Source organism: Salvelinus fontinalis, unplaced genomic scaffold, assembly GCF_029448725.1.
Source record: "Salvelinus fontinalis isolate EN_2023a unplaced genomic scaffold, ASM2944872v1 scaffold_0584, whole genome shotgun sequence".
Taxonomy (NCBI): Eukaryota; Metazoa; Chordata; class Actinopteri; order Salmoniformes; family Salmonidae; genus Salvelinus; species Salvelinus fontinalis.
Window position 1 is genome coordinate 2,868 of NW_026600793.1, and position 71,878 is coordinate 74,745.

Sequence of the window (71,878 nt, forward strand, 5' to 3'; positions counted from 1 at the left end):
TTACACCTACACCTTAGTGCTGCTTTGATACCATAGATCACCACATTCTTTTGGAGAGATTGGAAACCCAAATTGATCTACACGGACAAGTTCTGTCCTGGTTTATATCTTATCTGTCGGAAAGATATCGGTTCGTCTCTGTGGATGGTTTGTCCTCTGACAAATCAACTGTATATTTCGGTGTTCCTCAAGTTTCCGTTTTAGGACCTCTATTGTTTTCCCTTTATATATATATAATATATTACCTCTTGGTGATGTCATTCGGAAACATAATGTTAACTTTCACTGCTTGGCGGACGATACACATTTGTACATTTAGATGAAACATGGTGAAGCCCCAAAATTGCCCTCCCTGGAAACCTATGTTTCAGACATAAGGAACTGGATGGCAGCAAATATTTTACTTTCAAACTCAGACAAAACAGAGATGCTAGTTCTAGGTCCCTAGAAACAAAGAGATCTTCTGTTGGATCTGACAATTAATCATAATGGTTGTAGTGTGGTCTCAAATAAAACTGGAAAGGACCTCGGCGTTACTCTGGACCATGATCTTTCTATTGATGAACATATCAAAAGTGTTTCAAGGACAGCTTTTTCCATCTCCGTAATTTGCAAAAATCAGAAACTTTCTGTCCAAAACTGATGCAGAAAAATGTATCCATGCTTTTGTCACTTCTAGATTAGAGTACTGCAATGCTCTACTTTCCGGCTACCAGGATAAAGCACTAAATAAACTTCAGTTCGTGCCAGGGGCGAAAATCTGATATCAACCTTGGAGGGGACAATTACATGAAATTTTCTCAGGAGCAATTCCTGAGGGGGACACCAAAAGTAGTGCTGTAACACAGCCTACGCTGTAATATTTTAAATGTATATTGAGGGACCATAATCACTACTACTGGATAATTGTTTGGTACAGTAGTTAACTGAAGGGTTGTCCCAACTTGTTTAAATCATTATAATACTACTACTAATAATAGTTATAGCAGTGTTCCTTATCAGTCCAGTATGTATGCAGGTATTCGTACTTACAACCAGCAATATCAAGAAAGGCCAGTAGGCGGCAATGGTACTGTACACTGTATGGGAGTAGTTTTCATAAATACAATGAACATGGTGTGATCTCATCGTAAAGAATCTCCATTGAGAACCATCACAAAGTTGGTCTCCGTATTGAATTGACCTTTTAATTTGACTTTGTGATACATTTATATAGTCATTAAATATGTGCACCTGGCCTGAGTCTACTACAATATCTTTACAAGAACAAAAAGCTTAAAATAAGTACAGTTCTAAAAGCAAAATAACTACTTAAATGAAAAACCCAAATAAATCAAACAAAATATCCTTCAGTCAGTGTCTCAACTCTTCAAACAGCAGCTATGGACAAGTATGTCACACAAAGTATGCAATTTTAAATAAAATAACATGAAATAAATAATTTGTAAGTGTACTGTCATGTACTAAAAACTGAAAACTACTAAACAACAGAACAAATATCAATTACACCAGGGGTTCTCAAACAGGGGTCCATGGACTAATTGCAAGGTGTCCGTGAAATAAAAAAGTGTAATGAATGTAGTCAGTACCACAAGGTTTCCAGTAAGTTTACATATAATATAGAGGGGGTGGTGGTCCCTGAGGACCGCTGAAAACCTTGCCTGCCTTGCCTCAAAATATGCAGGGGTTCCAGTACCCAAAAAAGGTTGAGAACCACTGCTATACACACTACTGAACAAAAGAACCAAACATATGTTTGCGGGTTTCAATGGATCCAACAAATTGCTGGCAGATATTTTCCCTCGAGACTGTCCAGCCTGTATTTATGTACATTACAGACAACTACGCCGTTCAGTCTCTCTTGGCCCATGCTAGCCCGTAGCCAAGTCTTTAACCTGCGGAGTGCACTGAAACTCCTCTCAGCCTCACATGAAGACACTGGTACCACAAACAAAATTCTGATCAGCACCTCAACTTGGTCAAACAACCCCCGCACCTCCACTGGAAGCCTCCTGAGGACCTCTGCTGCCTCTCCACTGCTGCTACAGGGGTATTTGTTGTGAAAGAGAGGGATCTGCACTGAAAGAGAATCTATGTTCAGCTCAGGGTACTGATCTAGAGACTCATCCAACTCCCCCGTGAGAAGCGCTCTTTCCAACTTTTGCAGGACATTTAGACTGTCCTGGTCAAAACGGTCGCCAAACTGAACCTCCACACCATCCAACACTTAAAAAAATTCTGCCCTATAGTGATCCACTGCTTTGCCAGCAAATCGTCTTGAGTGCGTCTCAATGGATTCAATAGAGTCAATCAAAGTTGTTGCTTTCTCATACAGTGCAAGGTAGCTTTCGTCATTTCTCTTGCCCCTAAGAGATGACCGCACACACTCGACTGCAGCCTGCATACCAGAGACAGTCTGAGTTTTCTTCTGCAGTGAAATGTTTAGACATTCAAGCTCTCCAAGAACAGCAGAGGCAAGTGTGAGGCCCAACAGAGTCTTGCCTTTGCTGAAGTGCTCGAATAAGCCACTGGCAGTTGAAGCTGTCTTGGATGCAGTTTTTGCCATCTCCTCTAGGCTGCTGAGTACCCGCTCATACTGCCCTAGCACAGCTCTAATAGCAGTATTCCGCACAGTCCACCTTGTTGGACATAGGGGTTTCAGGGTGGTCAGATTCGTATCTTTGGACGTGGCAATTGATTCAAACATGCTCTTAAACTTTCCTGACTGGCCATAAAGGACACCTAACTGATGGACCCAAGAAAGGGAATCCCGGATCAGTGGGGAGGCTGAGCAGCCAGCCTGTGTAATCAGATTTACACAGTGTGCTCCACAATGGACATAGAGGGCTAATGGCTGCTGCCTCCTCACAATTTCCTGTGTACCTGTGTATTTTCCTGCCATGTTTGAGGCACCATCGTAACTCTGCCCACGTAAGCCAGACATGGGCAAATTGAGCCTCAACAACACATCAGTTGCCACTTTCGCAATGCCCTCGCCTGTTGTCTCCGACACCCTGTATAGCCCAATAAACTCCTCGTGAGGGACAAGGTCATGGTCAACATAACGCAGACAGACACTCTCCTGTTCAGCACCAGAGACATCTTGAGTACCATCAACAGTTAATGAAAATTGTACAATCGGAAGAGACCTAATCTCAGCTGCAATGCCTCGAATGACTGTATTGGCCATGATGTTCAGAATTTCATTCTGTGCTTTGGGGCCTGTGTACATTGTGGTACGCTCTGTTAACCACTTCAGTAAAATGGGATCATCCTCTTCTGCCCTGAGTTTCAAAAGCTGGTATAAATTCCCACTGTCATCCGTGTGGCCTCTAAAGGCTTGTCCCTGTCTTACTACATGCCCCACCGAACTAACAATTTTCATCAAGCAATGCCTTGCGTCCTCCTGCTGTTTACCCCACGCGCTGGATAACTGGACACTGATTGGATTTAGCTGGTGTGCTGTTACAGTTACAAAGTGGCGGTGGGTTTGGCAGTTTTGATGTGCTGTGAATTTTTCAATGGCTTTTCTCCAGTTCCTAAATCCTGCACTAATGAAGGCAGCATCTGCTCTTTGGCCAAAAGATGGCTGGCTTGAAAACCCTTGGCTACAGTGAAAACACAACACTCCTTTTATTGATGGATTATAATGTAGCCAGGGGAAATCGCGAAACCATTTCTCTTGAAACGTCAACACTCTGTTTGCGGTTCTATAAATTGTGGGTGTGGCTGATATGGTTTTGTGCCATCACTGAGGTAACTGGACGATGCTGTGCCACTGTCCCCTATACTGGTGCTGCTGGCAACAAGGGTGACACCTGGTCCTGCCGTGGCTGTGACACTGTCCTCTGAAGTCTCTCTCCTTGGCTCTTTCCCTTTCACCACCCTCACTGACTCACAGTCTGTCTCCTAGAAAAGAAATAAGGTGTTTGCTGTACTCCTAACTACCGGTACCCAAAACTACACAATTAATCACAACAGCAATACCATTGCATTAAACAAATCTTAGTTTAGTCACCAGTTTAAGTTGAGTGGGGGTATCCATGGCATTTTCCAATTATGTCCCTATTTTACAAATCAAAAAAATTGAGAACCTTTCATAATGTTGCCAAACAAAGACTCAACAAACTTACCTGAGACTCCCTGTCTCTGCCAATCTGACCCTGCATATCTGTCCCCAGCTCTGCTGTCTGTGTGCCATCTGTTGCCTGCTCTGCCTAATGACATCATTGTGAAACATTTCCATTAGCATTTCACTTCTTTCTTATGAACATTTTATCAACTCGTCTTTGAGATATTAGGCTACTAGAGTTCTTACTTTGTGTTTTGGTGTACTGAAAAATACTCTGATGTCCGTCTTTTTACTTTTTTCTGACATGTTTCTACCTGGCTGGCTGGCTGGCCGGTCTAGCTGCACACACACACATTTACACAACACATGCTGCAACGTTTTGAAATTTTAACATAGTTTCTTTCATATTGGCAGGCTTCCAACAATAGCTGAATTTGCAAAGCTAGCGAGCACCAATTCCGTTTCTGTGGTGTTTGCTATAATCTTTGCTACCTGGTTAAATAAAGGTGAAAAAAAAAATCACTAGCGACAATTTAGCTTTTGCAACGAGACCATTAAATATATTTAAGACAATGGTATAAGAGAGTGTAGTTCTGTTCAGTTTGGACTTCAGTTTATCGCTAACCTTATCACAGGGACTTTGAAGCACTACAGCTGCATGCTAATCTTGGAATAAACTGACGTTAGCAAATATTCCATATTTGACGACGCCACATAAATGGAATAGGTACTAGCTAGCTTGATAGTTAATGTTTGCTTTAGTTTGCGCGCTAGCTCTGCAAATTCAGCTAGTGTGTGAACCCTGCAACATTTAAAAAATATATACATTGCTATGGCGCGATTGACTGGATTACCTCACGTCAGTTACGTACATTGAGTGCCTTTCGGACAGTAGATACGAACCCTCTATTACCTTGCAAGCTAAAGAACTGGCAGTGGATCAAATCATTGTGAGGCAAAGGGCGGGGGGGTCGCAATCTTGTGAAACTTAAAAACGCGCTATTAAGTGTCTATAATCAGCACAAGTGCTTTCATTGCGTATTATTAATATTATTGAAATTACATAGTTATGTTTACAGTGATATATTGGGGGGGACAAATCATATTTTTCCCAGGATGGGGGGGTCGTGTCCCCCCCGTCCCCCCTGGGATTTCCGCCTATGGTTCGTGCTAAACACGGCTGCTAGAATCTTGACTAGAACCACAAAAAGGCATCATATTACTCCAGTGCTAGCCTCTCTACACTGGCTTCCTGTTAAGGCTAGGGCTGATTTCAATGTTTAACTGCTAACCTACAAAGCATTACATGGGCTTGTTCCTCTCTCTTTCCGATTTGATCCTGCCGTACATACCTACACGTACAATACGGTCACAAGACGCAGGCCTCCTTATTGTCCCTAGATTTACTAAGCAAACAACTGGAGGCAGGGCATTCTACAATAGAGCTCAATTTTTATGGAATGGTGTGCCTATCCATGTGACAGGCGCAGACTCGGTCTTGACCTTTAAGTCTTTATTGAAGACTCATCTTTTCACTAGGTCCAATGATTGGGTGTAGTCTGGCCGAGGGGTGTGAAGCTGACAGAAAGGCACTGGAGCGATGAACCACCCTTGCTGGTTCCCCTCTCTCCACTGGGATTCTCTGCCTCTAACCCTATTATGGGGGCTGAGTCACTGGCTTACTGTTGAACTTCCATGCCGTCCCAAGGAGGGGTGAATCACTTGAGTGGATTTAGTCTCTGTCGTAATCTTCCTGTCTGGGTTGGCGCCCCCCTCGGGTTCGTGCCGTGGTGGAGATATTCGTGGGCTATACTCAGCATTGTCTCAGGGTAGTAAGTTGGTGGTTGAAGATATCCCTCTAGTGGTTTGGGGGCTGTGCTTTGGCAAATTGGGTGGGGTTATATCCTGCCTGGTTGGCCCTGTCCGGGGGTATAGTCTGTACAACATGTATTTTTTAGTAAAGTTTATGAGTTCTTTGATTAGATTAGGTGACTGTCCAAAATATCTCTGGAGAATTTTGTGCATTTTGGCTACGTATTCACAATGTAAAACCAAGATTTGTACCTCTAAATATGCACATTTCCGAACAAAACATATATGTATTGTGTAACATGTTATAAGACTGTCATCTGATGAAGTTGGTCAAGTTTAGTGATTCATTTTATATCTTTCGCTGGTTTTTGCGAATGCTATCTTTGCGGTGAATGAATGCGGTTGTGTGTTTGGCTATTGTGGTAAGCTAATATAATGCTATATTGTGTTTTCGGAAATATTGGCTGGATTCACAAGATGTTTATCTTTCATTTGCTGTACACCATGTATTTTTGATTTATACCTCAAATATGCACATTTTCAAACAAAACATAGATTTATTGTATAACATGTTATAAGACTGTCATCTGATGAAGTTGTTTCTTGGTTAGTGACTAATTATATCTCTATTTGGTCGGTTTTGTGATAGTTACCTATGCGGTAGAAAAATGGTGAAAATATGCGGTTGAGTCTTTTGCTATTGTGGTTAGCTAATAGAAATACATATTGTGTTTTCGCTGTAAAACATTTTAAAAATCGGAAATGAAGGCTGGATTCACAAGATGTTTATCTTTCATTTGCTGTATTGGACTTGTGATTTCATGAAATTATATTATATGATATCCCTGTGGCGTTAGGCTAGGCTATGCTAGTCAGCTTTTTTTGATGGGGGGGGATCACAGATCCAGGAGAGAGAAGCGGTAGAGGTTAACTAACTGCTTGACTAGTTGGGCCCAAGCTTGCAGTACAACATTAAAACCTATGCAGTCTGTCTACAAACAGGCTCTCAAAGTGCTTGATAGGAAGCCCAATAGCCATCATCACCGTTACATCCTCAGAAAGCATGAGCTCCTGAGTTGGGAAAATCTTGTGCAATACACCGAAGCATGTCTTGTATTCAAGATCCTAAATGGCCTGGCTCCCCCTCCACTCAGTATTTTTGTTAAACAGAAAACCCAAACATATGGCAGCAGATCCACAAGGTCTGCCACGAGATGTGACTATAGCTCCTTTAATTATGGAAAAGCACCTTTAGTAAATCCGCTTTCTCTGTGAGAGCTTCCCATGTCTGGAATACACTGCCACCAGATATCACACTTTCACAAAATGCATGAAGACATGGCTAAAGGTCAATCAGATTCGTGAAGCAGGACCCCTAGCTGTGTATTGTCGCGTTCCATGTTGTCTGTAGCTTGTGAGGTGTGGAAACAATTTTTTGCTTTTATGAATTTTGTCTTGCTGCTTTTTTGTTCTGTTGCTGCTGTCTGAATGCTACATCTTGCTTATCCTATGTTGCTCTGTCTGTATGCTATGTCTTGCCCTATGTTGCTCTGCGTGTGCTCACTGCTCAATGATTTTCTATATTGTAATTGTTTTTAATAACCTGCCCAGGGACTGCGGTTGAAAATTAGCCAGCTGGCTAAAACCGTCACTTTTACTGAAACGTTGATTAATGTGCACTGTCCCTGTAAAAATATGATAAACGTACACCAACGAGAGCATCCTGTCGGGCTGTATCACAGCCTGGTACGGCAACTGCACCGCCCTCAACCGCAAGGCTATCCACAGGGTGATGCGGTCTGCACAACGCATCACCGGGGGCAAACTACCTATCCTCCATGACACCTACAGCACCCGATGTCACAGGAAGGCCAAAAAAATCAAGGACATCAACCACCCGAGCCACTGCCTGTTCACACAGCTACCATCCAGAAGGCAAGGTCAGTATAGGTGCATCAAAGCTTGGACCGAGAGACTGAAAAACAGCTTCTATTGCAAGGACATCAGACTGCTCAACAGCAATCACTAACTCAGAGGCTGCTGCCTACATTGAGACCCAAACACTGACCACTTTAAACAATGCCTCTGTTTACATTACTTTTATCACATGTATTTTACACCTTGTCTATGTTCTCGGCCATATACTTATGTACATATTCACACCTTTAGATATTTGTATTAGGTAGTTGGGGAATTGATAGATAATACTACACTGTCGGAACTAGTATTGCTACACACTAAAATTAGCATGTGTCAAAAAAATGTTGAGTTAATTGAAATGCATTCCAGGTGACCACCTCACGAATCTGGCTGAGAGAATGCTAGGAGTGTACAAAGCTGTAAAGGCAAAGGGTGGCTACTTTGAAGAATCTCAATATAGTTTGATTTGTTTAAGATATGATTCCATAATTGACTATTCCACAATGTAGAACATATTATAACTGAAAACCCTGGAACAAGTAGGTGTGTTAAAACTTGCCTGGTACTGTTGATATAGTATTTTTAGCCTGTAGAAGCTGATGGGATCCTCCTCTTTTTAATAGAAGCCATTAGGCTGTTCTCACCCAATTGCATAGCTTATAGAAATGTTGGCCAACATGAACCCATGAAGTGATTTAGATTTTCAAATTACATTTGCAATGATGTCAGAGTGACTAGAGGGACAATAGAGTGCTGAGTACCAGGCAGCTAACAAGTGTGGTAGACTACTAATGACCTTTACCAGCATCAGAGCTTGGAGAAGCCCAATTACTCCATGGTCACGTGGTATTTCATTGCCTTATTGTCCTGTAACCGCCAATGTAGTGGTAATACAGTCACCATAACAGTCCTACTTCCTCTATTTCCCAGAAATGGATTGGTTCAGATATCCTGAACAATTTATCACACCAACAATAAAGTAAGTAATTCAACCATTTAATCTGTTTATATGGGATGTGAATCAGTTCCTGTAGTACAGTAAAGACAACTGTCAATCATTTCAACGTCTTCTTTCCAACATCTTCATTCCAACGCCTTTCACCTACAATTACAGACATAACATCAACATCCAGAATCAGCTGCAAAGTAGTAACATTTAGTGAATGAGTATGCATATACACCTTGGTGGAACAGTTGATTGGAGCAGTGCCTGGTGGAGTCTCAGTACCCTGGATCTTCTGTCCGGTACTGGTCACACACCAACAGTAACCTACCAGAAATAGACATGTTCCATAAACAATAGACATATTACACTAACACATTGAAGTGTCACATTCAACTGAATTTAGTGTGTATGTGCGTCCGTGTTCACCTGCAGAGCCCCAACATTGCTTAGGGGTGTATTGTCCTGCGGCGTCACACGTTGGGATGTAGGCTCCAATTGGGCCATGTGTCGCGGCATCTCTAGCACGCTCACATGGGGTCTTGGGTCGTATCGTAGCATCTGGACACAGGTAACAAACATTGTAATGTGGACAAAATGTATGGACATAACACATTGCTGGACATACATTCCGGAATCTTGGGCTGCGTCCCATTTGGGACCCTACTCCCCCTGGTCAGAAGTAGTTTATACGGATTAGGGTTCCACTTCAGAAGTAACCTACGTACTAACTAGCTAAATACTGAAATTGTGCTACTTTTTTAAAAGCCCTATGCAGGCAAAATTCCATTTCTGTCTTTTGTATAACAGCTGATGAAACAAAGACTGAAAGTGGGGGTAAATTGTATCAGTGTTATTTCCTGATAGTTGCTAGACAATCCAATCATACATCCAGTTGAATGATCAAACAGTTCATATCAGAATACCTCAGGCCAGCATCTAGACACCAATATACATCTCTGGAACTCGAGGAGTGGCAGGTAGACTAGCAGTTAGAGAGTTGGGCCAGTAACTGAAAGGTTGCTAGTTTTTATCCCTGAGATGACAAGTTGAAATATGTCTGTGCCCTTGAGCAAAACCAAACCTTAAATTCTCCAGTGTCACAGTTGATAATGGCTGCCCTCAGAGGGTGTCCAAGGGACAACGGGTTATGAAAAGAAACATTAATACCTACGTGTGTGAATAGGACAGAGCAACACCCACTAATGTTTTATTAAAATGTTGGTGAGTAAGTGTGAGGTATGTCACTCTTACCTCCCAGAGCAAAAGCTGTGCTGACAAGCAGAATGATGGTCAATATCGCCATTGTGATAGTCTCCTGAGAGAGAAAGAGAGCATTTTAAATCTGGAATGGCTGTTGGTACTAGAGGAGAGGTTATGGAAACCCTGTGTTAAGTACAAAACTTAAACAACGGCTGAGGCAGCATTTCCTACACCCAGTCCAGAGGACCCCAAGAACCGAGTACGGGCAACACGGCACTACTAAGCTATTGCCAAAACTCCGGTATCATCTCTTCAACCACATACGATAGATAAACCTGGCACACAGGAATATGGATCCTTTCCAAATGGCTCCTCATTCCGTTTGTAGTGAACCACCTTTGACGAAGGCCCACAGTGCACTACATAGGGAATCATCCTAGATCTAGTCAGAGACTACCAATTTACTGCAAAGGTAACTGTTAGTCTATGCTCTTAATTTCAGGGGGGGGGGGGGGTCACTCCACAAAATGGGGACCTATATAGTGCACTACATTTGACCGGGGACACATAAGATTAAGGTGCCATTTAAAGGGGCAGCTAGTCTATTAAATAATGTCACAATCTCACCTTCTGCACTCTTCCAAGGGATTCACTGGTTGTCTCTCTGTTGTCTGTGAGTTACGGTCTACTTCTTCCACCTCTCCTTTTAAAGGACCTGTCACAGGTGTGACTAGTTGCCTCATTAACCCAATGAGAGTTTCGATGTCGGCCATTATCCAGTGGTGTAAAGAACTAAAGTAAAACTATGTGCAGGTTCTACTCAAGTCATCTTTGGGGGTATCTTTACTTTACTATTAATATGTTCGACATCTTTCACTGAATGATTAGCAGGACAGAAAAATTGTCTGATTCACACACTTATCAAGAGAACATCCCTGGTCATCCCTACTGCCTTTGATCTGGCACACTCACTAAACACAAATGTTTCGTTTGTAAATTATGTCTGAGTGTTGGAGTGTGACACTGGCTATCCGTAATCAAATAAAAAAACACGAAAATGGTACCATCTGGTTTGCTTAATATAATGAATTTGAAATCATTTATAATTTTGCTACTTAAGTATATTTTATCAATTACATTTAATTTTGATACTTCAGTATATTTAAAACCGAATACATTTAGACTACTCAAGTAATATTTTACTAGGTGACTTTCACCTTTACTTGAGTCATTTTCTCTGAAGGAATCTTCATAGGCAGTGAAGAGAGTAGTAGAGGAAGATGGGTCCAGTTTCGAGGGATCCTGAGAGGCTCCCTGTGAGTATGCCGAGGCCAATAGAGAGTGATAGGAATAACACGTGTTTCAGTAAGGTTGGTTTCTTAGCATTCATAGCCATGGTTATCAACTGTACCGCAGAAATGGAACATAAATCACAGAAAATAGATGTTGTGGTGGTAGCTGCAGAGAACTCCTTGGGTTATGAGATTTTACTGCAAAAGAGTGACAAGGTGTGATGAACGATAGTGTCCTGTTTTCCCAGGCTGCCGGCCTGCTGTAGGACAAAGCCCACGCAGTAGAACTCAGCTCACGTGCTAGGACACAGCCCACGCAGTACTAGTCAGCCTACGCAGTAGTTCTCAGCTAACGCACTAGGACAGTCCACCCAATAGGACTCAGCCAACCCCATAGTATGATTATGCATTTAATGCTTTTGTTATAAAATTATATTTTTGGGGTGAAAATGATCTTCCCCAAACGTGAAACTCATGCGCTGCATGTGCATGCCAGTTAGGCTCTACACTCATTGTAAAGAGGTTATTTGGCCACTTTAGTTGTAATACAAATGTAGCCAGGTGGTTAAATGGCATAGTTGTATTCATTTATATCCACTAGATGGCACTGTCCCTTTAAGAGATTCATAAATAAGGTGTGCAAGCAGTTATGGGATTGTACATGCGCAGCGTGTAAGAGTAAGCAAATACACTAGAGGGCTACTGAAATCCATCGTGGGTCCAACGTTACTTTGGATTGACATGGGGATGTTAGCTTCTTGCTAGCTGAATACCAGTGCTCCCAGAGACACGTTGTGGAGTTAATCATTACATTATTTAAAGCTGCTGTATGGGTGAGAATCTACTGTTCCATGTGGGGTTAAGGTATCACGTGGACAGTGTGTTTAAAGCAGAGCCACTTCTCAGATTGTTTTTATGCACTTTACCAACAGATGGATTTCACTTGATTGTGATTTAGACTGAATATGACATCATGGTGACTTCCTCTTGTGGTGATTTCCCTTCTACATGATCCTATTTTATATATAACCTTCGACAGTACAAACAACCCCAAATAATGTTTTGCCCTGTGCTGGGTTGACTTTCGCCAGGCTACACAAACCTTATCAAAACATATAGGCCTATTGGCTAGGCTACATGAGGTGTGGCACTATGATTTGAAAAAGTTGCAAAAAAAAGTTATGCATTGCTTCTTGCCTTACACTGGGCATCATTCACAAGTGATGGGCTAATATTGTCACCCATCAGACTATTCTTGATTTAATCTTGTCTTTACATGTACAAAAAAATAGTTGTGACATTTGTTTTGATTTAGAAAGGACAATTATCTTGCACCTGACTCGAATCGGGCAGGGGAAAAATACATTTAATCTATGCACTTAAATAGCGAATGGAGGATTATTTTCCCTTGTTTCATTTTCATGCCAGCCAGGTAGGCTATACTCCTGTAGGAAATATAAGCAATGTTCTTAATATTAGGAAAGTTGATAAATACAGCACGAGTCAAAAGTTTGGACACACCTACTCATTCAAGGGTTTTTCTTCATTTTTACTATTTTCTACATTGTAGAATAACAGTGAAGACATCAAAAATATGAAATATCACATATGGAATCAAGTAGTAAACAAAAGTGTTTAACAAATCAAAATATATGTTATATTTCAAAATATGTTATATTTGAGATACTTCAAAGTTGCCTTGATGACAGCTTTGCACGCTCTTGGCATTCTCTCAACCAGCTTCACCTGGAATGCTTTTCCAACAGTCTTGAAGGAGTTCCCACATATGCTGAGCACTTGTTGGTTGCTTTTCTTAACTCTGTGGTCCAACTCACTGAGACTGCACTCGTGGAGGTGGTAAATGACCTTTTAATGGTGTCAGACCATGGTTCTTCCTCTGTCCTCGTGTTCCTATGTAACAGTTTAACTTTAGTCCGTCCCCTCGCCCCGGGCGCGAACCAGGAACCCTCTGCACACATCAACAACAGTCAACCACGAAGCATCGTTACCCATCGCTCCACAAAAGCCGCGGCCCTTGCAGAGCAAGGGGAACCACTACTTCAAGGTCTCAAAGCGAGTGACGTCACCGATTGAAACGCTATTAGCGCACACCACCGCTAACTAGCTAGCCATTTCACATCGGTTACACCTACACCTTAGTGCTGCTTTGATACCATAGATCACCACATTCTTTTGGAGAGATTGGAAACCCAAATTGATCTACACGGACAAGTTCTGTCCTGGTTTAGATCTAATCTGTCGGAAAGATATCGGTTCGTCTCTGTGGATGGTTTGTCCTCTGACAAATCAACTGTATATTTCGGTGTTCCTCAAGTTTCCGTTTTAGTACCTCTATTGTTTTCCCTTTATATATATATATATATATATATATATATATATATATATATATATATATATAATATATATTACCTCTTGGTGATGTCATTCGGAAACATAATGTTAACTTTCACTGCTTGGCGGACGATAAACATTTGTACATTTAGATGAAACATGGTGAAGCCCCAAAATTGCCCTCCCTGGAAACCTATGTTTCAGACATAAGGAACTGGATGGCAGCAAATGTTATACTTTGAAACTCAGACAAAACATAGATGCTAGTTCTAGGTCCCTAGAAACAAAGATCTTCTGTTGGATCTGACAATTAATCATGATGGTTGTAGTGTCATCTCAAAAAAAACTGTACCGTTTTACTGCTAACCTACAAAGCATTACATGGGCTTATTCCTCTCTCTTTCCGATTTGGTCCTGCCGTACATACCTACACGTACAATACGGTCACAAGACGCAGGCCTCCTTATTGTCCCTAGATTTACTAAGCAAACAGCTGGAGGCAGGGCATTCTCCTATATAGCTCAATTTTTATGGAATGGTGTGCCTATTCATGTGACAGGCGCAGACTCGGTCTTGACCTTTAAGTCTTTATTGACGACTCATCTTTTCACTAGGTCCAATGATTGGGTGTAGTCTGGCCGAGGGGTGTGAAGCTGACAGTAAGGCACTGGAGCGATGAACCACCCTTGCAGTCTCTGCTTGGCTGGTTCCCCTCTCTCCACTGGGAATCTCTGCCTCTAACCCTATTATGGGGGTTGAGTCACTTGCTAACTGGTGCTCTTCCATGCCGTCCCTAGGAGGGGTGAATCACTTGAGTGGATTTAGTCTCTGAAGTAATCTTCCTGTCTAGGTTGGCGCCCCCCTCGGGTTCGGCCCGTGGTGGAGATATGCGTGGGCTATACTCGGCATTGTCTCAGGGTAGTAAGTTGGTGGTTGAAGATATCCCTCTAGTGGTTTGGAGGCTGTGCTTTGGCAAATTGGGTGGGGTTATATACTGCCTGGTTGGCCCTGTCCGGGGGTATAGTCGGACTGTGTCTCCCGACCCCTCCTGTCTCAGCCTCCAGTAATTATGCTGCAGTAGTTTGTGTCCGAGGGCTAGGGTCAGTCTGTTATATCTGGAGTATTTCTCCTGTCTTATCAGGTGTCCTGTGTGAATTTAAGTATGCTCCCTCTAATTCTCTCTTTCTTTCTCTTTCCCTTCTCTCGAGGACGTGAGACTGAGGACCATGCCTCAGCACTACCTGGCCTGACGACTCCTACTCCTTGCTGTCCCCAGTCCATATGGTCGTGCTGCTGCTCCAGTTTCAACTGTTCAGAAGAGGACCTGCCACCCCTCAGAGCATGGTTCCTCTCTAGGTCTCTCCTAGGTTCCTGCCATTCTATGGAGTTTTTCCTAGCCCCCTTGCTTCTACATCTAAATTGCTTGCTGTTTGGGGTTTTAGTCTTGGTTTCTGTATAGCACTTTGTGACATTTGCTGATGTAAAAAGGGCTTTATAAATACATTTGATTGATTGATCGAATGTAACTCTCGGTCTTCCTTTCCTGTTGCAATGCTCATGAGAGCATGGTTCATCATTGCGCTTCATTTTTGAAACTGCACTTGAAGAAACTGTCAAAGTTCTAGGAATTTTCCACATTGACTGACCTTCGTGTCTTAAATTAATGATTGGCTGTCATTTCACTTTGCTAATTTGTGCTGTTCTTGCCACAATATAAACTTGGGTCTTTTAATAAATAGGGCTATCTTCTGTATACCACCCCTACTATGTCACAACACAACAGATTGGCTCAAACGCAATAAGGAGTACAGTAATTCCACAAATGGACAAGGCGCACCTGTGAAGATGGCGCCGATGGAGATGGTCGCCTCGCTTCGAGTTCTTAGGAAACTATGCAGTATTGTTTTGTAATGTATTATTTCTTCTATTGTTACACCAGGAAATCTATAGTCTCATTACATTCAGCCGGGAAGAACTATTGGATATAAGAGCAACGTCAACGTATCAAAACTACGACCAAGAATTCGACTTTGCCGAAGCGGAATGTCTGTTCGGACCACCACCCAGGACAATGGATCTAATTCCAGTAGCCGACCCAAAAACAGCAAAGAGGCCACCTGGTCAGGCTCAGTAGACGTGGACGTCGCCCACCGCTCCCGAGTATACTACTAGCCAATGTCCAGTCTCTTGACATCAATGTCAACAAAATTCGAGCAAGGGTTCCCTTCCAGAGAGACATCAGAGATTGTAACATTCTCTGTTTCACGGAAACATGGCTCTATCGGGATATGTCGTCGGAATCAGTTCAGCCACCGGGCTTCTCCTGTAACGGTTGTCGTCTTCCTCCTCGTCTGAGGAGGAGAAGTTTGAAGGATCAGAGGACCAATGCGCAGCGTGGTAATTGTTCATCCTATTTAATGAAGTGAACAACTCAAAATACAAAAACAACAAAGTGAAAACCGAAACAGTTCTATCTGGTGCAGACAAACAACGACTGAAGACAACCACCCACAAAACCCAACAGAAAACAGGCTACCTAAATATGGTTCCCAATCAGAGACAATGACTAACACCTGCCTCTGATTGAGAACCATATCAGGCCAAACAAGAAACCCCACATAGAAACAGAAAAACTAGACTATACCCACCCAACTCACGCCCTGACCACACTAAATCAAAGAAAATACAAAAGAACTATGGTCAGAACGTGACATCTCCAAGCATCGGGCCGACAGAGATAAACACCTCTCTGGGAAGAGGAAGGGCGGGGGTGTATGCTTCATGATTAACGACTCATGGTGTAATCAGAACAACATACAGGAACTCAAGTCCTTCTGCTCACTCGACCTAGGATTCCATACAATCAAATGGCTGCCATTTTACCTACCAAGAGAATTCTCGTCAGTTATAGTCACAGCTATGTACATTCCCTCTCAAGCAAACACCAAGACGGCCATCAAGGAACTTCACTGGACTCTATACTAAATGGAAACCGTTCATCCTGAGGCTGCATTTATTGTAGCTGTGTATTTTAAAACTTCTTGCCACTATAGGGGGTGCTGTTTCGCATTAGCATAATTTGGTCTACAGATTAAACTGCCTAGTACTCAATTCTTGCTCGTACAATATGCATATTATTGTTATTATTGGATTGAAAACACTCTCTAGTTTCTATAGCCGTTTGAATTATGTCTCTGAGTGGAACAGAACTCATTCTACAGCACTTTTCCTGACAGGGAGTGAGATTTCAGAAATCTTGGCCTCTGGTCCCAGGTCAGTTTTAAAGTCCCTGTAAATGCTATGAGGATACAAACACTGCCCACGCCTTCCTCTAGATGTCAGTAAGAGGTGACAATTTGAATGGAGTCGATTGCGCAATCAGGGCCTGTATAAAAGAGCACAAGGCGGAAGTGGCTTTCTTTTCCTGCTGCGCCTGACGCACGAAGGACGTCGGACTGGCTCTCTTTCCAAGCTTTGGTTTAGCCACTTATATATCGCCGGTCATGTTTTTACTCGTCATAGGTGTTAAAAACATCATAAGGTAGTTAATTTAAACCGTTTTATAGCAATTTATATCCGTTTAGTGCGATTTTGAGGCATTTCTTTGTGATGCACTTTGAAGCGCCGGGCACGTTTCCAGTACCGGTCGAACGTTAGTGCCCATTTCGACGGACAAGAGGACATCTTTCGACCAAAAGACGATTAGACCGGAGAAAGGATACATTGCCCAAGATTCTGATGGAAGATCAGCTCATAGTAAGAAATATTTAAGATGATAAATCGTTGTTCTGTAGAAAAATGTTAAACGCATATTCCGCCATTTGTTTTGGTATAGCTTCGCTTGGCGAACCCTGTATTGCACAGTAAGGATAATTTTAGAAATGTAATTCAGCGATTGCATTAAGAACTAATTTGTCTTTCGATAGCTGTCCAACTTATATTTTTTTAGTCAAGTTTATGAATAGTTATTCATTAGACAAGATCACTGTCAAAGATGGCGCCCGACATTTTCAGGCCAGTTTTGCTAGTATTCTCATTGTATAACCACGTTTTTTTGTGGCTAAATATGCACATTTTCGAACAAACTCTATATGTATGTGTGTCATCGGAAGAATTCTGAGAAGGTTAGTGAAAAAATTTATATATTTTGGCGAAGATAACGATATCGCTCTCTGCGATATCGCGCTCTCTCTCTCTGCAGACGTGTTGCTGTGCGTTTTGTTGCTGTGCGATTTGCTGCGAACTTTACTTTACTTTGCTAGCTGACAACTTTACGTTTTTTGTTTTGTTTCTGTTTTTAATTACCGTTTATATTTTTAGTTTTTCCATCGCAACTTTTTTCCCTCATTCAACTTTTTCACTCCGGACGCTTTATCTGGACATGGTTCGTCAACACCTTCAACAGCCGAAGCTAAGTAGTAACATTAACATGATGTCTTCTAATTGCAGTCGCTGTACTCATAATATACAGGAGAACGATCGCCTTACGGCGAAAATAGCTGTGCTGCAAGCCCAGCTTCAGACGCAATCGTTAGGCAAGGGTATTTTCAGTGTAGGAAAGGAAGAAACAGCGTCTGTGCCACCAGTAAGTACAGATAGTAACGTTAGTATAAATCCCCCCGCACAGTCCCCGCAGCCGGACAACTTTCTCATGGCTTCTGGAGGGAAATGCTGTTGGAATGCTCAACCGGTGTCGCTCATTCAGCCGACAGAAACTTTCAACCGGTTTTCCCCATTATGTAGCGAGTCGGAGTCTGAGTCTGAGTCTTCTCTTGTCTCTACTCCTCCCGTTACGGGGTCTGAGACGCCGAAGGCTCCCACCGTTAGCTCTGACAAATTGAAAACCCTAGTCATTGGCGACTCCATTACCCGCAGTATTAGACTTAAAACGAATCACCCAGCGATCATACACTGTTTACCAGGGGGCAGGGCTACCGACGTTAAGGCTAATCTTAAGATGGTGCTGGCTAAAGCTAAATCTGGCGAGTGTAGAGAGTATAGAGATATTGTTATCCACGTCGGCACCAACGATGTTAGGATGAAACAGTCAGAGGTCACCAAGTGCAACATAGCTTCAGCGTGTAAATCAGCTAGAAAGATGTGTCGGCATCGAGTAATTGTCTCTGGCCCCCTCCCAGTTAGGGGGAGTGACGAGCTCTACAGCAGAGTCTCAGCACTCAATCGCTGGTTGAAAACTGTTTTCTGCCCCTCCCAAAAGATAGAATTTGTAGATAATTGGCCCTCTTTCTGGGACTCACCCACAAACAGGACCAAGCCTGACCTGCTAAGGAGTGACGGACTCCATCCTACCTGGAGGGGTGCTCTCATCTTATCTACCAACATAGATAGGGCTCTAACTCCTTTAGCCCCACAATGAAATAGGGTGCAGGCCAGGCAGCAGGCTGTTAGCCAACCTGCCAGCTTAGTGGAGTCTGCCAATAGCACAGTCAGTGTAGTCAGCTCAGCCATACCCATTGAGACTGTGTCTGTGCCTCGACCTAGGTTGGGCAAAACTAAACATGGCGGTGTTCGCCTTAGCAATCTTATTAGGATAAAGACCTCCTCCATTCCTGCCATTATTGAAAGAGATCGTGATACCTCACATCTCAAAATAGGGTTACTTAATGTTAGATCCCTCACTTCAAAGGCAGTCATAGTCAATGAACTAATCACTGATCATAATCTTGATGTGGTTGGCCTGACTGAAACATGGCTTAAGCCTGATGAATTTACTGTGTTAAATGAGGCCTCACCTCCTGGTTACAAGTTCTGGCCTGGTTTAGATCTTACCTGTCGGAAAGATATCAGTTTGTCTCTGTGAATGGTCTGTCCTCTGACAAATCAACTGTACATTTCGGTGTTCCTCAAGGTTCCGTTTTAGGACCACTATTGTTTTCACTATATATTTTACCTCTTGGGGATGTTATTCGAAAACATAATGTTAACTTTCACTGCTATGCGGATGACACACAGCTGTACATTTCAATGAAACATGGTGAAGCCCCAAAATTGCCCTCGCTAGAAGCCTGTGTTTCAGACATAAGGAAGTGGATGGCTGAAAACTTTCTACTTTTAAACTCGGACAAAACAGAGATGCTTGTTCTAGGTCCCAAGAAACAAAGAGATCTTCTGTTAAATCTGACAATTCATCTTGATGGTTGTAAAGTCGTCTCAAATAAAACTGTGAAGGACCTCGGCGTTACTCTTGACCCTGATCTCTCTTTTGACGAACATATCAAGACTGTTTCAAGGACAGCTTTTTTCCATCTATGTAACATTGCAAAAATCAGAAATTTTCTGTCCAAAAATGATGCAGAAAAATTAATCCATGCATTTGTTACTTCTAGGTTAGACTACTGCAATGCTCTACTTTCTGGCTACCCGGATAAAGCACTAAATAAACTTCAGTTAGTGCTAAATACGGCTGCTAGAATCCTGACTAGAACCAAGAAATTTGATCATATTACTCCAGTGCTAGCTTCCCTACACTGGCTTCCCGTTATGGCAAGGGCTGATTTCAAGGTTTTACTGTTAACCTTTAACCTGTTGGGGATGGGGGCGCTGTTTAGACTATTTATGCTAATTTGGCTAATTTTTTAAACGGCTTCCCACAAAATCCTTGATCGTACAATATGCATATTATTATTATTATTGGATAGAAAACAGTCTATAGTTTCTATAGGAGTTGAACTTTTGTCTCTAAGTGGAACAGAGCCCATTCTACGGCAATTTCCCTGACATGGATTCAGATTTCAGAAATGTTGGCCACTGTTCTGAAGTCAGTTAAAACGGCATTGATATTGCTATGACTATACGGACACTTCTTACGTCTTCCCCTGGATGCCTTTACGTGATGACGATTCCAATGGGGTCGATTGCGCGTTCACAGGCCCTATAAATCAAAAAACCCTGTAGCTAGCAAGTCTTTCCTTGGTGCGTAACGCGCGTGCTGGACACCGACCCGCTCCTGTTCCAAGCGTTAGTTTAGCCTGTTATATTTCTCCGGTCATCTTTTCACTCGTTATAGGAGTTAAAAACATCATAAGGTAGTTAATTTAAAGCGTTTTATAGCAATTTATATCCGTTTAGTGCGATTTTGGGACATTTATTTTTGCAACGATGTGAATAGTTGGGCACGCTTTTCAGTTCATCCCGAACGCAGTAGGCATTTCCACATGGCAAGAGGACAGCTTTCCACCAAAAGACGATTGCTCTCAAGAAAGGATCCTTTGCCCAAGATACTGATGGAAGAACAGCTCAAGGTAGGACATTTTTATTATGATAAATCGTGTTTCTGTCGAAAAATTTTAGTGGCTTAGGACGCCATGTTTTATGACGTAGCTTCGCTAGGCGCAAACTGTATTGAAAAGTAAGGATAAATTAAAAAATGTTATTCCGCAATTGTATTAAGAATTAAATTGTCTATCAATCCCTGTCCACCCTATATTTTTTAGTCACGTTTATGAGTATTTATGTATAAGAGTAGATCACTGTCTAAGTGGCGCAAGGACTTTTTCTGACCAGCTTGTCTACATTTCACATTGTCTAACCATAATTTTGGTGGCTAAATATAAACATTTGCGATCAAACTCTATATGGAATGTGTAATATGATGTTACAGGAGTGTCATCGGAAGAATTCTGAGAAGGTTAGTGAAAAAATTAATATCTTTTGGCGATGTTGACTTTTATCGCTCACTTTGGCTAGAATCAATGCTGGGCTGCTATGTGCTATGTGCTACGCTAATATAACGATTTATTGTGTTTTCGCTGTAAGACACTTAGAAAATCTGAAATATTGTCTGTATTCACAGGATCTGTGTCTTTCGATTCGTGTATGCTGTGTATTTTTACGAAATGTTTGATGATTAGTAAGTAGGTAAACACGTTGCTCTAAGTAGTTTTTCTATTCCATTTGTGACGGTGGGTGCAATTGTAACCTATGCCATCTACCTGAAATATGCACTTTTTTCTAACAAAACCTATCCCATACCATAAATATGTTATCAGACTGTCATCTAATGAGTTTTTTTGTTGGTTAGGGGCTATAAATATCTTAGTTTAGCCGAATTGGTGATGGCTACTGGTGTTGGTGGACAAATAAAAGATGGTGGATTATGCTAATGTGTTTTTAGGTAATAGATGTACATCTTTACATATTGTGTCTTCCCTGTAAAACATTTTAAAAATCGGACAAGTTGACTGGATTCACAAGATCTGTGTCTTTCATTAGCTGTATTGGACTTTAATGTGTGAAAGTTAAATATTTAAAAAAAATACTTTTTTTGAATTTCGCGGCACTGGTTTTTCAGTGGGGGGGGGGGGGGGTGTGCCGCTAGCGCCACGCTGATCCTAGACAGGTTAAAGCGTTACATGGGCTTGCTCCTACCTATCTTTCCGAGTTGGTCCTGCCGTACATACCTACACATACGCTACGGTCACAAGACGCAGGCCTCCTAATTGTCCCTAAAATTTCTAAGCAAACAGCTGGAGGCAGGGCTTTCTCCAATAGATCTCCATTTTTATGGAACAGTCTGCCTACCCATGTGAGAGACGCAGACCCGGTCTCAACCTTTAAGTCTTTACTGAAGACTTATCTCTTCAGTAGGTCATATGATTGAGTGTAGTCTGGCCCAGGAGGCGGAAGGTGAACGGAAAGGCTCTGGAGCAACGAACCGCCCTTGCTGTCTCTCCAGGGCCGGTTCCCCTCTCGCCACTGGGATTCTCTGCCTCTAACCCTGTTACTGGGGCTGAGTCACTGGCTTGCTGGTGCTCTTTCATGCCGTCCCTAGGAGGGGTGCGTCACTTGAGTGGGTTGAGTTACTGACGTGAACTTCCTGTCTGGGTTGGCGCCCCCCCTTGGTTGTGCTGTGGTGGAGACCTTTGTGGGCTATACTCGGCCTTGTCTCAGGATTGTAAATTGGTGGTTGAGATTATCCCTCTAGTGGTGTGGGGGCTGTGCTTTGGCAGAGTGGGTGGGGTTATATCCTTCCTGTTTGGCCCTGTCCGGGGGTTTCTTCGGATGGGGCCACAGTGTCTCCTGACCGCTCCTGTCTCAGCCTCCAGTATTTATGCTGCAGTAGTTTATTTGTCGGGGGGCTAGGGTCAGTTGGTTATACCTGGAGTACTTCTATCTTATCCAGTGTCCTGTGTGAATTTAAGTATGCTCTCTCTAATTCTCTCGTTCTCTCTTTCTCTCTGAGAACCTGAGCCCTAGGACCATACGTCAGGACTACCGGGAATGCTGACACCTTGCTGTCCCCAGTCCGCCCGGCCTTGCTGCTATTCCAGTTTCAACTGTTTCTGCCTGCGGTTACGAAACTCCTACCTGTCCCAGACCTGCTGTTTTCAACTCTTAATGATCGGCTATGAAAAGCCAACTGAGATTTATTCCTGATTATTATTTGACCATGCTTGTCATTTATGAACATTTTGAAAATCTTGGCTCTCTCTAATTTTCTCCTTCTCTCTTTCTCTCGGAGGACCTGAGCCCTAGGACCATACGTCGGGACTACCGGCCGTGGTGACTCCTTGCTGCCCCCAGTCCGCCTGGCCTTGCTGCTATTCCAGTTTCAACTCTTCTGCCTGCGGTTATGGAACCCCTACCTGTCCCAGACCTGCTGTTTAACTCTTAATGATCGGCTATGAAAAGCCAACTGAGATTTATTCCTGATTATTATTTGACCATGCTTGTCATTTATGAACATTTTGAAAATCTTGGCTCTCTCTAATTTTCTCCTCTCTTTCTTTCTCTCGGAGGACCTGGGCCCTAGGACCATGCGTCGGGACTGCCGCCCGTGGTGACTCCTTGCTGTCCCCAGTCCGCCTGGCCTTGCTGCTATTCCAGTTTCAGCTGTTCTGCCTGCGGTTATGGAACCGCCACCTGTCCCAGACCTGTTGTTTTTCAACTCTTAATGATCAGCTATGAAAAGCCAACTGAAAATTATTCATGATTATTATTTGACCATGCTTGTCACTTATGAACATTTTTGAACATCTTGGCATAGTTCTGTTATAATCTCCACCCGGCACAGCCAGAAGAGGACTGGCAACCCCTCATAGCCTGGTTCCTCTCTAGGTTTCTTCCTAGGTTTTGGCCTTTCTAGGGAGTTTTTCCTAGCCACCGTGCTTCTACACCTGCATTCTAGCTGTTTGGGGTTTTAGGCTGGGTTTCTGTACAGCACTTCGAGATATTATCTGATGTACGAAGGGCTATATAAAATAAAATTGATTGATTGATTTGGCTTGAATCAATGCTCGGGTAACGTTTGCATATGTGGTATGCTAATATAACGATTTATTGTTTGAAATTGAAATATTGTCTGAATTCACAAGATCTGTGTCTTTCCATTGCTGTGAGCTGTGTATTTTTAAGAAATGTTTTATGATTAGTAATTAGGTAATACACGTTGCTCTCTGTATTTATTCTAGTCGAGTTGTGATGATGGGTGCAATTGTAAACTATGATTTCTACCTGAAATATGCACATTTCTCTAACAAAACCTATCCTATACAATAAATATGTTATCAGACTGTCATCTGATGAGGTTTTGTCTTGGTTAGTGGCTATCAATATCTTTATTTGGCCGAATTGGTGATAGCTACTGGTGGAGAGAAAAAATGGTGGACAAAGAAAAATGGTGTCTTTTGCTAACGTGGTTAGCTAATAGATTTACATATTGTCTTCCCTGTAAAACATTTTAAAAATCTGAAATGGTGGCTTTATTCACAAGATCTGTATCTTTCATTTGGTGTCTTGGACTTGTGATTTAATGATATTTAGATGCTACTATTTAATTGTGACGCTATTCTAGCGATGCTAATCAGTGTGGGGGGTGATCCCGGATCCGGGGTTGAGAGGCGTGAAAAGTTAACAAAGCAGATTTGAGAACAAGGCTACCTAAATTCAACCAGCATATTGATTGCGCTATGAGCAGGGTCAATACCTTCGACCACTGCTACTCTAACTTCCGCAATGCATACATAGCCCTCTCCCGCCCTCCCTTCGGCAACTCCGACCATCTTGCTCCTACCGTGTTATAGGCAGAAACTCAAACAGAATGCAGCAGTGGCGAGAACCAGTCAAAGCTGGTCTGACCAATCGGAAGCCACGCTTCAAGATTGTTTTGATCACGCGGACTGGAATATGTTCCGGTCAGCTTCAGAGAATAACATTGACCCATACGCTGACTATGTGAGTGAATTTATAAGGAAGTGCATTGGAGATGTTGTACCCACTGACTATTAAGACCCTAAGCTTGTGAGGTGTGGAAACAATTTTTTGCTTTTATGAATTTTGTCTTGCTGCTTTTTTGTTCTGTTGCTGCTGTCTGAATGCTACATCTTGCTTATCTTATGTTGCTCTGTCTGTATGCTATGTCTTGCCCTATGTTGCTCTGCGTGTGCTTACTGCTCAATGATTTTCTATATTGTAATTGTTTTTAATAACCTGCCCAGGGACTACGGTTGAAAATTAGCCAGCTGGCTAAAACCGTCACTTTTACTGAAACGTTGATTAATGTGCACTGTCCCTGTAAAAATATGATAAACGTACACCAACGTCACGCACCAGAGAGCATCCTGTCGGGCTGTATCACAGCCTGGTACGGCAACTGCACCGCCCTCAACCGCAAGGCTATCCACAGGGTGATGCGGTCTGCACAACGCATCACCGGGGGCAAACTACCTATCCTCCATGACACCTACAGCACCCGATGTCACAGGAAGGCCAAAAAGATCAAGGACATCAACCACCCGAGCCACTGCCTGTTCACACAGCTACCATCCAGAAGGCAAGGTCAGTATAGGTGCATCAAAGCTTGGACCGAGAGACTGAAAAACAGCTTCTATTGCAAGGCCATCAGACTGCTCAACAGCAATCACTAACTCAGAGGCTGCTGCCTACATTGAGACCCAAACACTGGCCACTTTAAACAATGCCTCTGTTTACATTACTTTTATCACGTGTATTTTACACCTTGTCCATATACTTATATGTACATATTCACACCTTTAGATATGTGTATTAGGTAGTTGGGGAATTGATAGATAATACACTGTCGGAACTAGCATTGCTACACACTAAAATTAGCATGTGTCAAATAAATGTTGAGTTAATTGAAATGCATTCCAGGTGACCACCTCACGAATCTGGCTGAGAGAATGCTAGGAGTGTACAAAGCTGTAAAGGCAAAGGGTGGCTACTTTGAAGAATCTCAATATATAGTTTGATTTGTTTAAGATATGATTCCATAATTGACTATTCCACAATGTAGAAAATATTATAACTGAAAACCCTGGAACAAGTAGGTGTGTTAAAACTTGCCTGGTACTGTTGATATAGTATTTTTAGCCTGTAGAAGCAGATGGGATCCTCCTCTTTTTAATAGAAGCCATCAGGCTGTTCTCACCCAATTGCATAGCTTATAGAAATGTTGGCCAACATGAACTCATGAAGTGATTTAGATTATCAAATTACATTTGCAATGATGTCAGAGTGATTAGAGGGACAATAGAGTGCTGAGTACCAGGCAGTTAACAAGTGTGGAAGAAATGGATTGGTTCAGATATCCTGAACTATTTATCACACCAACAATAAAGTAAGTAATTCAACCATTTAATCTGTTTATATGGGATGTGAATCAGTTCCTGTAGTACAGTAAAGACAACTGCCAATCATTTCAACGTCTTCTTTACAAGATCTTCATTCCAACGCCTTTCACCTACAATTACAGACATAACATTAACATCCAGAATCAGCTGCAAAGTAGTAACATTTAGTGAATGAGTATGTATATACACCTTGGTGGAACAGTTGCTAGCAGTTGATTGGAGCAGTGCCTGGTGGAGTCTCAGTACCCTGGATCTTCTGTCCGGTACTGGTCACACACCAACAATAACCTACCAGAAATAGACATGTTCCATAAACAGTAGACATATTACACTAACACATTGAAGTATCACATTCAACTGAATTGGAGAATTTAGTGTGTATGTGCGTCCGTGTTCACCTGCAGAGCCCCAACATTGCTTAGGGGTGTATTGTCCTGCGGTGTCACACGTTGGGATGTAGGCTCCAATTGGGCCATGTGTCGCGGCATCTCTAGCACGCTCACATGGGGTCTTGGGTCGTATCGTAGCATCTGGACACAGGTAACAAACATTGTAATGTGGACAAAATGTATGGACATAATACACATTGCTGGACATCCATTCCGGAATCTTGGGACCCTACTCACCCTGGTCAGAAGTAGTTTATACGGATTAGGGTTCCACTTCAGAAGTAACCTACGTACTAACTAGCTAAATACTGAAATTGTGCTACTTTTTTAAAAGCCCTATGCAGGCAAAATTCCATTTCTGTCTTTTGTATAACAGCTGATGAAACAGACTGAAAGTGGGGGTAAATTGTATCAGTGTTATTTCCTGATAGTTGCTAGACAATCCAATCATACATCCAGTTGAATGATCAAACAGTTCATATCAGAATACCTCAGGCCAGCATCTAGACACCAATATACATCTCTGGAACTAGAGGAGTGGCAGGTAGACTAGCAGTTAAATAGTTGGGCCAGTAACTGAAAGGTTGCTAGTTTTTATCCCTGAGATGACAAGTAGATATATGTCTGTGCCCTTGAGCAAAACCAAACCTTAAATTCTCCAGTGTCACAGTTGATAATGGCTGCCCTCAGAGGGTGTCCAAGGGACAACGGGTTATGAAAAGAAACATTAATACCTACGTGTGTGAATAGGACAGAGCAACACCCACTAATGTTTTATTAAAATGTTGGTGAGTAAGTGTGAGGTATGTAACTCTCACCTCGCAGAGCAAAAGCTGTGCTGACAAGCAGAATGATGGTCAATATTGCCATTGTGATAGTCTCCTGAGAGAGAGAGAGAGAGAGCATTTTAAATCTGGAATGGCTGTTGGTACTAGAGGAGAGGTTATGGAAACCCTGTGTTAAGTACCAAACTTAAACAACGGCTGAGGCAGCATTTCCTACACCTAGTCCAGAGGACCCCAAGAACCGAGTACGGGCAACACGGCACTACTAAGCTATTGCCACAACTCCGGTATCGTCTCTTCAACCACATACGATAGATAAACCTGGCACACAGGAATATGGATCCTTTCCAAATGGCTCCTCATTCCGTTTGTAGTGAACCAACTTTGACAAAGGCCAACAGTGCACTACATAGGGAATCATCCTAGATCTAGTCAGAGACTACCCATTTACTGCAAAGGTAACTGTGAGTCTATACTCTTAATTTTAGGGGGGGGGGGGGGGGGGGGGGTGTCATCCACAAAATGAGGACCTATATAGTGCATTACATTTGACCGGGGACACATAAGATTAAGGTGCCATTTAAAGGGGCAGCTAGTCTGTTAAATAATGTCACAATCTCACCTTCTGCACTCTTCCACGGGATTCACTGGTTGTCTCTCTGTTGTCTGTGAGTTATGGTCTACTTCTTCCACCTCTCCTTTTAAAGGACCTGTCACAGGTGTGACTAGTTGCCTCATTAACCCAATGAGAGTTTCGATGTCGGCCATTATCCAGTGGTGTAAAGAACTAAAGTAAAACTATGTGAAAGTACTACTCAAGTCATTTTTGGGGGTATCTTTACTTTACTATTAATATATTTGACATCTTTCACTTCACTACATTCCTAAAGAAAATAATGTACTTTTTACTCCATACATTTTCCCTGACACCCAAAAGTACTCGTTAGATTTTGAATGATTAGCAGGACAGAACAATTGTCTGATTCACACACTTGTCAAGAGAACATCCCTGGTCATCCCTACTGCCTTTGATCTGGCACACTCACTAGACACAAATGCTTCATTTGTAAATTATGTCTGAGTGTTGGAGTGTGACACTGGCTATCCGTAATCAAATAAAAAAACACGAAAATGGTACCATCTGATCTGGTTTGCTTAATATAATGAATTTGAAATGATTTCTACTTTTGCTACTTAAGTATATTTTATCAATTACATTTAATTTTGATAATTCAGTATATTTAAAACCGAATACATTTAGACTACTCAAGTAATATTTTACTAGGTGACTTTCACTTTTACTTGAGTCATTTTCTATGAAGGTATCTTCATAGGCAGTGAAGAGAGAAGTAGAGGAAGATGGGTCCAGTTTCGAGGGATCCTGAGAGGCTCCCTGTGAGTATGCCGAGGCCAATAGAGAGTGATAGGAATAACACGTGTTTCAGTAAGGTTGGTTTCTTAGCATTCATAGTCATGGTTATCAACTGTACCGCAGAAATGGAACATAAATCACAGAAAATAGATGTGGTGGTGGTAGCTGCAGAGAACTCCTTGGGTTATGAGATTTTACTGCAAAAGAGTGACAAGTGTGATGAATGATAGTGTCCTGTTATCCCAGGCTGCCGGTCTGCTTTAGGACAAAGCCCAAGCAGGAGTACTCAGCTAACGTGCTAGGACACAGCCCACGCAGTACTAGTCAGCCTACGCAGTAGTTCTCAGCTAACGCACTAGGACAGTCCACCCAATAGGACTCAGCCAACCCCATAGTATGATTATGCATTTAATGCTTTTGTTATAAAATTATATTTTTGGGGTGAAAATGATCTTCCCCAAACGTGAAACTCATGCGCTGCATGTGCATGCCAGTTAGGCTCTACACTCATTGTAAAGAGGTTATTTGGCCACTTTAGTTGTAATACAAATGTAGCCAGGTGGTTAAATGGCATAGTTGTATTCATTTATATCCACTAGATGGCACTGTCCCTTTAAGAGATTCATAAATAAGGTGTGCAAGCAGTTATGGGATTGTACATGCGCAGCGTGTAAGAGTAAGCAAATACACTGGAGGGCTACTGAAATCCATCATGGGTCCAACGTTACTTTGGATTGACATGGGGATGTTAGCTTCTTGCTAGCTGAATACCAGTGCTCCCAGAGACACGTTGTGGAGTTAATCATTACATTATTTAAAGCTGCTGTATGGGTGAGAATCTACTGTTCCATGTGGGGTTAGGGTATCACGTGGACAGTGTGTTTAAAGCAGAGCCACTTCTCAGATTGTTTTTATGCACTTTACCAACAGATGTATTTCACTTGATTGTGATTTAGACTGAATATGACATCATGGTGACTTCCTCTTGTGGGGATTTCCCTTCTACATGATCCTATTTTATATATAAGCTTCGACAGTACAAACAACCCCAAATAATGTTTTGTCCTGTGCTGGGTTGACTTCGCCAGGCTACACAAACCTTATCAAAACATATAGGCCTATTGGCTAGGCTACATGAGGTGTGGCACTATGATTTGAAAAAGTTGCAAAAAAAAGTTATGCATTGCTTCTTGCCTTACACTGGGCATCATTCCCAAGTGATGGACTAATATTGTCACCCATCAGACTATTCTTGATTTAATCTTGTCTTTACATGTACTAAAAAATATTTGTGACATTTGTTTTGATTTAGAAAGGACAATTATCTTGCACCTGACTCGAATCGGGCAGGGGAAAAATACATTTAATCTATGCACTTAAATAGCGAATGGAGGATTATTTTCCCTTGTTTCATTTTCATGCCAGCCAGGTAGGCTATACTCCTGTTGGAAATATAAGCAATGTTCTTAATATTAGGAAAGTTGATAAATACAGCACGAGTCAAAAGTTTGGACACACCTACTCATTCAAGGGTTTTTCTTCATTTTTACTATTTTCTACATTGTAGAATAACAGTGAAGACATCAAAACTATGAAATATCACATATGGAATCAAGTAGTAAACAAAAGTGTTTAACAAATCAAAATATATGTTATATTTCAAAATATATGTTATATTTGAGATACTTCAAAGTTGCCTTGATGACAGCTTTGCACGCTCTTGGCATTCTCTCAACCAGCTTCACCTGGAATGCTTTTCCAACAGTCTTGAAGGAGTTCCCACATATGCTGAGCACTTGTTGGTTGCTTTTCTTAACTCTGTGGTCCAACTCACTGAGACTGCACTCGTGGAGGTGGTAAATGACCTTTTAATGGTGTCAGACCATGGTTCTTCCTCTGTCCTCGTGTTCCTATGTAACAGTTTAACTTTAGTCCGTCCCCTCGCCCCGGGCGCGAAACAGGAACCCTCTGCACACATCAACAACAGTCACCCACGAAGCATCGTTACCCATCGCTCCACAAAAGCCGCGGCCCTTGCAGAGCAAGGGGAACCACTACTTCAAGGTCTCAAAGCGAGTGACGTCACCAATTGAAACGCTTTTAGCGCGCACCACCGCTAACTAGCTAGCCATTTCACATCGGTTACACTCACCCCCCTTTCGACCTCCTCCTTTTCCGCAGCAACCAGTGATCCGGGTCAACAGCATCAATGTCACAGCTTAACTTTAGTCCGTCCACTCGCGCGAACCAGGAAAAACATCTGCACACATCAACAACAGTCACCCACGAAGCATCGTTACCCATCGCTCCACAAAAGCCGCGGCCCTTGCAGAGCAAGGGGAACCACTACTTCAAGGTCTCAAAGCGAGTGACGTCACCGATTGAAACGCTATTAGCGCACACCACCGCTAACTAGCTAGCCATTTCACATCGGTTACACCTACACCTTAGTGCTGCTTTGATACCATAGATCACCACATTCTTTTGGAGAGATTGGAAACCCAAATTGATCTACACGGACAAGTTCTGTCCTGGTTTATATCTTATCTGTCGGAAAGATATCGGTTCGTCTCTGTGGATGGTTTGTCCTCTGACAAATCAACTGTATATTTCGGTGTTCCTCAAGTTTCCGTTTTAGGACCTCTATTGTTTTCCCTTTATATATATATAATATATTACCTCTTGGTGATGTCATTCGGAAACATAATGTTAACTTTCACTGCTTGGCGGACGATACACATTTGTACATTTAGATGAAACATGGTGAAGCCCCAAAATTGCCCTCCCTGGAAACCTATGTTTCAGACATAAGGAACTGGATGGCAGCAAATATTTTACTTTCAAACTCAGACAAAACAGAGATGCTAGTTCTAGGTCCCTAGAAACAAAGAGATCTTCTGTTGGATCTGACAATTAATCATAATGGTTGTAGTGTGGTCTCAAATAAAACTGGAAAGGACCTCGGCGTTACTCTGGACCATGATCTTTCTATTGATGAACATATCAAAAGTGTTTCAAGGACAGCTTTTTCCATCTCCGTAATTTGCAAAAATCAGAAACTTTCTGTCCAAAACTGATGCAGAAAAATGTATCCATGCTTTTGTCACTTCTAGATTAGAGTACTGCAATGCTCTACTTTCCGGCTACCAGGATAAAGCACTAAATAAACTTCAGTTCGTGCCAGGGGCGAAAATCTGATATCAACCTTGGAGGGGACAATTACATGAAATTTTCTCAGGAGCAATTCCTGAGGGGGACACCAAAAGTAGTGCTGTAACACAGCCTACGCTGTAATATTTTAAATGTATATTGAGGGACCATAATCACTACTACTGGATAATTGTTTGGTACAGTAGTTAACTGAAGGGTTGTCCCAACTTGTTTAAATCATTATAATACTACTACTAATAATAGTTATAGCAGTGTTCCTTATCAGTCCAGTATGTATGCAGGTATTCGTACTTACAACCAGCAATATCAAGAAAGGCCAGTAGGCGGCAATGGTACTGTACACTGTATGGGAGTAGTTTTCATAAATACAATGAACATGGTGTGATCTCATCGTAAAGAATCTCCATTGAGAACCATCACAAAGTTGGTCTCCGTATTGAATTGACCTTTTAATTTGACTTTGTGATACATTTATATAGTCATTAAATATGTGCACCTGGCCTGAGTCTACTACAATATCTTTACAAGAACAAAAAGCTTAAAATAAGTACAGTTCTAAAAGCAAAATAACTACTTAAATGAAAAACCCAAATAAATCAAACAAAATATCCTTCAGTCAGTGTCTCAACTCTTCAAACAGCAGCTATGGACAAGTATGTCACACAAAGTATGCAATTTTAAATAAAATAACATGAAATAAATAATTTGTAAGTGTACTGTCATGTACTAAAAACTGAAAACTACTAAACAACAGAACAAATATCAATTACACCAGGGGTTCTCAAACAGGGGTCCATGGACTAATTGCAAGGTGTCCGTGAAATAAAAAAGTGTAATGAATGTAGTCAGTACCACAAGGTTTCCAGTAAGTTTACATATAATATAGAGGGGGTGGTGGTCCCTGAGGACCGCTGAAAACCTTGCCTGCCTTGCCTCAAAATATGCAGGGGTTCCAGTACCCAAAAAAGGTTGAGAACCACTGCTATACACACTACTGAACAAAAGAACCAAACATATGTTTGCGGGTTTCAATGGATCCAACAAATTGCTGGCAGATATTTTCCCTCGAGACTGTCCAGCCTGTATTTATGTACATTACAGACAACTACGCCGTTCAGTCTCTCTTGGCCCATGCTAGCCCGTAGCCAAGTCTTTAACCTGCGGAGTGCACTGAAACTCCTCTCAGCCTCACATGAAGACACTGGTACCACAAACAAAATTCTGATCAGCACCTCAACTTGGTCAAACAACCCCCGCACCTCCACTGGAAGCCTCCTGAGGACCTCTGCTGCCTCTCCACTGCTGCTACAGGGGTATTTGTTGTGAAAGAGAGGGATCTGCACTGAAAGAGAATCTATGTTCAGCTCAGGGTACTGATCTAGAGACTCATCCAACTCCCCCGTGAGAAGCGCTCTTTCCAACTTTTGCAGGACATTTAGACTGTCCTGGTCAAAACGGTCGCCAAACTGAACCTCCACACCATCCAACACTTAAAAAAATTCTGCCCTATAGTGATCCACTGCTTTGCCAGCAAATCGTCTTGAGTGCGTCTCAATGGATTCAATAGAGTCAATCAAAGTTGTTGCTTTCTCATACAGTGCAAGGTAGCTTTCGTCATTTCTCTTGCCCCTAAGAGATGACCGCACACACTCGACTGCAGCCTGCATACCAGAGACAGTCTGAGTTTTCTTCTGCAGTGAAATGTTTAGACATTCAAGCTCTCCAAGAACAGCAGAGGCAAGTGTGAGGCCCAACAGAGTCTTGCCTTTGCTGAAGTGCTCGAATAAGCCACTGGCAGTTGAAGCTGTCTTGGATGCAGTTTTTGCCATCTCCTCTAGGCTGCTGAGTACCCGCTCATACTGCCCTAGCACAGCTCTAATAGCAGTATTCCGCACAGTCCACCTTGTTGGACATAGGGGTTTCAGGGTGGTCAGATTCGTATCTTTGGACGTGGCAATTGATTCAAACATGCTCTTAAACTTTCCTGACTGGCCATAAAGGACACCTAACTGATGGACCCAAGAAAGGGAATCCCGGATCAGTGGGGAGGCTGAGCAGCCAGCCTGTGTAATCAGATTTACACAGTGTGCTCCACAATGGACATAGAGGGCTAATGGCTGCTGCCTCCTCACAATTTCCTGTGTACCTGTGTATTTTCCTGCCATGTTTGAGGCACCATCGTAACTCTGCCCACGTAAGCCAGACATGGGCAAATTGAGCCTCAACAACACATCAGTTGCCACTTTCGCAATGCCCTCGCCTGTTGTCTCCGACACCCTGTATAGCCCAATAAACTCCTCGTGAGGGACAAGGTCATGGTCAACATAACGCAGACAGACACTCTCCTGTTCAGCACCAGAGACATCTTGAGTACCATCAACAGTTAATGAAAATTGTACAATCGGAAGAGACCTAATCTCAGCTGCAATGCCTCGAATGACTGTATTGGCCATGATGTTCAGAATTTCATTCTGTGCTTTGGGGCCTGTGTACATTGTGGTACGCTCTGTTAACCACTTCAGTAAAATGGGATCATCCTCTTCTGCCCTGAGTTTCAAAAGCTGGTATAAATTCCCACTGTCATCCGTGTGGCCTCTAAAGGCTTGTCCCTGTCTTACTACATGCCCCACCGAACTAACAATTTTCATCAAGCAATGCCTTGCGTCCTCCTGCTGTTTACCCCACGCGCTGGATAACTGGACACTGATTGGATTTAGCTGGTGTGCTGTTACAGTTACAAAGTGGCGGTGGGTTTGGCAGTTTTGATGTGCTGTGAATTTTTCAATGGCTTTTCTCCAGTTCCTAAATCCTGCACTAATGAAGGCAGCATCTGCTCTTTGGCCAAAAGATGGCTGGCTTGAAAACCCTTGGCTACAGTGAAAACACAACACTCCTTTTATTGATGGATTATAATGTAGCCAGGGGAAATCGCGAAACCATTTCTCTTGAAACGTCAACACTCTGTTTGCGGTTCTATAAATTGTGGGTGTGGCTGATATGGTTTTGTGCCATCACTGAGGTAACTGGACGATGCTGTGCCACTGTCCCCTATACTGGTGCTGCTGGCAACAAGGGTGACACCTGGTCCTGCCGTGGCTGTGACACTGTCCTCTGAAGTCTCTCTCCTTGGCTCTTTCCCTTTCACCACCCTCACTGACTCACAGTCTGTCTCCTAGAAAAGAAATAAGGTGTTTGCTGTACTCCTAACTACCGGTACCCAAAACTACACAATTAATCACAACAGCAATACCATTGCATTAAACAAATCTTAGTTTAGTCACCAGTTTAAGTTGAGTGGGGGTATCCATGGCATTTTCCAATTATGTCCCTATTTTACAAATCAAAAAAATTGAGAACCTTTCATAATGTTGCCAAACAAAGACTCAACAAACTTACCTGAGACTCCCTGTCTCTGCCAATCTGACCCTGCATATCTGTCCCCAGCTCTGCTGTCTGTGTGCCATCTGTTGCCTGCTCTGCCTAATGACATCATTGTGAAACATTTCCATTAGCATTTCACTTCTTTCTTATGAACATTTTATCAACTCGTCTTTGAGATATTAGGCTACTAGAGTTCTTACTTTGTGTTTTGGTGTACTGAAAAATACTCTGATGTCCGTCTTTTTACTTTTTTCTGACATGTTTCTACCTGGCTGGCTGGCTGGCCGGTCTAGCTGCACACACACACATTTACACAACACATGCTGCAACGTTTTGAAATTTTAACATAGTTTCTTTCATATTGGCAGGCTTCCAACAATAGCTGAATTTGCAAAGCTAGCGAGCACCAATTCCGTTTCTGTGGTGTTTGCTATAATCTTTGCTACCTGGTTAAATAAAGGTGAAAAAAAAAATCACTAGCGACAATTTAGCTTTTGCAACGAGACCATTAAATATATTTAAGACAATGGTATAAGAGAGTGTAGTTCTGTTCAGTTTGGACTTCAGTTTATCGCTAACCTTATCACAGGGACTTTGAAGCACTACAGCTGCATGCTAATCTTGGAATAAACTGACGTTAGCAAATATTCCATATTTGACGACGCCACATAAATGGAATAGGTACTAGCTAGCTTGATAGTTAATGTTTGCTTTAGTTTGCGCGCTAGCTCTGCAAATTCAGCTAGTGTGTGAACCCTGCAACATTTAAAAAATATATACATTGCTATGGCGCGATTGACTGGATTACCTCACGTCAGTTACGTACATTGAGTGCCTTTCGGACAGTAGATACGAACCCTCTATTACCTTGCAAGCTAAAGAACTGGCAGTGGATCAAATCATTGTGAGGCAAAGGGCGGGGGGGTCGCAATCTTGTGAAACTTAAAAACGCGCTATTAAGTGTCTATAATCAGCACAAGTGCTTTCATTGCGTATTATTAATATTATTGAAATTACATAGTTATGTTTACAGTGATATATTGGGGGGGACAAATCATATTTTTCCCAGGATGGGGGGGTCGTGTCCCCCCCGTCCCCCCTGGGATTTCCGCCTATGGTTCGTGCTAAACACGGCTGCTAGAATCTTGACTAGAACCACAAAAAGGCATCATATTACTCCAGTGCTAGCCTCTCTACACTGGCTTCCTGTTAAGGCTAGGGCTGATTTCAATGTTTAACTGCTAACCTACAAAGCATTACATGGGCTTGTTCCTCTCTCTTTCCGATTTGATCCTGCCGTACATACCTACACGTACAATACGGTCACAAGACGCAGGCCTCCTTATTGTCCCTAGATTTACTAAGCAAACAACTGGAGGCAGGGCATTCTACAATAGAGCTCAATTTTTATGGAATGGTGTGCCTATCCATGTGACAGGCGCAGACTCGGTCTTGACCTTTAAGTCTTTATTGAAGACTCATCTTTTCACTAGGTCCAATGATTGGGTGTAGTCTGGCCGAGGGGTGTGAAGCTGACAGAAAGGCACTGGAGCGATGAACCACCCTTGCTGGTTCCCCTCTCTCCACTGGGATTCTCTGCCTCTAACCCTATTATGGGGGCTGAGTCACTGGCTTACTGTTGAACTTCCATGCCGTCCCAAGGAGGGGTGAATCACTTGAGTGGATTTAGTCTCTGTCGTAATCTTCCTGTCTGGGTTGGCGCCCCCCTCGGGTTCGTGCCGTGGTGGAGATATTCGTGGGCTATACTCAGCATTGTCTCAGGGTAGTAAGTTGGTGGTTGAAGATATCCCTCTAGTGGTTTGGGGGCTGTGCTTTGGCAAATTGGGTGGGGTTATATCCTGCCTGGTTGGCCCTGTCCGGGGGTATAGTCTGTACAACATGTATTTTTTAGTAAAGTTTATGAGTTCTTTGATTAGATTAGGTGACTGTCCAAAATATCTCTGGAGAATTTTGTGCATTTTGGCTACGTATTCACAATGTAAAACCAAGATTTGTACCTCTAAATATGCACATTTCCGAACAAAACATATATGTATTGTGTAACATGTTATAAGACTGTCATCTGATGAAGTTGGTCAAGTTTAGTGATTCATTTTATATCTTTCGCTGGTTTTTGCGAATGCTATCTTTGCGGTGAATGAATGCGGTTGTGTGTTTGGCTATTGTGGTAAGCTAATATAATGCTATATTGTGTTTTCGGAAATATTGGCTGGATTCACAAGATGTTTATCTTTCATTTGCTGTACACCATGTATTTTTGATTTATACCTCAAATATGCACATTTTCAAACAAAACATAGATTTATTGTATAACATGTTATAAGACTGTCATCTGATGAAGTTGTTTCTTGGTTAGTGACTAATTATATCTCTATTTGGTCGGTTTTGTGATAGTTACCTATGCGGTAGAAAAATGGTGAAAATATGCGGTTGAGTCTTTTGCTATTGTGGTTAGCTAATAGAAATACATATTGTGTTTTCGCTGTAAAACATTTTAAAAATCGGAAATGAAGGCTGGATTCACAAGATGTTTATCTTTCATTTGCTGTATTGGACTTGTGATTTCATGAAATTATATTATATGATATCCCTGTGGCGTTAGGCTAGGCTATGCTAGTCAGCTTTTTTTGATGGGGGGGGGATCACAGATCCAGGAGAGAGAAGCGGTAGAGGTTAACTAACTGCTTGACTAGTTGGGCCCAAGCTTGCAGTACAACATTAAAACCTATGCAGTCTGTCTACAAACAGGCTCTCAAAGTGCTTGATAGGAAGCCCAATAGCCATCATCACCGTTACATCCTCAGAAAGCATGAGCTCCTGAGTTGGGAAAATCTTGTGCAATACACCGAAGCATGTCTTGTATTCAAGATCCTAAATGGCCTGGCTCCCCCTCCACTCAGTATTTTTGTTAAACAGAAAACCCAAACATATGGCAGCAGATCCACAAGGTCTGCCACGAGATGTGACTATAGCTCCTTTAATTATGGAAAAGCACCTTTAGTAAATCCGCTTTCTCTGTGAGAGCTTCCCATGTCTGGAATACACTGCCACCAGATATCACACTTTCACAAAATGCATGAAGACATGGCTAAAGGTCAATCAGATTCGTGAAGCAGGACCCCTAGCTGTGTATTGTCGCGTTCCATGTTGTCTGTAGCTTGTGAGGTGTGGAAACAATTTTTTGCTTTTATGAATTTTGTCTTGCTGCTTTTTTGTTCTGTTGCTGCTGTCTGAATGCTACATCTTGCTTATCCTATGTTGCTCTGTCTGTATGCTATGTCTTGCCCTATGTTGCTCTGCGTGTGCTCACTGCTCAATGATTTTCTATATTGTAATTGTTTTTAATAACCTGCCCAGGGACTGCGGTTGAAAATTAGCCAGCTGGCTAAAACCGTCACTTTTACTGAAACGTTGATTAATGTGCACTGTCCCTGTAAAAATATGATAAACGTACACCAACGAGAGCATCCTGTCGGGCTGTATCACAGCCTGGTACGGCAACTGCACCGCCCTCAACCGCAAGGCTATCCACAGGGTGATGCGGTCTGCACAACGCATCACCGGGGGCAAACTACCTATCCTCCATGACACCTACAGCACCCGATGTCACAGGAAGGCCAAAAAAATCAAGGACATCAACCACCCGAGCCACTGCCTGTTCACACAGCTACCATCCAGAAGGCAAGGTCAGTATAGGTGCATCAAAGCTTGGACCGAGAGACTGAAAAACAGCTTCTATTGCAAGGACATCAGACTGCTCAACAGCAATCACTAACTCAGAGGCTGCTGCCTACATTGAGACCCAAACACTGACCACTTTAAACAATGCCTCTGTTTACATTACTTTTATCACATGTATTTTACACCTTGTCTATGTTCTCGGCCATATACTTATGTACATATTCACACCTTTAGATATTTGTATAAGGTAGTTGGGGAATTGATAGATAATACTACACTGTCGGAACTAGTATTGCTACACACTAAAATTAGCATGTGTCAAAAAAATGTTGAGTTAATTGAAATGCATTCCAGGTGACCACCTCACGAATCTGGCTGAGAGAATGCTAGGAGTGTACAAAGCTGTAAAGGCAAAGGGTGGCTACTTTGAAGAATCTCAATATAGTTTGATTTGTTTAAGATATGATTCCATAATTGACTATTCCACAATGTAGAACATATTATAACTGAAAACCCTGGAACAAGTAGGTGTGTTAAAACTTGCCTGGTACTGTTGATATAGTATTTTTAGCCTGTAGAAGCTGATGGGATCCTCCTCTTTTTAATAGAAGCCATCAGGCTGTTCTCACCCAATTGCATAGCTTATAGAAATGTTGGCCAACATGAACCCATGAAGTGATTTAGATTTTCAAATTACATTTGCAATGATGTCAGAGTGACTAGAGGGACAATAGAGTGCTGAGTACCAGGCAGCTAACAAGTGTGGTAGACTACTAATGACCTTTACCAGCATCAGAGCTTGGAGAAGCCCAATTACTCCATGGTCACGTGGTATTTCATTGCCTTATTGTCCTGTAACCGCCAATGTAGTGGTAATACAGTCACCATAACAGTCCTACTTCCTCTATTTCCCAGAAATGGATTGGTTCAGATATCCTGCACAATTTATCACACCAACAATAAAGTAAGTAATTCAACCATTTAATCTGTTTATATGGGATGTGAATCAGTTCCTGTAGTACAGTAAAGACAACTGTCAATCATTTCAACGTCTTCTTTCCAACATCTTCATTCCAACGCCTTTCACCTACAATTACAGACATAACATCAACATCCAGAATCAGCTGCAAAGTAGTAACATTTAGTGAATGAGTATGCATATACACCTTGGTGGAACAGTTGATTGGAGCAGTGCCTGGTGGAGTCTCAGTACCCTGGATCTTCTGTCCGGTACTGGTCACACACCAACAGTAACCTACCAGAAATAGACATGTTCCATAAACAATAGACATATTACACTAACACATTGAAGTGTCACATTCAACTGAATTTAGTGTGTATGTGCGTCCGTGTTCACCTGCAGAGCCCCAACATTGCTTAGGGGTGTATTGTCCTGCGGCGTCACACGTTGGGATGTAGGCTCCAATTGGGCCATGTGTCGCGGCATCTCTAGCACGCTCACATGGGGTCTTGGGTCGTATCGTAGCATCTGGACACAGGTAACAAACATTGTAATGTGGACAAAATGTATGGACATAATACACATTGCTGGACATACATTCCGGAATCTTGGGCTGCGTCCCATTTGGGACCCTACTCCCCCTGGTCAGAAGTAGTTTATACGGATTAGGGTTCCACTTCAGAAGTAACCTACGTACTAACTAGCTAAATACTGAAATTGTGCTACTTTTTTAAAAGCCCTATGCAGGCAAAATTCCATTTCTGTCTTTTGTATAACAGCTGATGAAACAAAGACTGAAAGTGGGGGTAAATTGTATCAGTGTTATTTCCTGATAGTTGCTAGACAATCCAATCATACATCCAGTTGAATGATCAAACAGTTCATATCAGAATACCTCAGGCCAGCATCTAGACACCAATATACATCTCTGGAACTCGAGGAGTGGCAGGTAGACTAGCAGTTAGAGAGTTGGGCCAGTAACTGAAAGGTTGCTAGTTTTTATCCCTGAGATGACAAGTTGAAATATGTCTGTGCCCTTGAGCAAAACCAAACCTTAAATTCTCCAGTGTCACAGTTGATAATGGCTGCCCTCAGAGGGTGTCCAAGGGACAACGGGTTATGAAAAGAAACATTAATACCTACGTGTGTGAATAGGACAGAGCAACACCCACTAATGTTTTATTAAAATGTTGGTGAGTAAGTGTGAGGTATGTCACTCTTACCTCCCAGAGCAAAAGCTGTGCTGACAAGCAGAATGATGGTCAATATCGCCATTGTGATAGTCTCCTGAGAGAGAAAGAGAGCATTTTAAATCTGGAATGGCTGTTGGTACTAGAGGAGAGGTTATGGAAACCCTGTGTTAAGTACAAAACTTAAACAACGGCTGAGGCAGCATTTCCTACACCCAGTCCAGAGGACCCCAAGAACCGAGTACGGGCAACACGGCACTACTAAGCTATTGCCAAAACTCCGGTAACATCTCTTCAACCACATACGATAGATAAGCCTGGCACACAGGAATATGGATCCTTTCCAAATGGCTCCTCATTCCGTTTGTAGTGAACCACCTTTGACAAAGGCCCACAGTGCACTACATAGGGAATCATCCTAGATCTAGTCAGAGACTACCCATTTACTGCAAAGGTAACTGTTAGTCTATGCTCTTAATTTCAGGGGGGGGTAGGTGTCACTCTACAAAATGGGGACCTATATAGTGCATTACATTTGACCGGGGACACATAAGATTAAGGGGCAGCTAGTCTGTTAAATAATGTCACAATCTCACCTTCTGCACTCTTCCACAGGATTCACTGGTTGTCTCTCTGTTGTCTGTGAGTTATGGTCTACTTCTTCCACCTCTCCTTTTAAAGGACCTGTCACAGGTGTGACTATTTGCCTCATTAACCCAATGAGAGTTCCGATGTCGGCCATTATCCAGTGGTGTAAAGAAATAAAGTAAAACTATGTGAAAGTACTACTCAAGTCATTTTTGGGGGTATCTTTACTTTACTATTAATATATTCGACATCTTTCACTTCACTACATTCCTAAAGAAAATAATGTACTTTTTACTCCATACATTTTCCCTGACACCCAAAAGTACTCGTTAGATTTTGAATGATTAGCAGGACAGAAAAATTGTCTGATTCACACACTTATCAAGAGAACATCCCTGGTCATCCCTACTGCCTTTGATCTGGCACACTCACTAAACACAAATGCTTCATTTGTAAATTATGTCTGAGTGTTGGAGTGTGACACTGGCTATCTGTAATCAAATAAAAAAACACGAAAATGGTACCATCTGATCTGGTTTGCTTAATATAATGAATTTGAAATGATTTCTACTTTTGCTACTTAAGTATATTTTATCAATTACATTTAATTTTGATACTTCAGTATATTTAAAACCGAATACATTTAGACTACTCAAGTAATATTTTACTAGGTGACTTTCACTTTTACTTGAGTCATTTTCTATGAAGGTATCTTCATAGGCAGTGAAGAGAGTAGTAGAGGAAGATGGGTCCAGTTTCGAGGGATCCTGAGAGGCTCCCTGTGAGTATGCCGAGGCCAATAGAGAGTGATAGGAATAACACGTGTTTCAGTAAGGTTGGTTTCTTAGCATTCATAGTCATGGTTATCAACTGTACCGCAGAAATGGAACATAAATCACAGAAAATAGATGTTGTGGTGGTAGCTGCAGAGAACTCCTTGGGTTATGAGATTTTACTGCAAAAGAGTGACAAGGTGTGATGAACGATAGTGTCCTGTTTTCCCAGGCTGCCAGCCTGCTGTAGGACAAAGCCCACGCAGTAGAACTCAGCTCACGTGCTAGGACACAGCCCACGCAGTACTAGTCAGCCTACGCAGTAGTTCTCAGCTAACGCACTAGGACAGTCCACCCAATAGGACTCAGCCAACCCCATAGTATGATTATGCATTTAATGCTTTTGTTATAAAATTATATTTTTGGGGTGAAAATGATCTTCCCCAAACGTGAAATTCATGCGCTGCATGTGCATGCCAGTTAGGCTCTACACTCATTGTAAAGAGGTTATTTGGCCACTTTAGTTGTAATACAAATGTAGCCAGGTTGTTAATAAATGGCATAGTTGTATTCATTTATATCCACTAGATGGCACTGTCCCTTTAAGAGATTCATAAATAAGGTGTGCAAGCAGTTATGGGATTGTACATGCGCAGCGTGTAAGAGTAAGCAATTACACTGGAGGGCTACTGAAATCCATCATGGGTCCAACGTTACTTTGGATTGACATGCGGATGTTAGCTTCTTGCTAGCTGAATACCAGTGCTCCCAGAGACACGTTGTGGAGTTAATCATTACATTATTTAAAGCTGCTGTATGGGTGAGAATCTAAGGTATCACATGGACAGTGTGTTTAAAGCAGAGCCACTTCTCAGATTGTTTTTATGCACTTTACCAACAGATGGATTTCACTTGATTGTGATTTAGACTGAATATGACATCATGGTGACTTCCTCTTGTGGTGATTTCCCTTCTACATGATCCTATTTTATATATAAGCTTCGACAGTACAAACAACCCCAAATAATGTTTTGTCCTGTGCTGGGTTGACTTTTGCCAGGCTACACAAACCTTATCAAAACATATAGGCCTATTGGCTAGGCTACATGAGGTGTGGCACTATGATTTGAAAAAGTTGCAAAAAAAAGTTATGCATTGCTTCTTGCCTTACACTGGGCATCATTCCCAAGTGATGGGCTAATATTGTCACCCATCAGACTATTCTTGATTTAATCTTGTCTTTACATGTACTAAAAAATAGTTGTGACATTTGTTTTGATTTAGAAAGGACAATTATCTTGCACCTGACTCGAATCGGGCAGGGGAAAAATACATTTAATCTATGCACTTAAATAGCGAATGGAGGATTATTTTCCCTTGTTTCATTTTCATGCCAGCCAGGTAGGCTATACTCCTGTTGGGAATAAGCAATGTTCTTAATATTAGGAAAGTTTATAAATACAGCACGAGTCAAAAGTTTGGACACACCTACTCATTCAAAGGTTTTTCTTCATTTTTACTATGTTCTACATTGTAGTATAACAGTGAAGACATCAAAACTATGAAATATCACATATGGAATCAAGTAGTAAACAAAAGTGTTTAACAAATCAAAATATATGGTATATTTCAAAATATATGTTATATTTGAGATACTTCAAAGTTGCCTTGATGACAGCTTTGCACGCTCTTGGCATTCTCTCAACCAGCTTCACCTGGAATGCTTTTCCAACAGTCTTGAAGGAGTTCCCACATATGCTGAGCACTTGTTGGTTGCTTTTCTTAACTCTGTGGTCCAACTCACTGAGACTGCACTCGTGGAGATGGTAAATGACCTTTTAATGGTGTGAGACCATGGTTCTTCCTCTGTCCTCGTGTTCCTATGTAACAGTTTAACTTTAGTCCGTCCCCTCGCCCCGGGCGCGAACCAGGAACCCTCTGCACACATCAACAACAGTCACCCACGAAGCATCGTTACCCATCGCTCCACAAAAGCCGCGGCCCTTGCAGAGCAAGGGGAACCACTACTTCAAGGTCTCAAAGCGAGTGACGTCACCGATTGAAACGCTATTAGCGCACACCACCGCTAACTAGCTAGCCATTTCACATCGGTTACACCTACACCTTAGTGCTGCTTTGATACCATAGATCACCACATTCTTTTGGAGAGATTGGAAACCCAAATTGATCTACACGGACAAGTTCTGTCCTGGTTTATATCTTATCTGTCGGAAAGATATCGGTTCGTCTCTGTGGATGGTTTGTCCTCTGACAAATCAACTGTATATTTCGGTGTTCCTCAAGTTTCCGTTTTAGGATCTCTATTGTTTTCACTTTATATATATATATATATAATATATTACCTCTTGGTGATGTCATTCGGAAACATAATGTTAACTTTCACTGCTTGGCGGACGATACACATTTGTACATTTAGATGAAACATGGTGAAGCCCCAAAATTGCCCTCCCTGGACACCTATGTTTCAGACATAAGGAACTGGATGGCAGCAAATGTTATACTTTGAAACTCAGACAAAACAGAGATGCTAGTTCTAGGTCCCTAGAAACAAAGAGATCTTCTGTTGGATCTGACAATTAATCATGATGGTTATAGTGTCATCTCAAATAAAACTGTACCGTTTTACTGCTAACCTACAAAGCATTACATGGGCTTATTCCTCTCTCTTTCCGATTTGGTCCTGCCGTACATACCTACACGTACAATACGGTCACAAGACGCAGGCCTCCTTATTGTCCCTAGATTTACTAAGCAAACAGCTGGAGGCAGGGCATTCTCCTATATAGCTCAATTTTTATGGAATGGTGTGCCTATCCATGTGACAGGCGCAGACTCGGTCTTGACCTTTAAGTCTTTATTGACGACTCATCTTTTCACTAGGTCCAATGATTGGGTGTAGTCTGGCCGAGGGGTGTGAAGCTGACAGTAAGGCACTGGAGCGATGAACCACCCTTGCTGTCTCTGCTTGGCTGGTTCCCCTCTCTCCACTGGGAATCTCTGCCTCTAACCCTATTATGGGGGTTGAGTCACTTGCTAACTGGTGCTCTTCCATGCCGTCCCTAGGAGGGGTGAATCACTTGAGTGGATTTAGTCTCTGAAGTAATCTTCCTGTCTGGGTTGGCGCCCCCCTCGGGTTCGGCCCGTGGTGGAGATATGCGTGGGCTATACTCGGCATTGTCTCAGGGTAGTAAGTTGGTGGTTGAAGATATCCCTCTAGTGGTTTGGAGGCTGTGCTTTGGCAAATTGGGTGGGGTTATATACTGCCTGGTTGGCCCTGTCCGGGGGTATAGTCGGACTGTGTCTCCCGACCCCTCCTGTCTCAGCCTCCAGTAATTATGCTGCAGTAGTTTGTGTCCGAGGGCTAGGGTCAGTCTGTTATATCTGGAGTATTTCTCCTGTCTTATCAGGTGTCCTGTGTGAATTTAAGTATGCTCCCTCTAATTCTCTCTTTCTTTCTCTTTCCCTTCTCTCGAGAAGGTGAGACTGAGGACCATGCCTCAGCACTACCTGGCCTGACGACTCCTACTCCTTGCTGTCCCCAGTCCATATGGTCGTGCTGCTGCTCCAGTTTCAACTGTTCAGAAGAGGACCTGCCACCCCTCAGAGCATGGTTCCTCTCTAGGTCTCTCCTAGGTTCCTGCCATTCTATGGAGTTTTTCCTAGCCCCCGTGCTTCTACATCTAAATTGCTTGCTGTTTGGGGTTTTAGTCTTGGTTTCTGTATAGCACTTTGTGACATTTGCTGATGTAAAAAGGGCTTTATAAATACATTTGATTGATTGATCGAATGTAACTCTCGGTCTTCCTTTCCTGTTGCAATGCTCATGAGAGCATGGTTCATCATTGCGCTTCATTTTTGAAACTGCACTTGAAGAAACTTTCAAAGTTCTTGAAATGTTCCACATTGACTGACCTTCGTGTCTTAAATTAATGATTGGCTGTCATTTCACTTTGCTAATTTGTGCTGTTCTTGCCACAATATAAACTTGGGTCTTTTAACAAATAGGGCTAACTTCTGTATACCACCCCTACTATGTCACAACACAACAGATTGGCTCAAACGCAATAAGGAGTACAGTAATTCCACAAATGGACAAGGCGCACCTGTGAAGATGGCGCCGATGGAGATGGTCGCCTCGCTTCGAGTTCTTAGGAAACTATGCAGTATTGTTTTGTAATGTATTATTTCTTCTATTGTTACACCAGGAAATCTATAGTCTCATTACATTCAGCCGGGAAGAACTATTGGATATAAGAGCAACGTCAACGTATCAAAACTACGACCAAGAATTCGACTTTGCCGAAGCGGAATGTCTGTTCGGACCACCACCCAGGACAATGGATCTAATTCCAGTAGCCGACCCAAAAACAGCAAAGAGGCCACCTGGTCAGGCTCAGTAGACGTCGCCCACCGCTCCCGAGTATACTACTAGCCAATGTCCAGTCTCTTGACATCAATGTCAACGAAATTCGAGCAAGGGTTCCCTTCCAGAGAGACATCAGAGATTGTAACATTCTCTGTTTCACGGAAACCTGGCTCTATCGGGATATGTCGTCGGAATCAGTTCAGCCACCGGGCTTCTCCTGTAACAGTTGTCGTCTTCCTCCTCGTCTGAGGAGGAGAAGTTTGAAGGATCAGAGGACCAATGCGCAGCGTGGTAATTGTTCATCTTATTTAATGAAGTGAACAACTCAAAATACAAAAACAACAAAGTGAAAACCGAAACAGTTCTATCTGGTGCAGACACACAACGACTGAAGACAACCACCCACAAAACCCAACAGAAAACAGGCTACCTAAATATGGTTCCCAATCAGAGACAATGACTAACACCTGCCTCTGATTGAGAACCATATCAGGCCAAACAAGAAACCCCACATAGAAACAGAAAAACTAGACTATACCCACCCAACTCACGCCCTGACCACACTAAATCAAAGAAAATACAAAAGAACTATGGTCAGAACGTGACATCTCCAAGCATCGGGCCGACAGAGATAAACACCTCTCTGGGAAGAGGAAGGGCGGGGGTGTATGCTTCATGATTAACGACTCATGGTGTAATCAGAACAACATACAGGAACTCAAGTCCTTCTGCTCACTCGACCTAGGATTCCATACAATCAAATGGCTGCCATTTTACCTACCAAGAGAATTCTCGTCAGTTATAGTCACAGCTATGTACATTCCCCATCAAGCAAATACCAAGACGGCCATCAAGGAACTTCACTGGACTCTATACTGAATGGAAACCGTTCATCCTGAGGCTGCATTTATTGTAGCTGGGTATTTTAATTATATCTGTGGGTGAAACAGAACTCGACTTTTTTCCTATGTGTATGTCAGAATGCAGAATTTTGCTGGCTGTTCTGAGACCTGTGTATTAATTTGCCTGTCCTCTATTGGTTGAGATGCACTGCATACGCCTTCCACTGGGTGTCAGCGAATAGGGAGAGTTGAAATGGAGTTTCTACGTAGTTCCCAAAGGTTATAAGTTGCTTGGAACCGAAGTGTCCCATCTTTCCACTCTTCGCTCTGACGCAGGGAGGGTCTTGGCATGTCATTTTAGAAGCTCCCGTTTTAGCTCCTAGATATATCCGGCTCTGTTTTTATTCGATATAGGTGTTGAAGACATCGTAATGTTGTTATTTTAAACCGAATTATATCAGTTTATGTCAGTATATAGCGATTTTCGGGTATTTATTTTCGTGACGTTGTAGGAAGTTGGGTATCTCTGGCCCACATGGCTATTGTTTACTGCTAATTGCAACGTTGAAGACGACGTTCTCCAACCTAGCAACGATTCTTTTGGACAAAGGACACCTTTCCCAAGATTCTGATGGGAGTTCATCGAAAAGTAAGAACTATTTATGCTGATAATTCATTGTTCTGTTGAAAAATGTCAAATGCATAAGACGCCATTTCCTGCAGTGTAGCCTTGCGTTATCGCAGCCTGTATTGCGCAGTAAGGTTCATTTTAAAAATGTAATTCAGCGATTGTATTAAGAACTAATTTGTCTTTCAATTGCTGTCCAACCTGTATTTTTTTTGTCAAGTTTATGAATAGTTTTCGATAAGAATAGGTGCCTTTACAAGATGGCGCCGGACAGATTGCTTGACGTTATGGACACTATTCTCATTGTATAAGCACGATTTGTGCCGCTAAATATGCACATTTTCGAACAAACTCTATATGCATTGTGTAATATGATGTTACAGGACTGTCATCTGAAGAATTCTGAGAAGGTTAGTGAAACAATTAATATATTTTGGTGGTTTATACGTTATCGCTATTTTTGCCTTGAATCAATGCTGTTGTTATGTTTGCTATTTTCTGTTAAATAATGTCACAATCTCACCTTCTGCACTCTTCCACGGGATTCACTGGTTGTCTCTCTGTTGTCTGTGAGTTATAGTCTACTTCTTCCACCTCTCCTTTTAAAGGACCTGTCACAGGTGTGATTATTTGCCTCATTAACCCAATGAGAGTTTCGATGTCGGCCATTATCCAGTGGTGTAAAGAACTAAAGTAAAACTATGTGAAAGTACTACTCAAGTCATTTTTGGGGGTATCTTTACTTTACTATTAATATATTCGACATCTTTCACTTCACTACATTCCTAAAGAAAATAATGTACTCTTTACTCCATACATTTTCCCTGACACCCAAAAGTACTCGTTAGATTTTGAATGATTAGCAGGAAAGAACAATTGTCTGATTCACACACTTATCAAGAGAACATCCCTGGGCATCCCTACTGCCTTTGATCTGGCACACTCACTAAACACAAATGCTTCATTTGTAAATTATGTCTGAGTGTTGGAGTGTGACACTGGCTATCCGTAATCAAATAAAAAAACACGAAAATGGTACCATCTGATCTGGTTTGCTTAATATAATGAATTTGAAATGATTTCTACTTTTGCTACTTAAGTATATTTGATCAATTACATTTAATTTTGATACTTCAGTATATTTAAAACCGAATACATTTAGACAACTCAAGTAATATTTTACTAGGTGACTTTCACTTTTACTTGAGTCATTTTCTATGAAGGTATCTTCATAGGCAGTGAAGAGAGTAGTAGAGGAAGATGGGTCCAGTTTCGAGAGATCCTGAGAGGCTCCCTGTGAGTATGCCGAGGCCAATAGAGAGTGATAGGAATAACACGTGTTTCAGTAAGGTTGGTTTCTTAGCATTCATAGTCATGGTTATCAACTATACTGCAGAACTGGAACATAAATCACAGAAAATAGATGTTGTGGTGGTAGCTGCAGAGAACTCCTTGGGTTATGAGATTTTACTGCAAAAGAGTGACAAGGTGTGATGAATGATAGTGTCCTGTTTTCCCAGGCTGCCGGCCTGCTTTAGGACAAAGCCCGCGCAGTAGTACTCAGCTCACGTGCTAGGACACAGCCCACGCAGTACTAGTCAGCCTACGCAGTAGTTCTCAGCTAACGCACTAGGACTCAGTCCACCCAATAGGACTCAGCCAACCCCATAGTATGATTATGCATTTAATGCTTTTGTTATAAAATTATATTTTTGGGGTGAAAATGATCTTCCCCAAACATGAAACTCATGCGCTGAAACTCATTCACCCCAAAAATATAATTTGGAATGAAGGCGTTGGAATGAAGATGTTGGAAAGAAGACGTTGAAATGATTGACAGTTGTCTTTACTGTACTACAGGAACTGATTCACATCCCATATTAACAGATTAAATGGTTGAATTTCTTACTTTATTGTTGGTGTGATAAATTGTTCAGGATATCTGAACCAATCCATTTCTGGGAAATAGAGGAAGTAGGACTGTTATGGTGACTGTATTACCACTACATTGGCGGTTACAGGACAATAAGGCAATGAAATACCACGTGACCATGGAGGAATTGGGCTTCTCCAAGCTCTGATGCTGGTGATGGTCATTAGTAGTCTACCACACTTGTTAACTGCCTGGTACTCAGCACTCTATTGTCCCTCTAATCACTCTGACATCATTGCAAATGTAATTTGAAAATCTAAATCACTTCATGAGTTCATGTTGGCCAACATTTCTAGAAGCTATGCAATTGGGTGAGAACAGCATGATGGCTTCTATTAAAAAAAGGAGGATCCCATCAGCTTCTACAGGCTAAAAATACTATAACAGTACCAGGCAAGTTTTAGCACACCTACTTGTTCCTTGTTTCAGTTATAATATTTTCTACATTGTGGAATAGTCAATTATGGAATCATATCTTAAACAAATCAAACTATATTGAGATTCTTCAAAGTAGCCACCCTTTGCCTTTACAGCTTTGTACACTCCTAGCATTCTCTCAACCAGATTCGTGAGGTGGTCACCTGGAAAGCATTTCAATTAACTCAACATTTATTTGACACATGCTAATTTTAGTGTGTAGCAATGCTAGTTCCGACAGTGTAGTACTATCAATTCCCCAACTACCTAACACACATATCTAAAGGTGTGAATATGTACACATAAGTATATGGACAAGGTGTAAAATACACGTGATAAAAGTAATGTAAACAGAGGCATTGTTTAAAGTGGCCAGTGTTTGGGTCTAAATGTAGACAGCAGCCTCAGTTAGTGATTGCTGTTGAGCAGTCTGATGGAATTGCAATGGAAGCTGTTTTTCAGTCTCTCGGTACAAGCTTTGATGCACCTATACTGACCTTGCCTTCTTGATGGTAGCTGTGTGAACAGGCAGTGACTCGGGTGGTTGATGTCCTTGATCTTTTTGGCCTTCCTGTGACGTCGGGTGCTGTAGGTGTCATGGAGGATAGGTAGTTTGCCCCCGGTGATGCGTTGTGCAGACAGCATCACCCTGTGGATAGCCTTGCGGTTGAGGGCGGTGCAGTTGCCGTACCAGGCTGTGATACAGCCCGACAGGATGCTCTCGATGGTGCGTGACATTGGTGTACGTTTATCATATTTTTACAGGGACAGTGCACATTAATCAACGTTTCAGTAAAAGTGACGGTTTTAGCCAGCTGGCTAATTTTCAACCGCAGTCCCTGGGCAGGTTATTAAAAACAATTACAATATAGAAAATCATTGAGCAGTGAGCACACGCAGAGCAACATAGGGCAAGACATAGCATACAGACAGAGCAACATAGGATAAGCAAGATGTAGCATTCAGACAGCAGCAACAGAACAAAAAAGCAGCAAGACAAAATTCATAAAAGCAAAAAATTGTTTCCACACCTCACAAGCTACAGACAACATGGAGCGCGACTACACAGCTAGGGATCATACTTACGTCAGCAGGGTCTCCCGATTTAAAGATGGCCGTTATTATGGCCGACTTCCATACTCTTGGAACAACCCCCAGACCAATAGATGTGTTTGTGACCTTACTAATGGGGCCAATGAGTGATTCTTTGTCATTTTTAAGAAAGGTAGAGTCCAGCCCAAACACATCTTTGGCTTTAGAGTTCTTTAGTGAGCTAATCACCTTGTTCACCTTTGACTCAGAAACCTCCCTTATGATGAAGACAGGTTCAGCGTCATTCACTAGCAGTGAGCCCAAGAAACCAGTGGAGGGGTTTCGTGTCAGTACCCTGACAGAGTCAATAAAGTAGGATTTGAAGGCTATTGCTATTTTGACTGCATCCTGTGTTAGATTGTTATTCACCATGATTTCTAGTCTTTTTGCAGTGTTACTATGGTCTTTCCCTGATAACTCTTTTGGATTCTCCTAGATCAATTTAGAATTTACCTTAGCTTCACCAATTATGTTAATAAAAAAAAGTTTGCCTCGGCCTGTCTGATTTCTTTCATCACCTTATTTCTCAACAGGGTAAACCTACGTCTGTCATGCTCTAATTTGGATCTTAGGGCTATTTTCAGAGCATAATCTTGTTCTTTCATCAATATCCAGATTTCTCCATTTAGCCAACGAAGAGGGCTCTTTTGGCCAGGTTTGGATTTGATTTTCTTTAGGAAACCATTTATTGTAGTCTGGATTGTGAATAGAAAAACCTGACTATCAGCTTCCACGTCTGTATAGGACAAGAGATCATTCCAGTTAATTCCATTAATTGCGTTTTCAAAATTGTTTAATTCACTCTTAGGTATTCTTAGTTGATCTGGCTTTCTAACAGTAGAGAGGTTAAACCTGCTCTTAGACAGCTTTCTGGCTATAAGTGTCAGATTATGATCAGATAGCCCAGTAACCATATTGAATGATTTAGTCACTCTCTCTGGTTTATTATCGAACACCAAATGAATCTGTGTTTTACAGCAACAAGTCACCCTGGTTGGTCCTTTAACTAGCTGTGTAAGGTCAAAGGTATTAGTTATCCGTTTGAGGGTTTTCCTACAAGACTTGTCTTCATAATTAATATTAAAATCTCCCATTAAGATGACCTCTTTCCCAAAATCACATTCCCTAAGCATGTTATTAAACTGATCAAAAAACACACTTTTGGTAGAAGGTGGTCTATACATTCCAATAAGGGTAAAAGACATTTGGGGAGACAGTGTAAAGTTCAGGTCACTACATTCTAGTTCCTTATCACATGACCACTCAATTTGTTTACATCGGATATGTTCTAATGTAAATCATCAGAGACCACTCCTCTTCCTTCAATCCTGTCTCTCCTGAAAACATTGTAGCCAGGCACAATCAAAGCAGCATATGGAGAGTTTTTATGGAGCCTTGTTTCTGGGAGGCAGAGGAAGTCAAGGTTGGAGTCTGTGAGTAGATGTTGAATTTGATCACTTTTTGGAATGACACTACAAATGTTCAAGTGCCCCGCTAGTAGTCCCTTGGGCTTAGCTCGTGGGTCCCAGATGACTCGAGATTGATTGACACATTGAAAAAAGTTCAATTTTCTGTGTTTTCTGACAGCTGGGTTTAGGCAGTTTTGATTAGGGGCAGTTCGGTAGCACAATAACAATCCCTCTGTAAGGGCTGTTGTCCTCCTCGTCCTCAGATGAGTAGAGGAGAGAAGGATCAGTGGACCAATACGCAGCATTCGGGAAATAAGCCATCTCTTTATTTGAAACGATGGCAACACGAAAACAAAACACTTACAAAATTACAAAACAAGAAAACGACGTAGACGAAACCTGAACATGAACTTAACTAACTAAACGTAGAACTCACGGACAGGAAACAGACTACATCAAAACGAACGAACAGCCAAACAGTCCCGTATGGTACATACATCGACGACACAGGAGACACTCACCCACAAACAAACAGTGAGAACACCCTACCTAAATATGACTCTCAATTAGAGGAAAACGCAAACCACCTGCCTCTAATTAAGAGCCATACCAGGCAACCCAAAACCAACATAGAAACAGAAAACATAGACTGCCCACCCAAAACTCACGCCCTGACCATATACACATACAAAAACAACAGAAAACAGGTCAGGAACGTTACACCCTCCCGCTTGCACTGGATGCGGGGAACTAATTAAAACAGTTTGCGTACCAGAAGCAGAGTCAGGGATCGCATATAGCGACTTGGGCATGTTTGAAGAGTCAAAATCTATCCTGGAGCTGGGTGAGTCGAGAGAAACCATGGGACCATAGCACTCAACCACTTCCACAGCAGCGACGATCAGTGGCCGAGGCCATCCACTGCTTTCTACTCCGGTGAGTATTGCTGGCTCGGTGATGTTAGGCCCAGGATTGAGTTGCACATCCCCGGAGAGTAAAAGGGTAGTGAACAGGTAGTTTAACAGTTTCCGCTAAATGTTGGACTTGTGTTTGTTACGCCTTAGCGGTTCAGTGGAATAGGGAGCGAGGTAGACTTGGCCATTATTCAGAACATTATTGTACGCTGAGTACTGTCCGCTCCCGTGGAACGGTGAACCAATGTGTTTGGTGTTGATATTCTCCGGTAGTAGACTGATTGTGTCATCCCAGCAAGGACGCACTGAGATTATCAGTAGAGCAGCTACATACCTGACAATCATGGCAAAGTACTGGAGATAAAACACATATTTGCGCTTTAACTCTTTGCATGAGTTACTGAGTTACTTAGCTGGGGTCGGAGTACACCTGATGTTTTAGATAAAATAGCAGCATTCGTATGAGAAGCGGCACCTGCCGCACCACGCTGTCTTCTGTCCAACATTATCCCTGACGTGGCGCGGCTGGTTTTCTTTTTGTAGTCCATGATTTTCTATAGACCATGGGTCTCGTTTCTGAGCCGTTGAATTTCGACTCCACCTTGTCCCTGTAACGGCATTTCACTTGGTTGATTGCCTTGCGGAGGGAACAACTACAACCGTTTAAATTCGGTCATATTCCCAGACCTCTGGTTTTCCATGGTTAAATGAGGTGGATTGCGCTCTCAGTTTTGCGCGAATGCTGCCATCCACCAACGGTTTCTGGTTGGGGTCTTAATAGTCACAGTGGGTACAACATCTCCAATGCACTTCCTTATAAATTCACTCACATAGTCAGCGTATAGGTCAATGTTATTCTCTGAGGCTGACCGGAACATATTCCAGTCCGCGTGATCAAAACAATCTTGAAGCGTGGCTTCCGATTGGTCAGACCAGTTTTGACTGGTTCTCGCCACTGCTGCATTCTGTTTGAGTTTCTGCCTATAACACGGTAGGAGCAAGATGGTCGGAGTTGCCGAAGGGAGGGCAGGAGAGGGCTATGTATGCATCGCGGAAGTTAGAGTAGCAGTGGTCGAAGGTATTGACACTGCTCATAGTGCAATCAATATGCTGGTTGAATTTAGGTAGCCTTGTTCTCAAATCTGCTTTGTTAAAATACCCAGCTACAATAAATGCAGCCTCAGGATGAACGGTTTCCATTTAGTATAGAGTCCAGTGAAGTTCCTTGATGGCCGTCTTGGTGTTTGCTTGAGGGGGAATGTACATAGCTGTGACTATAACTGACGAGAATTCTCTTGGTATGTAAAATGGCCGCCATTTGATTGTATGGAATCCTAGGTCGAGTGAGCAGAAGGACTTGAGTTCCTGTATGTTGTTCTGATTACACCATGAGTCGTTAATCATGAAGCATACACTCCCGCCCTTCCTCTTCCCAGAGAGGTGATTATCTCTGTCTGCCCGATGCTTGGAGATGTCACGTTCTGACCATAGTTCTTTTGTATTTTCTTTGATTTAGTGTGGTCAGGGCGTGAGTTGGGTGGGTATAGTCTAGTTTTTCTGTTTCTATGTGGGGTTTCTTGTTTGGCCTGATATGGTTCTCAATCAGAGGCAGGTGTTAGTCATTGTCTCTGATTGGGAACCATATTTAGGTAGCCTGTGTTCTGTTGGATTTGTGGGTGGTTGTCTTCAGTCGTTGTGTGTCTGCACCAGATATAACTGTTTCGGTTTTCACTTTGTTGTTTTTCTATTTTGAGTTGTTCACTTCATTAAATAAGATGAACAATTACCACGCTGCGCATTGGTCCTCTGATCCTTCAAACTTCTCCTCCTCAGACGAGGAGGAGGACGACAACCGTTACAGGATTCTTGGTCGTAGTTTTGATACATTGACGTTGCTCTTATATCCAATAGTTCTTCCCGGCTGAATGTAATGAGACTATAGATTTCCTGGTGTAACAATAGAAGAAATAATACATTACAAAACAATACTGCATAGTTTCCTAAGAACTCGAAGCGAGGCGACCATCTCCATCGGCGCCATCTTCACAGGTGCGCCTTGTTCATTTGTGGAATTACTGTACTCCTTATTGCGTTTGAGCAAATCTGTTGTGTTGTGACATAGTAGGGGTGGTATACAGAAGATAGCCCTATTTGTTAAAAGACCCAAGTTTATATTGTGGCAAGAACAGCACAAATTAGCAAAGCGAAATGACAGCCAATCATTAATTTACGACACGAAGGTCAGTCAATGTGGAAAATTTCAAGAACTTTGAAAGTTTCTTCAAGTGCAGTTTCAAAAACGAAGCGCAATGATGAACCAGGCTCTCATGAGCATTGCAACAGGAAAGGAAGACCGAGAGTTACATTCGATCAATCAATCAAATGTATTTATAAAGCCCTTTTTACATCCGCAAATGTCACAAAGTGCTATACAGAAACCAAGACTAAAACCCCAAACAGCAAGCAATTTAGATGTAGAAGCACGGCGGCTAGGAAAAACTCCATAGAATGGCAGGAACCTAGGAGAGACCTAGAGAGGAACCATGCTCTGAGGGGTGGCAGGTCCTCTTCTGAACAGTTGAAACTGGAGCAGCAGCACGACCATATGGACTGGGGACAGCAAGCAGTCGTCAGGCCAGGTAGTGCTGAGGCATGGTCCTCAGTCTCACGTCCTCGAGAGAAGGGAAAGAGAAGGAAAGAGAGAATTAGAGGGAGCATACACCTCCCAAACCCGGATCCGGGATCCCCCCCCATCAAAAAAGCTGACTAGCATAGCCTAGCCTAAAGCCACAGGGATATCATATAATAAAATGTTCATGAAATCACAAGTCCAAGACACCAAATGAAAGATACACATCTTGTGAATCCAGCCATCATTTCTGATTTTTGAAATGTTTTACAGGGAAGCCACAATATGTAAATCTATTAGCTAACCACGTTAGCAAAAGACCACTTTTCTTACTCCACCATTTTTTTACTGCATCAGTAGCTATCACAAATTCGACCAAATAAAGATAGAAATAGCCACTAACCAAGATACAACTTCATCAGATGACAGTCTGATAACATATTTATTGTATAGCATATGTTTTGTTAGAAAAATGTGGATATTTCAGGTATAAATCACAGTTTACCATTGCAGCCACCATCACAACTCTCACCAAAGCGACTAGAATAACTACAGATACCATCGTGTATTACATAATTGCTCATCTTAAAACATTTCTGAAAAATACACAGTGTACAGCATATGAAAGACACAGATCTTGTGAATCCAGCCAATATTTCAGATTTTCTAAGTGTTTTACAGCGAAAACACAATATAGCGTTATATTAGCTTACCACAATAGCAAACATTACCCCAGCATTGATTCAAGGCAAAAAGAGCGATAACGTATAAACCACCAATATATATAAATTTTTTCACTAACCTTCTAAGAATACTTCAGATGACAGTCCTATAACATCATATTACACAATGCATATAGAGTTTGTTCGAAAATGTGCATATTTAGCGGCACAAATCGTGCTTATCTTCTACCGACTCAGAAACCCGGATCCGGGAGCACCCCCCACCTCCCCCACCAGTAAAAAAGCTGAATAGCATAGCTAGCATAGCGTCACAAGTAAATACTAGCATCTAAATATCATTCAATCACAAGTCCAAGATACCAGATGAAAGACCCACTTCTTGTGAATCCAGCAATCATTTCTGATTTTTAAAATGTTTTACAGGGAAGACAATATGTAAATCTATTAGCTAACCACGTTAGCAAAAGACACCATTTTCTTTGTCCACCATTTTTTCTCTCCACCAGTAGCTATCACCAATTCGGCCAAATAAAGATATTGATAGCCACTAACCAAGAAAAAACCTCATCAGATGACAGTCTGATAACATATTTATTGTATAGGATAGGTTTTGTTAGAAAAATGTGCATATTTCAGGTAGAAATCCTAGTTTACAATTGCACCCACCATCACAACTCGACTAGAATAAAAACAGAGAGCAACGTGTATTACCAATTTACTCATCATAAAACATTTCTTAAAAATACACAGAGCACAGCAATGGAAAGACACAGATCTTGTGAATTCAGACAATATTTCAGATATTCTAAGTGTTTTACAGCGAAAACACAATAAATCGTTATATTAGCATACCACATGTGCAAACGTTACCCGAGCATTGATTCAAGGCAAAAAGAGCGATAGCGTTATCATCACCAAAATATATTAATTTTTTCACTAACCTTCTCAGAATTCTTCAGATGACACTCCTGTAACATCATATTACACAATCCATATAGAGTTTGATCGAAAATGTGCATATTTAGCAGCACAAATCGTGCTTACACAATGGAAATAGTGTCCAACTACTCAAGCAATCTGCCCGGCGCCATGTTGGAAAGACACCTATTTTTATCAAAAGCTATTCATAAACTTGACTAAAAAAATACAAGTTGGACAGCAATTGAAAGACAAATTAGTTCTTAATGCAATCGCTGAATTACATTTCTAAAATTATCCTTACTGTGCAATACAGGGTGCGCCAAAGCGAAGCTACACAAAAAAAAAATCTATATATGCGTTTAACATTTTTCAACACAACAACGATTTATCATCATAAATAGTTCTTACTATGAGCTTATCTTCTATCAGAATCTTGGGCAATGTATCCTTTCTCCGGTCTAATCGTCTTTTGGTCGAAAGATGTCCTCTTGTTCTGTCGAAATGGCCACTAACGTTCGGCATGTACTGGAAAAGTGTCCAACTCTTCAAAGTGAGTCACAAAGAAATGCCTCAAAATCGCACTAAACGGATATAAATTGCTATAAAACGGTTTAAATTAACTACCTTATGATGTTTTTAACACCTATAACGAGTAAAAACATGACCGGCGATATATTACTGGCTAAACCAAAGCTTGGAAAGAGGCCAGTCCGACGTCCATCGTGCGCCAAGCGCAGGGAAGAAAAGACATGTACTTCCACTCTTTGGTCTTTTATACAGGCCCTGATTGCGCAATCGACTCCATTCAAATTGTCACCACTTACTGACATCTAGAGGAAGGCGTAGGCAGTGTTTGTATCCCCATAGCATTCACAGGGACAGGGACATGACCTGGGACCAGAGGCCAAGATTTCTGAAATCTCACTCCATATCAGGAAAAGTGCTGTAGAATGAGTTCTGTTCCACTCAGAGACATAGTGTTTTCTATCCAATAATAATAATAATAATATGCATATTGTACGAGCAAGAATTGAGTACTAGGCAGTTTAATCTGGAGACCAATTTATGCTAAGTCGAAACAGCACCCCCTATATTCGCAAGAAGTTAAACAATGAGAAAGGCACCTATTCTTATCGAAAACTATTCATAAACTTGACTAAAAAAATACAGGTTGGACAGCAATTGAAAGACAAATTAGTTCTTAATGCAATCGCTGAATTACATTTTTAAAATTAACGTTACTGCGCAATACAGGGTGCGATAAAGCAAGGCTATACTGCAAGTAAGGCGTCTTATGCATTTGACGTTTTTCAACAGAACAATGAATTATCAGCATAAAGACTGCTTACTATTAGCTGAGCTTCCATCATAATCATGGGCAAGGTGTCCTTCCTCCAGAACAATCGTCTTTGGGTTGAAAGATGTCCTCTTGTCCGGTCGAAATAGCCGCTAATGTTAGCCGCCAACTGGAGAGGTGTCCAACTCGTGAAAGCGCATGGCAAAGAAATCCCAGAAAATCGCAATAAACTGCTATAAACTGCTAAGTCGTTTTAAATTAACTACCTTATGATGTCTTTAACACCTATAACGAATAAAAACATGACCGGAGATATAGAACTACTAAGACGAAAGCGTTTGCAGGAAGCTATTGTGATGTCTTCATGCGTCAGGCGCACCGTTGAAAAGGAAGGTACAATCCACTCCATTCAAATTCTCCCCGCTTACTGACATCTAGAGGAAGACGTATGCAGTGCATGTAGCCCGATGGCTAACATGGGGACTTATAAACTGACCTCAGAACAGGGACCTCGATTTCTGAAATCTCACTCCCTGACTGGAAAAGTGCTGCAGAATGAGTTCTGTTTCACTCAGAGAAATAATTCAAACGGTTTTAGAAACTAGAGAGTGTTTTCTATCCAATAGTAATAATACTATGCATATTGTACGAGCAAGAATTGAGTACGAGGCAGTTTAATTTGAGAACGATATTTTACAAAGTTGAAATGGCGCCCCCATAGGCTCAAGAAGTTAAATTCACACAGGACACCTGATAAGACAGGAGAAATACTCCAGATATAACAGACTGACCCTAGCCCTCCGACACAAACTACTGCAGCATAATTACTGGAGTCTGAGACAGGAGAGGTTGGGAGACACAGTCCGACTATACCCCCGGTCAGGGCCAACCAGGCAGTATATAACCCCACCCAATTTGCCAAAGCACAGCCTCCAAACCACTAGAGGGATATCTTCAACCACCAACTTACTACCCTGAGACAATGCCGAGTATAGCCCACGCATATCTCCACCACGGGCCGAACCCGAGGGGGGCGCCAACCCAGACAGGAAGATTACTTCAGAGACTAAATCCACTCAAGTGATTCACCCCTCCTAGGGACGGCATGGAAGAGCACCAGTTAGCAAGTGACTCAGCCCCCATAATAGGGTTAGAGACAGAGATTCCCAGTGGAGAGAGGGGAACCAGCCAAGCAGAGACAGCAAGGTTGGTTCATCGCTCCAGTGCCTTACTGTCAGCATCACACCCCTCGGCCAGCTACACCCAATCATTGGACCTAGTGAAAAGATGAGTCGTCAATAAAGAGTTAAAGGTCAAGACCGAGTCTACGCCTGTCACATGGATAGGCACACCATTCCATAAATATTGAGCTATATAGGAGAATGCCCTGCCTCCAGCTGTTTGCTTAGTAAATCTAGGGACAATAAGGAGGCCTGTGTCTTGTGACCGTATTGTACGTGTAGGTATGTACGGCAGGACCAAATCGGAAAGAGAGAGGAATAAGCCCATGTAATGCTTGGTAGGTTAGCAGTAAAACGGTACAGTTTTATTTGAGATGACACTACAACCATCATGATTAATTGTCAGATCCAACAGAAGATCTCTTTGTTTCTAGGGATCTCTTTGTTTCTATCTCTTTGTTTCTAGAACTAGCATCTATGTTTTGTCTGAGTTTCAAAGTATAACATTTGCTGCCATCCAGTTCCTTATGTCTGAAACATAGGTTTCCAGGGAGGGCAATTTTGGGGCCTCACCATGTTTCATCTAAATGTACAAATGTGTATCGTCCGCCAAGCAGTGAAAGTTAACATTATGTTTCCGAATGACATCACCAAGAGGTAATATATTATATATATATATATAAAGTGAAAACAATAGAGGTCCTAAAACGGAAACTTGAGGAACACAGAAATATACAGTTGATTTGACAGAGGACAAACCATCCACAGAGACGAACCGATGTCTTTCCGACAGATAAGATATAAACCAGGACAGAACTTGTCCGTGTAGATCAATTTGGGTTTCCAATCTCTCCAAAATAATGTGGTGATCTATGGTATCAAAGCAGCACTAAGGTGTAGGTGTAACCGATGTGAAATGGCTAGCTAGTTAGCGGTGGTGCGCGCTAATAGCGTTTCAATCGGTGACGTCACTCGCTTTGAGACCTTGAAGTAGGTGTTCCCCTTGCTCTGCAAGGGCCGCGGCTTTTGTGGAGCGATGGGTAACGATGCTTCGTGGGTGACTGTTGTTGATGTGTGCAGAGGGTTCCTGTTTCGCGCCCGGGGCGAGGGGACGGACTAAAGTTAAACTGTTACATAGGAACACGAGGACAGAGGAAGAACCATGGTCTGACACCATTAAAAGGTCATTTACCACCTCCACGAGTGCAGTCTCAGTGAGTTGGACCACAGAGTTAAGAAAAGCAACCAACAAGTGCTCAACATATGTGGGAACTCCTTCAAGACTGTTGGAAAAGCATTCCAGGTGAAGCTGGTTGAGAGAATGCCAAGAGCGTGCAAAGCTGTCATCAAGGCAACTTTGAAGTATCTCAAATATAACATATATTTTGAAATATAACATATATTTTGATTTGTTAAACACTTTTGTTTACTACTTGATTCCATATGTGATATTTCATAGTTTTGATGTCTTCACTATTATTCTACAATGTAGAAAATAGTAAAAATGAAGAAAAACCCTTGAATGAGTAGGTGTGTCCAAACTTTTGACTCGTGCTGTATTTATCAACTTTCCTAATATTAAGAACATTGCTTATATTTCCAACAGGAGTATAGCCTACCTGGCTGGCATGAAAATGAAACAAGGGAAAATAATAATCCATTCGCTATTTAAGTGCATAGATTAAATGTATTTTTCCCCTGCCCGATTCGAGTCAGGTGCAAGATAATTGTCCTTTCTAAATCAAAACAAATGTCACAACTATTTTTTAGTACATGTTTTTAAATTTTTTATTTCACCTTTATTTAACCAGGTAGGCTAGTTGAGAACAAGTTCTCATTTGCAACTGCGACCTGGCCAAGATAAAGCATAGCAGTGTGAACAGACAACAACACAGAGTTACACATGGAGTAAACAATAAACAAGTCAATAACATGGTAGAAAAAAAGAGAATCTATATACAATGTGTGCAAAAGAGCAGAAAAGTAAATAAATAAAAGCAGTAAGGGGGGTGAGGTAGGTAAATTGGGTGGGTAGTTTACAGATGGACTATGTACAGCTGCAGCGATCGGTTAGCTGCTCGGATAGCAGATTTTTAAAGTTGTTGAGGGAGATAAATGTCTCCAACTTCAGAGATTTTTGCAATTCGTTCCAGTCGCAGGCAGCAGAGAACTGGAAGGAAAGGCGTCCAAATGAGGTTTTGGCTTTAGGGATGATCAGTGAGATACACCTGCTGGAGTGCGTGCTACGGGTGGGTGTAGCCATCGTGACCAGTGAACTGAGATAAGGCGGCACTTTACCTAGCATAGCCTTGTAGATGACCTGGAGCCAGTGGGTCTGACGACGAACATGTAGCGAGGGCCAGCCGACTAGGGCATACAGGTCGCAGTGGTGGGTCGTATAAGGTGCTTTAGTAACAAAACGGATGGCACTGTGATAAACTGCATCCAGTTTGCTGAGTAGAGTATTGGAAGCTATTTTGTAGATGACATTGCCGAAGTCGAGGATCGGTAGGATAGTCAGTTTTACTAGGGTAAGTTTGGCGGCGTGAGTGAAGGAGGCTTTGTTGCGGAATAGAAAGCCGACTCTAGATTTGATTTTGGATTGGAGATGTTTGATATGAGTCTGGAAGGAGAGTTTGCAGTCTAGCCAGACACCTAGGTACTTATAGATGTCCACATATTCTAGGTCGGAACCGTCCAGGGTGGTGATGCTAGTCGGGCGTGCGGGTGCAGGCAGCGAACGGTTGAAAAGCATGCATTTGGTTTTACTAGCGTTTAAGAGCAGTTGGAGGCCACGGAAGGAGTGTTGTATGGCATTGAAGCTCGTTTGGAGGTTAGATAGCACACTGTCCAAGGAAGGGCCGGAAGTATACAGAATGGTGTCGTCTGCGTAGAGGTGGATCAGGGAATCGCCCGCAGCAAGAGCAACATCATTGATGTATACAGAGAACATGCCCTTCGATTTGACACACTGAACTCTGTCTGCAAAGTAGTTGGTGAACCAGGCAAGGCAGTCATTAGAAAAACCGAGGCTACTGAGTCTGCAGATAAGAATATGGTGATTGACAGAGTCGAAAGCCTTGGCCAGGTCGATGAAGACGGCTGCACAGGAATGTCTTTTATCGATGGCGGTTATGATATCGTTTAGCACCTTGAGCGTGGCTGAGGTGCACCCGTGACCGGCTCGGAAACCGGATTGCACAGCGGAGAAGGTACGGTGGGATTCGAGATGGTCAGTGATCTGTTTGTTGACTTGGCTTTCGAAGACCTTAGATAGGCAGGGCAGGATGGATATAGGTCTGTAACAGTTTGGATCCAGGGTGTCTCCCCCTTTGAAAAGGGGGATGACCGCGGCAGCTTTCCAATCCTTGGGGATCTCAGATGATACGAAGGAGAGGTTGAACAGGCTGGTAATAGGGGGTGCGACAATGGCGGCGGACAGTTTCAGAAATAGGGGGTCCAGATTGTCAAGTCCAGCTGATTTGTATGGGTCCAGGTTTTCCAGCTCTTTCAGAACATCTGCTATCTGGATATGGGTAAAGGAGAAGCTGGGGAGGCTTGGGCGAGTAGCAGTGGGGGGGGCGGGGCTATTGGCCAAGGTTGGAGTCGCCAGGAGGAAGGCATGGCCAGCCATTGAGAAATGTTTGTTGAAGTTTTCGATTATCACGGACTTATCAGTGGTGACCGTGTTACCTAGCCTCAGTGCAGTGGGCAGCTGGGAGGAGGTGCTCTTGTTTTCCATGGACTTTACAGTATCTCAGAACTTTTTGGAGTTAGAGCTACAGGATGCAAATTTCTGCTTGAAAAAGCTGGCCTTTGCTTTCCTGACTGACTGCGTGTATTGGTTCCTGACTTCCCTGAACAGTTGCATATCGCGGGGGCTCTTCGATGCTATTGCAGTTCGCCACAGGATGTTTTTGTGCTGGTCGAGGGCAGTCAGGTCTGGAGTGAACCAAGGGCTATATCTGTTCTTGGTTCTGCATTTTTTGAACGGAGCATGCTTGTCTAATATGGTGAGGAAGTAACTTTTAAAGAATGACCAGGCATCCTCAACTGATGGGATGAGGTCAATATCCTTCCAGGGTACCCGGGCCAGGTCAATTAGAAAGGCCTGCTCGCAGAAGTGTTTTAGGGAGCGTTTGACAGTGATGAGGGGTGGTCGTTTGACCGCAGACCCGTGGCGGATACAGGCAATGAGGCAGTGATCGCTGAGATCTTGATTGAAGACAGAGGGGTGTATTTGGAGGGCAAGTTGGTCAGGATAATGTCTATTAGGGTGCCCATGTTTACAGATTTAGGGTTGTACCTGGTGGGTTCCTTGATGATTTGTGTGAGATTGAGGGCATCAAGCTTAGATTGTAGGACTGCCGGGGTGTTAAGCATATCCCAGTTTAGGTCACCTAACAGAACAAACTCTGAAGCTAGATGGGGAGCGATCAATTCACATATGGTGTCCAGGGCACAGCTGGGAGCTGAGGGGGGTCGGTAGCAGGCGGCAACAGTGAGAGACTTATTTCTGGAGAGATTAATTTTTAAAATTAGAAGTTCGAACTGTTTGGGCATAGACCTGGAAAGAATGACAGTATGACAGATGAAATCAAGAATAGTCTGATGGGTGACAATATTAGCCCATCACTTGGGAATGATGCCCAGTGTAAGGCAAGAAGCAATGCATAACTTTGTTTTGCAACTTTTTCAAATCATAGTGCCACACCTCATGTAGCCTAGCCAATAGGCCTATATGTTTTGATAAGGTTTGTGTAGCCTGGCGAAGTCAACCCAGCACAGGACAAAACATTATTTGGGGTTGTTTGTACTGTCGAAGCTTATATGTAAAATAGGATCATGTAGAAGGGAAATCACCACAAGAGGAAGTCACCATGATGTCATATTCAGTCTAAATCACAATCAAGTGAAATCCATCTGTTGGTAAAGTGCATAAAAACAATCTGAGAAGTGGCTCTGCTTAAACACACTGTCCACGTGATACCTTAACCCCACATGGAACAGTAGATCCTCACCCATACAGCAGCTTTAAATAATGTAATGATTAACTCCACAACGTGTCTCTGGGAGCACTGGTATTCAGCTAGCAAGAAGCTAACATCCTCATGTCAATCCAAAGTAACGTTGGACCCACGATGGATTTCAGTAGCCCTCCAGTGTAATTGCTTACTCTTACACGCTGCGCATGTACAATGCCATAACTGCTTGCACACCTTATTTATGAATCTCTTAAAGGGGCAGTGCCATCTAGTGGATATAAATGAATACAACTATGCAATTTAACCACCTGGCTACATTTGTATTACAACTAAAGTGGCCAAATAACCTCTTTACAATGAGTGTAGATTCTAACTGGCATGCACATGCAGCGCATGAGTTTCACGTTTGGGGAAGATCATTTTCACCCCAAAAATATAATTTTATAACAAAAGCATTAAATGCATAATCATACTATGGGGTTGGCTGAGTCCTATTGGGTGGACTGAGTCCTAGTGCGTTAGCTGAGAACTACTGCGTAGGCTGACTAGTACTGCGTGGGCTGTGTCCTAGCACGTGAGCTGAGTACTACTGCTTGGGCTTTGTCCTAAAGCAGTCCGGCAGCCTGGGATAACAGGACACTATCATTCATCACACCTTGTCACTCTTTTGCAGTAAAATCTCATAACCCAAGGAGTTCTCTGCAGCTACCACCACAACATCTATTTTCTGTAATTTATGTTCCATTTCTGCGGTACAGTTGATAACCATGACTATGAATGCTAAGAAACCAACCTTACTGAAACACGTGTTATTCCTATCACTCTCTATTGGCCTCGGCATACTCACAGGGAGCCTCTCAGGATCCCTCGAAACTGGACCCATCTTCCTCTACTACTCTCTTCACTGCCTATGAAGATACCTTCATAGAAAATGACTCAAGTAAAAGTGAAAGTCACCTAGTAAAATATTACTTGAGTAGTCTAAATGTATTCGGTTTTAAATATACTGAAGTATCAAAATTAAATGTAATTGATAAAATATACTTAAGTAGCAAAAGTAGAAATCATTTCAAATTCATTATATTAAGCAAACCAGATCAGATGGTACCATTTTCGTGTTTTTTTATTTGATTACAGATAGCCAGTGTCACACTCCAACACTCAGACATAATTTACAAATGAAGCATTTGTGTTTAGTGAGTGTGCCAGATCAAAGGCAGTAGGGATGACCAGGGATGTTCTCTTGATAAGTGTGTGAATCAGACAATTTTTCTGTCCTGCTAATCATTCAAAATCTAACGAGTACTTTTGGGTGTCAGGGAAAATGTATGGAGTAAAAAGTACATTATTTTCTTTAGGAATGTAGTGAAGTGAAAGATGTCGAATATATTAATAGTAAAGTAAAGATACCCCCAGAAATGACTTGAGTAGTACTTTCACATAGTTTTACTTTATTTCTTTACACCACTGGATAATGGCCGACATCGGAACTCTCATTGGGTTAATGAGGCAAATAGTCACACCTGTGACAGGTCCTTTAAAAGGAGAGGTGGAAGAAGTAGACCATAACTCACAGACAACAGAGAGACAACCAGTGAATCCTGTGGAAGAGTGCAGAAGGTGAGATTGTGACATTATTTAACAGACTAGCTGCCCCTTAATCTTATGTGTCCCCGGTCAAATGTAATGCACTATATAGGTCCCCATTTTGTAGAGTGACACCTACCCCCCCCTGAAATTAAGAGCATAGACTAACAGTTACCTTTGCAGTAAATGGGTAGTCTCTGACTAGATCTAGGATGATTCCCTAATGTAGTGCACTGTGGGCCTTTGTCAAAGGTGGTTCACTACAAATGGAATGAGGAGCCATTTGGAAAAGATCCATATTCCTGTGTGCCAGGCTTATCTATCGTATGTGGTTGAAGAGATGATACCGGAGTTTTGGCAATAGCTTAGTAGTGCCGTGTTGCCCGTACTCGGTTCTTGGGGTCCTCTGGACTGGGTGTAGGAAATGCTGCCTCAGCCGTTGTTTAAGTTTTGTACTTAACACAGGGTTTCCATAACCTCTCCTCTAGTACCAACAGCCATTCCAGATTTAAAATGCTCTCTTTCTCTCTCAGGAGACTATCACAATGGCGACATTGACCATCATTCTGCTTGTCAGCACAGCTTTTGCTCTAGGAGGTGAGTTACATACTTCACACTTACTCACCAACATTTTAATAAAACATTAGTGGGTGCTCTGTCCTATTCACATTAATGTTTCTTTTCATAACCCGTTGTCCCTTGGACACCCTCTGAGAGGGCAGCCATTATCAACTGTGACACTGGAGAATTTAAGGTTTTGTTTTGCTCAAGGGCACAGACAGATATTTCAACTTGTCATCTCAGGGATAAAAACTAGCAACCTTTCAATTACTGGCCCAACTCTCTAACTGCTAGTCTACCTGCCACTCCTCGAGTTCCAGAGATGTATATTGGTGTCTAGATGCTGGCCTGAGGTATTCTGATATGAACTGTTTCATACATTCAACTGGATGTATGATTGGATTGTCTAGCAACTATCAGGAAATAACACTGATACAATTTACCCCCACTCTCAGTCTTCGTTTCATCAGCTGTTATACAAAAGACAGAAATGGAATTTAGCCTGCATAGGGCTTTTAAAAAAGTAGCACAATTTCAGTATTTAGCTAGTTAGTACGTAGGTTAATTCTGAAGTGGAACCCTAATCCGTATAAACTACTTCTGACTAGGGGGAGTAGGGTCCCAAATGGGACGCAAACCAAGATTCTGGGATGTATGTCCAGCAATGTATATTATGTCCATACATTTTGTCCACATTACAATGTTTGTTACCTGTGTCCAGATGCTACGATACGACCCAAGACCCCATGTGAGCGTGCTAGAGATGCCGCGACACATGGCCCAATTGGAGCCTACATCCCAACGTGTGACGCCGCAGGACAATACACCCCTAAGCAATGTTGGGGCTCTGCAGGTGAACACGGACGCACATACACACTAAATTCTCCAATTCAGTTGAATGTGACACTTCAATGTGTTAGTGTAATATGTCTATTGTTTATGGAACATGTCTATTTCTGGTAGGTTACTGTTGGTGTGTGACCAGTACCGGACAGAAGATCCAGGGTACTGAGACTCCACCAGGCACTGCTCCAGTCAACTGCTAGCAACTGTTCCACCAAGGTGTATATACATACTCATACACTAAATGTTACTACTTTGCAGCTGATTCTGGATGTTAATGTTATGTCTGTAATTGTAGGTGAAAGGCGTTGGAAAGAAGATGTTGAAATGATTGACAGTTGTCTTTACTGTACTACAGGAACTGATTCACATCCCATATAAACAGATTAAATGGTTGAATTACTTACTTTATTGTTGGTGTGATAAATTGTTCAGGATATCTGAACCAATCCATTTCTGGGAAATAGAGGAAGTAGGACTGTTATGGTGACTGTATTACCACTACATTGGCAGTTACAGGACATTAAGGCAATGAAATACCACGTGACCATGGAGTAATTGGGCTTCTCCAAGCTCTGATGCTGGTGATGGTCATTAGTAGTCTACCACACTTGTTAACTGCCTGGTACTCAGCACTCTATTGTCCCTCTAATCACTCTGACATCATTGCAAATGTAATTTGAAAATCTAAATCACTTCATGAGTTCATGTTGGCCAACATTTCTATAAGCTATGCAATTGGGTGAGAACAGCCTGATGGCTTCTATTAAAAAGAGGAGGATCCCATCTGCTTCTACAGGCTAAAAATACTATATCAACAGTACCAGGCAAGTTTTAACACACCTACTTATTCCAGGGTTTTCAGTTATAATATTTTCTACATTGTGGAATTGTCAATTATGGATTCATATCTTAAACAAATCAAACTATATTGAGATTCTTCAAAGTAGCCACCCTTTGCCTTTACAGCTTTGTACACTCCATGCATTCTCTCAGCCAGATTCGTGAGGTGGTCACCTCGAGTGCATTTCAATTAACTCAACATTTATTTGACACATGCTAATTTTAGTGTGTAGCAATGCTAGTTCCGACAGTGTATTATCTATCAATTCCCCAACTACCTAATACACATATCTAAAGGTGTGAATATGTACATATAAGTATATGGACAAGGTGTAAAATACACGTGATAAAAGTAATGTAAACAGAGGCATTGTTTAAAGTGGCCAGTGTTTGGGTCTCAATGTAGGCAGCAGCCTCTGAGTTAGTGATTGCTGTTGAGCAGTCTGATGGCCTTGCAATAGAAGCTGTTTTTCAGTCTCTCGGTCCAAGCTTTGATGCACCTATACTGACCTTGCCTTCTGGATGGTAGCTGTGTGAACAGGCAGTGGCTCGGGTGGTTGATGTCCTTGATCTTTTTGGCCTTCCTGTGACATCGGGTGCTGTAGGTGTCATGGAGGATAGGTAGTTTGCCCCCGGTGATGCGTTGTGCAGACCGCATCACCCTGTGGATAGCCTTGCGGTTGAGGGCGGTGCAGTTGCTGTACCAGGCTGTGATACAGCCCGACAGGATGCTCTCTGGTGCGTGACGTTGGTGTACGTTTATCATATTTTTACAGGGACAGTGCACATTAATCAACGTTTCAGTAAAAGTGACGGTTTTAGCCAGCTGGCTAATTTTCAACCGCAGTCCCTGGGCAGGTTATTAAAAACAATTACAATATAGAAAATAATTGAGCAGTGAGCACACGCAGAACAACATAGGGCAAGACAGAGCATACAGACAGAGCAACATAAGATAAGCAAGATGTAGCATTCAGACAGCAGCAACAGAACAAAAAAGCAGCAAGACAAAATTCATAAAAGCAAAAAATTGTTTCCACACCTCACAAGCTTAGGGTCTTAATAGTCAGTGGGTACAACATCTCCAATGCACTTCCTTAAAAATTCACTCACATAGTCAGCGTATAGGTCAATGTTATTCTCTGAGGCTGACCGGAACATTCCAGTCCGCGTGATCAAAACAATCTTGAAGCGTGGCTTCCGATTGGTCAGACCAGCTTTGACTGGTTCTCGCCACTGCTGCATTCTGTTTGAGTTTCTGCCTATAACACGGTAGGAGCAAGATGGTCGGAGTTGCCGAAGGGAGGGCGGGAGAAGGCTATGTATGCATTGCGGAAGTTAGAGTAGCAGTGGTCGAAGGTATTGACCCTGCTCATAGCGCAATCAATATGCTGGTTGAATTTAGGTAGCCTTGTTCTCAAATCTGCTTTGTTAACCTGTTTGGCGTGCAAGCCTGACGTCGGTACACTTATGACAACAGCCAGCTCAAAGTGCAGGGCGTGAAATTCAAAGATTTTTTTTAAATATTTAACTTTCACACATTAACAAGTCCAAGACACCAGATGAAAGGTACACATCTTGTGAATCAAGCCAACATGTCTGATTTTTAAAATGTTTTACAGGGAAGACATATGTAAATCTATTAGCTAACCACGTTAGCAAAAGACACCACTATTTTTACTCACCAGTAGCTATCACCAATTCGACCAAATAAAGATATAAATAGCCACTAACCAAGAAACAACTTCATCAGATGAGTCTGATAACATATTTATTGTATAGCATATGTTTTGTTAGAAAAATGTGCATATTTCAGGTATAAATCATAGTTTACATTGCAGCTACAGTCAGAAATTGCACCGAAAGCAGACAGAAATTACAGACACCAACGCCAAAAAACTAAATACTCATAAAACATTTCTGAAAAATACATAGTGTACAGCAATTGAAAGACAGGCATCTTGTGAATCCAGCCAATATTTCAGATTTTCTAAGTGTTTTACAGCGAAAACACAATATAGCGTTATATTAGCTTAGCACAATAGCAAACATAACAACAGCATTGATTCAAGGCAAAAATAGCGATAACGTATAAACCACCAAAATATATTAATTGTTTCACTAACCTTCTCAGAATTCTTCAGATGACAGTCCTGTAACATCATATTACACAATGCATATAGAGTTTGTTCGAAAATGTGCATATTTA

General features: G+C 42.1%; 4 protein-coding genes across 5 annotated transcripts; 1 reads left to right on the forward strand and 3 right to left on the reverse strand.

Moving 5' to 3' along the window:
* Positions 1-8,784: 8,784 nt before the first annotated feature.
* LOC129846547 (equistatin-like) lies at positions 8,785-10,642 on the reverse strand. Its single transcript, XM_055914487.1, has 5 exons — positions 10,578-10,642; positions 10,002-10,065; positions 9,177-9,308; positions 8,986-9,074; positions 8,785-8,906 (listed from the first exon to the last, which is right to left on the reverse strand). Exons 2-5 carry the CDS (start codon positions 10,051-10,053, stop codon positions 8,865-8,867), a joined length of 315 nt encoding a protein of 104 aa, XP_055770462.1. The 5' UTR covers positions 10,054-10,065; positions 10,578-10,642; the 3' UTR covers positions 8,785-8,864.
* Positions 10,643-26,193: 15,551 nt separating this feature from the next.
* Positions 26,194-28,052, reverse strand: LOC129846543 (equistatin-like). The gene is made up of 5 exons (XM_055914484.1): positions 28,002-28,052; positions 27,413-27,476; positions 26,604-26,735; positions 26,395-26,493; positions 26,194-26,315 (listed from the first exon to the last, which is right to left on the reverse strand). The coding sequence occupies exons 2-4, from the start codon at positions 27,462-27,464 to the stop codon at positions 26,411-26,413; spliced, it is 267 nt and encodes an 88-aa protein (XP_055770459.1). The 5' UTR covers positions 27,465-27,476; positions 28,002-28,052; the 3' UTR covers positions 26,194-26,315; positions 26,395-26,410.
* Positions 28,053-39,970: 11,918 nt separating this feature from the next.
* On the reverse strand, positions 39,971-48,931 carry LOC129846548 (equistatin-like). 2 transcript variants are annotated; one of them, XM_055914489.1, is made up of 5 exons: positions 48,898-48,931; positions 41,190-41,253; positions 40,363-40,494; positions 40,172-40,260; positions 39,971-40,092 (listed from the first exon to the last, which is right to left on the reverse strand). In XM_055914489.1, the coding sequence occupies exons 2-5, from the start codon at positions 41,239-41,241 to the stop codon at positions 40,051-40,053; spliced, it is 315 nt and encodes a 104-aa protein (XP_055770464.1). In that variant the 5' UTR covers positions 41,242-41,253; positions 48,898-48,931; the 3' UTR covers positions 39,971-40,050. The 2 variants fall into 2 exon arrangements, with proteins under 2 accessions (XP_055770464.1, XP_055770463.1); XM_055914488.1 differs by lacking the exon at positions 48,898-48,931 and adding an exon at positions 41,753-41,831.
* An 18,459-nt stretch (positions 48,932-67,390) lies between these two features.
* LOC129846545 (equistatin-like) lies at positions 67,391-69,232 on the forward strand. The gene is made up of 5 exons (XM_055914486.1): positions 67,391-67,455; positions 67,956-68,019; positions 68,705-68,836; positions 68,947-69,045; positions 69,125-69,232. Exons 2-4 carry the CDS (start codon positions 67,968-67,970, stop codon positions 69,027-69,029), a joined length of 267 nt encoding a protein of 88 aa, XP_055770461.1. The 5' UTR covers positions 67,391-67,455; positions 67,956-67,967; the 3' UTR covers positions 69,030-69,045; positions 69,125-69,232.
* The last annotated feature ends 2,646 nt before the right edge of the window (positions 69,233-71,878 follow it).

Excerpts from the sequence above, each read along its gene's own strand:
- LOC129846547 (XM_055914487.1), bottom strand. The coding sequence starts at position 10,053 with ATGGCGATATTGACCATCATTCTGCTTGTCAGCACAGCTTTTGCTCTG. Across the intron at positions 9,075-9,176 it reads GCAATGTTGGGGCTCTGCAG|GTTACTGTTGGTGTGTGACC; the intron begins GTGAACACGGAC and ends TATTTCTGGTAG. Across the intron at positions 8,907-8,985 it reads CAATCAACTGTTCCACCAAG|GTGAAAGGCGTTGGAATGAA; the intron begins GTGTATATGCAT and ends CTGTAATTGTAG.
- LOC129846543 (XM_055914484.1), bottom strand. The coding sequence starts at position 27,464 with ATGGCAATATTGACCATCATTCTGCTTGTCAGCACAGCTTTTGCTCTG. Across the intron at positions 26,736-27,412 it reads CACAGCTTTTGCTCTGCGAG|ATGCTACGATACGACCCAAG; the intron begins GTGAGAGTTACA and ends ACCTGTGTCCAG. Across the intron at positions 26,494-26,603 it reads GCAATGTTGGGGCTCTGCAG|GTTATTGTTGGTGTGTGACC; the intron begins GTGAACACGGAC and ends TATTTCTGGTAG.
- LOC129846548 (XM_055914489.1), bottom strand. The coding sequence starts at position 41,241 with ATGGCGATATTGACCATCATTCTGCTTGTCAGCACAGCTTTTGCTCTG. Across the intron at positions 40,495-41,189 it reads CACAGCTTTTGCTCTGGGAG|ATGCTACGATACGACCCAAG; the intron begins GTAAGAGTGACA and ends ACCTGTGTCCAG. Across the intron at positions 40,093-40,171 it reads CAATCAACTGTTCCACCAAG|GTGAAAGGCGTTGGAATGAA; the intron begins GTGTATATGCAT and ends CTGTAATTGTAG.
- LOC129846545 (XM_055914486.1), top strand. The coding sequence starts at position 67,968 with ATGGCGACATTGACCATCATTCTGCTTGTCAGCACAGCTTTTGCTCTA. Across the intron at positions 68,020-68,704 it reads CACAGCTTTTGCTCTAGGAG|ATGCTACGATACGACCCAAG; the intron begins GTGAGTTACATA and ends ACCTGTGTCCAG. Across the intron at positions 68,837-68,946 it reads GCAATGTTGGGGCTCTGCAG|GTTACTGTTGGTGTGTGACC; the intron begins GTGAACACGGAC and ends TATTTCTGGTAG.